This window comes from Streptopelia decaocto (assembly GCF_964273445.1).
Source record: "Streptopelia decaocto genome assembly, chromosome: 4".
NCBI classification, from domain to species: domain Eukaryota; kingdom Metazoa; phylum Chordata; class Aves; order Columbiformes; family Columbidae; genus Streptopelia; species Streptopelia decaocto.
In genome coordinates this window covers 63,015,262-63,087,350 of record NC_138658.1, presented here as the reverse complement: position 1 = coordinate 63,087,350, position 72,089 = coordinate 63,015,262, and the positions used below count along the sequence as shown (strand labels likewise).

The 72,089-nt window shown below is 39.2% G+C and overlaps 1 protein-coding gene across 1 annotated transcript; it reads right to left on the bottom strand.

Moving 5' to 3' along the window:
- Positions 1 to 12,429: 12,429 nt before the first annotated feature.
- BOD1L1 (biorientation of chromosomes in cell division 1 like 1) lies at positions 12,430 to 49,906 on the bottom strand. Its single transcript, XM_082050902.1, has 25 exons — positions 49,291 to 49,906; positions 48,741 to 48,865; positions 47,239 to 47,429; positions 45,363 to 45,995; positions 44,745 to 44,894; positions 43,016 to 43,185; positions 41,843 to 41,966; positions 41,347 to 41,491; positions 40,584 to 40,659; positions 33,566 to 39,710; positions 31,400 to 31,467; positions 29,884 to 29,953; positions 27,336 to 27,379; positions 26,331 to 26,418; positions 25,475 to 25,554; positions 24,769 to 24,853; positions 23,709 to 23,782; positions 22,267 to 22,342; positions 22,152 to 22,186; positions 19,820 to 19,865; positions 16,886 to 16,920; positions 16,687 to 16,771; positions 16,092 to 16,245; positions 14,771 to 14,914; positions 12,430 to 13,572 (listed from the first exon to the last, which is right to left on the bottom strand). The coding sequence occupies exons 1-25, from the start codon at positions 49,495 to 49,497 to the stop codon at positions 13,464 to 13,466; spliced, it is 9,159 nt and encodes a 3,052-aa protein (XP_081907028.1). The 5' UTR covers positions 49,498 to 49,906; the 3' UTR covers positions 12,430 to 13,463.
- Between the last annotated feature and the right edge of the window lie 22,183 nt (positions 49,907 to 72,089).

Below are 72,089 nucleotides of genomic sequence, written 5' to 3'. Positions count from 1 at the left end.
GGCTGGAAAGACGTTTTGGTAATACTTTCAAGATGGCAAGTTGTGATTTCCTGCACTGTGGATGAGGTTATTGTTGGCAGGAGCAATGAGAGTTTTCTGCTCTCCCTGCCTGGGAAAATGGGTAGTGTGTGGTGAACCCTTCTGGTGCTTTATAGTATTGTCTGTATTTTATGAGAACTGATTAAAACCCTAGTGCTTTTCTCTATATACTTTCATAATTTCAAGCCCATTTAGGACCACTGTAGAGTGCTGCCTGTAGGAAGCGTTAAAACCTGATCTTCAGCCAAAAATGCTGCTGTCAACTGTCCTTCTGTATCTCTGGAGGACTTCTGATGTGGCTATGTTTCACACAGTGCACACTTCGTGCAACATCTTTGTGTCAAAGAGACTCCCTTTGAGAAGGGGTGTGCAGGGTAATGTTCTGTTTTGCATTATATACGCTCCCTCATCAGGAAACACAGCTCTTAACAAAGCAAAGAGTTATGCTTCATAGCTCCAAAAGTATATCAGCAATGTAGTCTTCTACAAAATATGCAACAAAGTCCTTGTAGTCTAACCTCCTTGTACTGTCACGATGATTGCCTGGTTGACTGACCATCCCAAAAAGGAATTATATATGTGCATATTGATCAGTTATTCTGCTGTTAATTATTAATATCTATGACTTTGCCCATAGTTATCATGGGGGGGACGAAATTTGTCCAAAGTCAAAGGATCTTCACATAAAATAATATTTCATTCACAGGATTTAATTCAGCTATTTTAGTAGTTTCTCAAGAGATAACTAGGAAATCTCGGCAGCCGTAAGGTGTGTTGACTTTGAAGCCCTGAGAACTGCTGGCAGACTCTGGAAGAGTGGCAGCACCTTTGGAGAGAAGAGCTGACATCCCTACAGTCTATGCGGGTTATGGCAATACCTGGCATGGAAGAACTTCCACTTTCCAACCCCAAATGTATTGCTTCTAGGTCTGCATTTGGCCAGGGGCACTATTAGAGCTCCTAGAGCTGTTTTCTAACACATGGTGACTGTGGAAGCAGGCCTGGGCAGGTCATATAACTGCTTTGGTATAAGGTAGCAGCTGCTTTTACAGAGATCATAGTAAGTGTCAGAACACCTGTATAATGAGATAGTGAGATGCTTTCAGTGAGGAGAAGACAAGACTACCAGCTGTGGAGCTGAAAAGGAGCCTGTCATCCACAAATCAATGTCATGACAGGAATCTCTGCATTGCTTCATTTCAATAGCCATAGCCCTTTGGACATGGTATGTGGTAGTGGTATTTCTCATGAACAGCTCAATGCCATATTCTTGCATTTGATAAACTCATTTTCAGAAAGTGTTAGTTCTGAGCCCTGTGATAAGACCAGTTTATGAAAATATTTGGATGTTATTTGCTGTACCTAGCTTTGATACGCATCCCTTATCATGTGTCCTAGCTTCTGGGCTCCAGATGACATATAGAAGTCCCCTGTGCATTTTTCTCCAAGATACAGAGAAAGTTTGATCATTTCCTTCAAGAGCAGGCTTTATTTTCCCACCTGCTGGCTCACCTGTTTTAGGTTGTTGACTCTGACCCAGCTCTTGCTTGCTGGGTCCTGGGAGCCTGAAAGATGATTCCAGTCACATCAGAGTTAACTGCAAAAAATGAGGAATAGGGATGGCTAATGAAAAAGGGGTTATAATTGCTTTAGTCAATATTTTCACAACTTCTCTTATCATCTTTTAGCAGCTAGTAAATGTAAAGACCCCTTGGCCTGTGTCTAACCTGTCTGGATGTCAGTTCATCCAGGTACTTTTGCCATCCACAAAAGTTCCTGGTCATGGCAAGAAGACTGAGAGGAGGGAGAAATTGAGCTGACAGGAGGACTTTCAAAGAAATGAAAGGAGGACAATGGCAGAGGGAGAAGTCAAATCTGCCTGATCCAAGAGCATGCAACAAAGTGATGAGGAAAAGGACAGGAGAAGGGGGAGAGGAAAGGAAGGGAGAACTCAGAGCTGAGAGGGAATCTCAGAGAGAACTGGAGTGCATGGATGTTGAGTGAAAGACAAATGAGATGAGAAGTGAGGATGGAGGGAATTAGATTGCAAAGTGCTAGGAACTGGGGGCTGCAAAATGAGAGAAATTGAAAGGTCTGGGCAAGGTATCTGTGGCTGGAATGCATAGCTTCTATTAAACCTCCAAATCTAACTTGTTATACTTGAAAAAAACCCAATGTTAAATGCATTGCTCCTCAAGAAGTTTGATGTGCCTGTAAACACAGAGCCTGTTATACAGAATTTATGTTGTATCTATAAACATAACACTAGACGGGTTTAGACCTCTACGTGACATGCCGCACAGTACAGTAAAGAATATAGAGCAGGAAATAGGTATTGCTGCCGAAACTGGTGACATCCTGCCTGTGCTGGTCTGTGCCATGCAGCAGCTCAGGAGGAGCTGATGGATGGGCAGATCAGGATGGCCGGGACCATCTCATGGCAGCCCGTCCTGGCTGCTCTGTCGTGCCCTTACAGGTCCAGCCTGTGCACGGCACAGGCTGCGCTACCTGCCAGGCACCACTTGCCATCTAGTGGCGATTTTAGGACTATCTGTGCGTGGATTTTTCTTTTTTTTTTTTTTTTTTTTTCCTCAACCAACCTGCAACCCCGCGATTTATTTTCTGGAGAAGATTTGCATGATAGATCCCTCAAAGCCTGCTGAACCACAGAAACAGAGGGTCTGATGCATGTAACAGAGAACAGGCTTCCCTTTCTGTAGCGTGCACAGAGCTTGTCTTTGCTTGCAATCAGGAAAATTACCTGCTTGCTTTCTAAGTGTTGATTTTGCAGGAGGAGAAGGCCAGGAAAGTCTCAAAAGTAGCTGATTGAGACCTCAGCCTTGCTGGGAATAGGCTGGCAAAATGGAAATGCTTCCAAGGAATTCGGCAGGACCAGGATCTTCACTGCTAACTTGTGATGATTCTGACCCCAAACAGATTGTTGGAATATGCTAAAAATTTTTCTTGTATTTTAGTATATTCACCCTTTCCAGATCCCAACCAGACTAAGACATGATATTCTAGCTGTTGGGCAAGTATAAATCAAATATTGGCCCAATGGATATGTTGCATGTTGGCTCCACACCATCATCTCTCTCCCTGATCAATGAAAACTGAAGAGCTGGTGCAGATGGACTGTTTCAAGTGTGATGCCTTTAAGCACAAACAAAAGTAATTAGACTTCTTTCCCTTTTTCTAAAAAAGCTGTCAGGCACTTTCCTATTCTTTCTTTTCTTACAGCAGAAAAGAGGTGATGAAAGCTGAGGAAGAATCTGAAAAAAGTGTGAAAAGAGGGAGGGAAGTGAAGGAATGAGATCTGGGAAGGATGCTGTATTCACTGGCATTGTCTTTGAACAACCCCATTGCCTCAAGAAATCAAATGGACAAATCCTAAGAGAAAACTTAGGTGAACTTACTTAGAAAAGTGAAATTAAAAAATATTACCTTTTATTATTTTTTTCTAAGGGGAGACACCTATGAAGGAGTGGAAGAATTTTCCTTCTATATCTCATAGAGTGCCTCAGTACAACACATCCTCACATCCAGTACTGTGGTAGCGTTTACTTGTCTTTATGTTCACTTGTGACAGATTATTCCATTTTGGATTATTGCCATTGTGGTATACAATCATAGCAGCAAGTATTATCCAATTGTGTTTTAAGTACTTGGTACTTACACTCTATTTTCAGAAGCAAAACTTCCCCAATACTGAAAATCCAATAAAATTGTATACGCATCTATTATGATGTTATAACGGTAACTGGACAGTGTTTTGTTCATGCAAGAAAAATGAAGCTAGCAATATGTCTGTAACAGTAAAGCTTTGTGAACGTGTTATAAGGCACAGCTGCCTTTCTCTTTTCTTGGCTATGGTTGAAGAGGCTCCCTGGTCTCTTAGCTTGAGGCTAAGGCAAACTAATGTATACCTGCAAAGCTTGACTGCAGGGCAAAAAGCTGAAACCTTTGTATGAAAAAAACATAGATAGCTTAACAGTGGAAAAAAACAAGCTTGCTGCTTCTTTCTTCTTTTCTTTTCTTTTCTTTTCTTTTCTTTTCTTTTCTTTTCTTTTCTTTTCTTTTCTTTTCTTTTCTTTTCTTTTCTTTTCTTTTCTTTTCTTTTCTTTTCTTTTCTTTTCTTTTCTTTTCTTTTCTTTTCTTTTCTTTCCTTTCCTTTCCTTTCCTTTCCTTTCCTTTCCTTTCCTTTCCTTTCCTTTCCTTTCCTTTCCTTTCCTTTCCTTCTTTCCTTTCCTTTCCTTTTTTCTTTTTTCTTTTTTTCCTTTTCTTTTTTCTTCTCCTCTCCTCTCCTCTCCTCTCCTCTCCTCTCCTCTCCTCTCCTCTCCTCTCCTCTCCTCTCCTCTCCTCTCCTCTCCTCTCCTCTCCTCTCCTCTCCTCTTCCTCTTCTCTTTCTCTTCTCTCCTTTTCTTTTCTTCTTTCTTTTCCTTTTTTCTTTTTCTTTTTTTCTTTTTTCTTTTTTCTTTTCTCTTTTTTCTTTTTTCTTTTTTCTTTTTTCTTTTTTCTTTTTTCTTTTTTCTTTTTTCTTTTTTCTTTTTTCTTTTTTTCTTTTTTTTTCTTTTTTCTTTTTTCTTTTCTCTTTTTTCTTTTTTCTTTTCTCTTTTTTCTTTTTTCTTTTTTCTTTTTTCTTTTTTCTTTTTTCTTTTTTCTTTTTTCTTTTCTCTTTTTTCTTTTTTCTTTTTTTTCTTTTTTCTTTTTTTCTTTCTTTTTTTCTTTTCTCTTTTCTCTTTTCTCTTTTCTCTTTTCTCTTTTCTCTTTTCTCTTTTCTCTTTTCTCTTTTCTCTTTTCTCTTTTCTCTTTTCTCTTTTCTCTTTTCTCTTTTCTTTTTAAAATGCAGAACACTTTCAAAACAGAAGAAAACTTTGCTTTATCTTCTTTCCCAATTGAGGCTTTCATAACATTCCTCCTTTTCTTTTTTTTTTTTTCTTTTTCCAGTGGAGAAAGTCAGGAAGAAAATATATGAGACCCTGAAAGCTGAGAACAAAATCAGTTTTGATTTTTGAAAACAGAAAAGTAGCAAAACTAGATTAAGCAAAATGCAGAGAATTTCAGGTTATAAAAAAAAAAAAGCTTTAAATCTAATCAGCAACAAGGGTTAGGTGACACGTGTAACTGTTGTTGCTGGAAAGCTGTAGGGTCTGGTTAGACATCACGTGTTGGGAATAACCTGGAACAACCTGCCTGTTGGATCAGCCAGTCTTTGCCTCCTTCCAAGACAGTGGATCCAGGCAGCTGACTTACAGAGGTGCTGGACCTTCACAGAGACATGAACTAGGTACTTATGAGCTCCAGTCCCCTCTTTGGCAGTCCTGTCACACTGACCACTGCAGGCAGTGGCACGGGGAAGGGCACAACCTCCCACGGGCCCTTCGTGCATGTCCCTGGTGGCTTCTCTCCCCACTTCCACGCTCAGTCTCTGTCACCCAGCCCTCCTCTGATCCAGAAGAGTTGGCATCTCACTGGGAGTGTGCCCAGGAGTGTGGGACTCCCAATTTACTTTGATTAAAGCTTTCCCAAAAGGATATTTCCTATGCTTGAGGGCCTAATGGAGTTCAAAGTTCAGAATTCATTGAAAGAAGTTTTATCATCAGTTTAATTTTTTAAAATTTTTTAATTTTTTTTTTTTAAAGTGGCCTTATATTGCCTATTTACTTAGCCTGAAAAATCCTGGCTGAATAGAGTTAAATAAGCACTATAATACTGAGCAATTCTTAGTGCTTGTTTATATAAAAAGAGCAGAGTGAACCTTCGTTGTCTGAAATGAAAGCCACATTTCAGATCTCTGCTTGCTTTGGGCACTGAAGCAGGAATGGCTATTTAATTTTAACATTTTTAAATTTATCTACTGGAACTGGTGCTGGCGTATCATGAATGTGATCAGTGAGCATTTTTCTCCCATGTATTGCTCTTTATTCATTCATCTTAATTTATATTGACTTATATAAATCACTGTGTATCATGTGTGGCATGAATAAAATCTAGAAAAGGGACATCATTAGAGAGTCGAGTTGTCCAGCTGACAATAAGACCGACAGCTTTGATAATCAGTTATTGTCAGTCACATTCTCAGTACATGGCCCAAGGCACAGCCAGTGCCTGTGCTGTCTGGCTGTGTGATCAGCAAAGGAATCGTGTTTAAAAATATGGCTCAATTTTGGTCCATTCATGTGGTTTGCTGGTGAGGGAGTGCCCAAATTATGCTGAAATACATGGTAAAGCTTTTTATACTTTAGCTCTATTCTCACTGGCTAACTAAGCCAGGTAAGAGCTGCACTTTGTGTGTGGCTCAGCTGGCAATGTGGGTAGACATTGTCCTTCCATGAGGAAAAGCCCCAGAAGGAGCTCATCACAACTGCAGAATGTACGTGATCTCCAAACTGAACTGATGACTGACAGAAAGGTTTCTATTTCCACAGTGGAAATCATATTTATTCTCAATATATTTGGTGCCATTAGAGATCAGGGCTCTCAGACAGCTTTTCTACATCACAGTGCATCTTAGCTTGCTGGTAAGAGATGCTGATGGTGAGGATGAAGATGCAGAGCCACAGCACACCTGTGTCTTACATTCACTGTTAACTCCCAGCAGAGTTAGGTTAGTGCCTGAGAATGGTCAATAAACAAAAGCTAAGCTAAACTAACAGTAAGCATGGAAGTGACATTATAGCTACCAGCACCAGCAAAGTAGTTCTAATAACTTTTCAGTACTTGCTTTTCACCTTTACTAGACCTCTTTCCAGTCTGTGTCTGCTTCACACATCATATCCTGCAGAATGTAAGTTTTTTGCATTGTACTAACAAAGATCTGGACCTCAGTGCTAGCAGGGATCAGTAAAGTGGGCCCAGTCTGTCCTCCTACATAGTCTAGGTCACTGGTTGCCTCTTATGTCATTACTACATCACATCCACCCTGACAGTGCAAGTTTCACAAGCCATGGTTGTGAGATGTTGGATAAAGTAGTATACCAAAAATCCAGTAACATGTCCTGCCACTGATCCCACTTTGCCTTTCAAGTGCCAGCTACCAACTCAAAGCAAATACACAAAATAAACAGTAAAGCCTAATTGTTGGTGATGCTTTCTCTTTTTCCTATGAAGTTATTTTTATTTTTAATATTCTTCAAGTAAGCTGCTTCCAACATGGGAAAACTGAGGCCTGTGATTATAACAGGATTTACATTAACAACAGTTAATATTGTGATATCTTCCTTGGAGGTAGATACCCACTGGGTGTCCCACTACCTCAGCAGGAATCCTGCACAGTGCCTGGGGAAGCAGACAGGCTAACTAGGTGCCTGGTGAGGTGTCTGAGCTGGACAAACCACCCTTCAAACTCTGTTTTAACACCTAACTTGGAGTGGAAGGAGATGCCTCATCCTGTTCAGGAGCCACAGGCGTGAAGACAACCTTGGAATTAAAATCCTAAGCATTTCTTTTTGACAAACGCTGAATGAGATGGTGGTACAGGTATGCCCCTAACAATAATTTCCTCAGTATGCTATGGAGTGGAAGTAATCTGCAATGTGGACATTGAGACCTGGTCCCCAGCTCCTGCTTCAGCAAGTAGGACGTGTCATGGGATGTGAAATGTCTTAACAGAAGAGAAAGTAGTACCCACCTTCAGATACCCTACAGCCTTCCTGAGATGTATGGGTTCAAGGCCCCCATGCTCTAACCACAGCACAAGAAAAACCTTTATTTTCTTTGTGTCTCTAGAAGAAAGGCCAGCAAAGGTCCATCCTTGGTGAAACCTAAGCAGAGGGCAGACATCATCTTCCAGCACTACACACCTGCCCTTGAGGAGCTAATCCTAGCTATTTCCTACAGGTCAGTGCTGTCAGCTTCCAGGACAGTTTGCTCAGCTTTGTGGATTGCAGCTAAGCATCTAAATCCTGATACCAGAAGCTTTGATGCTTCATTTGGATTCCTAACGTCCTCAGGGAGCCAGCTGGCTTAAATTCAGATGTTTCAATATTAGATCCAGTTTAATCTTTGAACACAACTGCAACCTTCACATCAGTTTTAGAAACGGGGCTTCAGGCTTGAAGGACCCTGAAAAATCTTGTTCCATGTCAGAATTCAGAGCAGCCCTCTAGGGGAGAAATCATCGCACACTTGCAAGTGATTTCACCATTAAACTACCCGCGCTGCCGAGAAGTGACGCAGCACATTATAGCTAGTCTAAATTTGGTTTCTGCTTTCAAAGACTGCATGATCTGTTATTTGTACATGGTAGACAGCAAAGATCCCTGATGAGTTAGGTAATCCATGCTTCTTGCAAGAAGTCTCCTTGCTTTGTCACTAGGAAAAGGTAAAACCCACAAATCAGCTCACTGTCCATGGATACACCAATTACTTGATACAGACGTAGCATAAATGCACATGAGAACTAATGGTTCACCTGCATGACCGGCCTAAGTGTACTCAAATCCATGGTACAATTGAAAAGTGATTCCACATCTCTCTGCCACATCATCGTCTTCTTTGTGCGGGCAGCTGGATTTGCAAAGCCCCATCAACAGCTGGTTTAGTGAACTGACCGCATAAACAGCTAATCTGCAGTTTTGTTTTGCAGAGGAAATTTCAGGCTTCCGTCCAGCAGCCTGTGATGGTACAGCTCAGCACTGGCATGCAGGAAGGCACTGGCCAAGGGGCAGAAGAAGAGGGAAGGTGAAGGTGCCTTGCAGTCACAGCTGGACCATGAAACTCCACCCTAGGCTAATTAATTGCACAGACAGTGCCAAAAATCTATTCCTGCCCTTCTAAGTTACAGCCATTTCAAACCATATTTTTCTTCCCTTGTCGTTTGGCAAGAGTGTTATGTTCCCAGCTTTAAATACAGCTATCTAGGGACTCCCAGAGAGACATTTATTTTTATTATGTTTTTCTTTTGGGCTTTATTCACAAAGCCAGCAAAGATAAGAGCATAAAAGCTGAGATATAACAGAGGAAGGGATTTAAATAAGAAATAGCCTTTCAAGGAATTTTTGTGAAACACAGAATCTGGAAACAAGACACCAAATGTAGATAGAATTTCCTTGGTGTTTAAACTTTCATGTTTTAGTAGAAAAATAACACCCTGCTTGAAACAGACCCAGGATTTTAGAGAAGCTGATGGAAGTAATGGAGTGTGACGCACATAGCTGGGCCGAGGAACCTACTGGAAGAAGTAAGCACAATATCTTTAAGACGTTACCAAGACCTGAAGGTTGACAAGGGCAATTTCCTCTGAACTGAAGCTACAAGCAAATGAAATTGATGGAAGGCTGTTGAAGTTGTGAAGACAGGAGTCTTCTGACCTGGTGTATGAAACGACCGAGCAGGCAATGTCGAGAATTACCAAGTTATCAACAGCTTGGAGTAAGTGTGAGCTATATGAATGTGCAGTCACCTTTGTTCAGATGTTCACATTAGATCTTAAAACTGAAAACATTCCACATGGAATAACTTTAATGGGAAGAGAACAAAAATCTACTGGGTAAATTCAGTCTTTACAATGTAAACAGATACAGCTCCAAGCAAATCAAATGCTGCTTTGGAAGGACATGTAGAAGCCACTTGGTGTATCCCAGCTTCAGGGCAGCAATTCTCTTCAGATCAGTGACTTTCAGTATCACAGAGGTCTTACTACCTCTTCCAAAAGCAAGGAGTGACAAGAGTCTGTGGGGGCAAGTGATCTTCTGCCAGTGCAGAACTTGACACAGGTATCAGACTTTGAAGTGTTGATACCTAAGTCTGAACTGACTTGTATCATAGTGGATGTCTGTTGATAGTGGCCATGACCAGGAGCACTTGCTGCTCTTGCTTGCCAGGTCTTATGGGACAATTATTTATAGAGTTTCTGAAGGCAGCTCAGGACAGCATGCTGCCTCTGAGGGATCAGGGCCAGAGGTTGTTCTGTACACATGACGCTCTCAGAACATAGGTTGGGAGAGAAGAAACAGTGAATGTGTGTATTTGGGATGGATATCACAGACTAAAGAACCAAAACCAAAACAAACCCTTGAAAAGTAGATGTGTTAACTAGAGAAGTGGCTTGAGTAGAAAATTGAGGCATTCAGAGATCTGCCAGCATCAGCAAAAACTTTGCCCCAGCTGCTGAGTGCACCTACGAACTTTGGATCAGGTTCTAGAGTGAAATGTCACCAACTGCAGGAGTTACAAGCTTGCTGGGCCCCATAAAAAATGAAAACTGCAAATGAACTTGTATCGATGACTCTTTAATTGGTTCAAAAAACCACCACCACAAAAAACCCAACCAAATTGCATTTGTGTGATTTAAAAACTATATAGTAGATAACCCTATAGTAAAGTTGCAAATAACCTTTTATGTAGAATGCACTAAAAACTATGAAGAGATACTGACAACCAGCCAACAGCCAGTTGGTCACCACAGGCAGCTGCGGTGCGGTTGGCAGGATTCAAGTTCTTCTTCTGTAAAACTCAGCAGGGGGACTTGAACTCCGTCTTCTACCAGGACAGCTCTGGTTCACTCAGTATTTTAATACTCAGAGAAATTAAGCAGTTCTGAGAGAAGAAACGGCAAGGAAAAACAGCCGCTGTAGCATAAAAAAGTAGCCAAGTGGTTCATTTATTTGGGTTGCAGGGTAGCTGTGTTCTTGTACTACAGGTGGCAACAAACTGCCTCAAGCAAATCTCTCCACAAAACACTTTCAGGACATTGTTTCATCTCAGTGCAGGGTAGGAAAGCACAGTTGCTTTATACACATGTCAAGGTTTAAGCTGGACTACAAGCCTAACTTTTGAACAAGATGGATGTGGCTGCTGCTGCACCCAAGTGAAAACTCACTCCTCTGCTCCCCCTCCTTCCCTGTGCTCAGGAAGGGCTTTGGGAGACAGAGTGTATGAAGAACTTGGAAACTAGAAACATTCAACGCCCAAGTTATGCTTAAATACAGCAGATCATTACTGTAGCTGTAAAGTATAATAGTAATTAAGATGACAGGCACTTGGGACTACTAAGCAAAGAAAAAAAAGAATTCCAGACATGGATTGACAGTGATGTGGCCTGGCTGAAACACATACTCTGTTGAAAAGGAAAAGAAGATGCTATTCTCATACCATCAGTGAGTGAAGTGTGTGTAAGCAAAAACAGTTTGTGGAATTGGCACTTCCCCCTGTCTTTAAGTAAAAGGTCTTCTCTCAGCAGAAGAAACTTCCTTTAATGCCTCCATATTCTGGAATAATGTAATGAGTGATTAAAGATACATTCCATAGACAAGACAATTTACCTAAATGTTATCCCTCACTAGGGGGAAGAAGAGTAGGCGACCTTTTAAGTAGGTTAACATCACTGATGTTCAGGGTTGTATTTCTCCACTGAGGTCATTAGACAATAGCAAAGAGGATCTGACATGAGTAGGAACTTTGTCAATCATTATAATCCATCGGAAGAGATGTGCCTGTGAAAAACGCAAATAGAACCTGTACTGTGACAGCAGAGGTGCTGCCAGCAGAGAGAGACGCATAAATGATGATAACTTGGTGGGAGGGGTTTCCTTAGGAACCTCCTGCGCAATCTCGCTTCTGAACACAGATGTGAGGGAACAAACTGCAACAGATGCAGCAAAGGGTTCGAATACAATTGAAAGTCTAGAGAGCTGAAAAATGAACAGTTTTGCTTATTTAACGTTACAGAACAAAGAACTGAGAAGAACTCTACAATTTTTTGGTCTATGCATACTGCAGGGGGCAAAGGGGAAAAAAAGGAAAAAATAAAGGAAAATAATCAACTTATCCTACAACTGTGTATGAAAAAAGTGCATAAACATTTGTGTTAGTAATATACAGCTGTGTACCAGTAGTATGTTAGCAAGGTTTGTGTTAGTATGGCAGCAAAGTTAAGGTACAAATTAAAAGGAGTTAATTTTCAGAGCAAAGAGGTCTTTTTTTTTTTAGACTCAAGTTTGCTTTTGTAGCATACTAGGCCTGGTAATGGCAAGGTCCTTTCCCTACTGTTTATATACCTAAAATATATGCACCTGTAAACATTTAAAGATACTTATCAGGTAAAGCTTATAAATATGGCTCCAGCCAAATACATTTGTAAAAACAAGTTCCACAGAAATACAACTAAAGGATAATAAAATATGGCAACTCAGATTTTTGGCAAACATTTTATAATTTTTATATAAAAATCTCAGTAAGAAACCAAGCAGAATATCTGACGGAAACATCTGCCTTACAATAAGTTCAAAAAAAAACCCCAAAAAACAAACCTCACAAAAGAGAAAAAGAAAAAAAAAGTAAAATTCCAACCCCCCAGAATCCTTTTTAATTATAAACCAGAATATCAACAAAACACTTAAAATAATCTCAGATTGTTTGGCAACTCATCACATCAGAACAAGAGACACATTTGATCATAAGAAAAGTTTAACTTTATATACAACTTCACTTGAACATTTGCTCTTAACCAGAGTTAATATACATTAAAAAAAGATTCTGGCAATAATACCAGGTTTTATTTTTAATACCGGTGTATAAAATGTAACACAAAATGCTGAAGCTCTATAGTTAGAAGTGACATTTGACTTCAATGGGTCCCTCTGTTGAAAAAGACAAATACTGAAAGAACAGGTGTTCAGTTGCAAAATAAAACTGTTTCATTTCAGGGTAGCATTGGCTGACTGTGAGTAAATCTAACCTAATACTATTTATTTCTTGAGTTTGGTAGTAAATTCACAAGTGAAAATATAATCGAGTAAGATTACATTTTAAATTTTATACTTTGCCACAAATGTGAACAGAAAGGAGCCAACTCCCTTTCACTATGCTAAACTACTTTAACGCATGCGAGAAAAATACTTTATCAACTGTCTGAGCGTATTTTAGAGAACTTCAGGTTTTAGACAGCCCTGGGGGAGCAGACAGGAAGTTTCCTACTGACATGTGCATAGAATGTAAAATATATAATTAAAAAAACCTAAGGTATATACTAAAGTTTACAGACCAATGCTTTCCATATAATAAATAAAATGTCCATCATTGATTAGATTCATACACAGAGTAAAATACAACCTATTTTTACAAGTTTATGTACAAAGTGTATTAGTAGGCCCAGGGGTGCCTCGTGGGTTGGAAGCATCTGCATTAGCACGTCACATTGGGAAATCCCAACTTTCCAAGTCACTGATAAAATATATAACTACTTTGTTTTTCATTCAGATACAAAGTAAACTTATTTTTCATTTGAAATAAATGTACATAATATTCTGTATAAACAATAGTTTATAAAGCTGTTTAAAATGTAACTTAAAAAGTACTGCATTGATTAACTTAGAGCTCTGAAACAAGCACGTGCAAATCCTTTTGCTTTAAAAAAAATAGAAGCACAGATTTATTTTTTCTTTTTTCTTGACTCTTCCATGAACAGTACCAGCTGGTAGAGATTATCGTTTTGCCTTCTTGACTGGTGTCTCCTCTGTTTTCTGTGGGCCTTTCCTCCGTACCGCTGTTGGGCTGTCTTCCCTTTTACGCTTGGTAGACTGCACCTTTAACCTGAAACACATTATTAATAATTATTTTAACAATGGTAAGACCTATTGAAAAAAAAAAGGGTGGCCGGGCACAATCCTGTTTAGAGGATGCAACTTAATTGTCTGCCTCTGATGAATTACCAGGATAGATTATTCAAAAGCCTTCTACCAAAACATTATACAGGTGCAGGTCTCTCCATATGGTGACCTCGCACACTCCCATCACATCTTCGCAGGGTAATACATACTAGTTCTGTATGTTGAATAGTGCGCCGGAAGTAGAATTTGGGGCTAGAGCTCTCTCCTCCTTCCTCCTTTTTCTTTCAGAAAGACTTGTGGATTATAACAGAATATAATGAACTATGTTATCTTGTACCCTGTCTCACAAAGACAGCAGAACAGCAAGAGTCTTGCATACACAAGAGGGAGTACAGGGCAGACCACGTACCCTTATCTCTGTTTAAGCATCCATGTATAAACCCATCACATTTCAGCTGCAGCCAATTTTAAGTGTGGCTTGAACTCCTGGCCATTCATAATCATGCGAAGTAATTAACAAGCAGTGAATTGTGACAGCCAATCAGCACACGATACGTGTGTTCCTGAGGCTCAGTTTGAAGACACTGCCACATTTCAGAGTAGATGACAACCAAATGTATTTGGGCATAAAACCCATTTTACAGGTAAACTACAAGATGAATACCAACTGTGCATCACATTTATTACTCCCTTGGGATTTTACACTGGGATCTCAACTTTAAAAAGTTGAGCAGGAGGGAAAGGGAAATATTTTCAACACTTGATATAAGGACTCTCAGAGGTTTTCCTCTTTTATCAGCTGATCTTAGAAAGATCTTTGAAGCATTAGAATCATGTAATCATATGTTGCTTTAACCTGAAATACATCTGGTCATCCTCCCATTCAGGAAAGAATCACAGCTCAGGTTAAAATACTGTGTAACAAAATTTTCAGATTCCCCCAAGAGTTTTCTGAGGATGGAAAGAAAAAAAATTATTGTATTCCAAACATTAACGAAAAGAAGAAAAAGAGAAAATGTAAACAGATTAAAATCCTTTGAAAGCTTTTATAAATCACACAAGAACAGAACAGAGCAAAGCTAGACTGCTGTTTGGATTTTGCAGCATTCTTATTTAAGGAAAGGATCAAGGTAGTGGCTTCCAAAACAAATAATAGAAGTAGATTCAACTTCAATACTTACTGTGTCAATGGAGGAGATTTATTAATTTTTGTATCACTTGGAGATCTTTTTTTTGCTGCTAGGTTCTGTCGTTTTCTAGGAGAAACTGAACTTGGACTGCTGCCTTTAGAAGTTGCACGTGTGGTTGGCTTGCTGGGCTGCTTTCTGTAATACAAAAGAATGATGAATGTATATATAACAAAATACTTTTACCAAGTCACTTTCTTCTTGCATTCCAAGTGCAGAAAATTAAGACTGCACAGTATTTGCAACAAGTAAATCAAAGTTGCCAAAAGAAAGAGTGGAATAAACTCCAACATTCTCATGCTTCAAGACAAACTGCAACACCAAGTTGTGTATTTTAATATAAAACGTAGAATCGAAAGGCTACTTTACGGACAGTATTTAGTATCTAACTAAATAAAAATAATAGTTACAAATCTGCAATAATTCTGGTACGTAAGTGTCCATGTTTGAAAAAAATAGCTTGTAGTATCAGCAGAAAAACAAAAGCAGCAAAGGTGAACAGGCTGCAGAAGAAAAGAGAATTTGCTTATCCAGTGTAAAGAAACTCACGCTTGCTTCAATATCCACCAGAAAAACTGGTTATGGGCAAACAACTTCACAGTTTGGGCAACAGGTTACTTAAGGCAGAAAAAATGACAACCCAGCAATGCTTAAACAGCCCCTTCCACAGAATTATCCCAAATGTTACTTATAAAATGCAGACTGTTTGCAGCATCTTAAGGTACAGATGCTTTATTACAGTCAGATGAAGACTGACTAACTGAAAACAGAACTCTTGCCACCACACTAGTCTTTTGCAATAAAATTGCCTTCTGAGCTTGCAGATCACCATGCTAGAAACAAATTCCTCCAGTGCTGCAGATTAATGTATTTATCTTTGATAATATTTGGAAAAAGAAACTGACATGGAAAATTATATTTTCACCTTGTTCCAACTCCAAATATCAAATGGTGAATTGCACAGTTAAGTCAGAGGTCCCTTTTTACCTATCAGAACTAAGTGCCCTCAGATCCAACTCCTGAGACATCACTAGGATGAAGATTACCAACAGGAACAATTCTTACCTTATATTCAAGTACATGTATTGAGACCTTAACAGTTTCCCCACCTCCCCCACCTTTCTCTTCATCCCTAGAAAAGTGATACTAGAATTGGAACCAGAATTATTTGGGAAGCTCTCATCAATTTAAACAAGTAAAACCCCCAAACTAACAAACAAACTCACAAGCAACAAAAAACCCAAAGCAAACCTCACAATAACTGAGAGCAATGTAGAAAAAAACTCTTACTATTGGTGTCTCTACACACAGTTACCTTTGAGCCTCTAATCTTGTGGCTGATCTAGTTGTGGCTCCGGAATGTGCTTCATCATCTTCCTCACCATCTTCCTCCTCACCTTCCTCCTGCTCTTTTAGTTCATCTTCAGAAGACGTTAATTTCCGACGTTTTCTTTCTGGCTCCAGTGTTTCTGTCCATGTAAAATTTTACACATGTGCTATAATTTTTCAAAAGCCCTCCAAAAGGATATGGACACTAAGTTTAGAAAAGGTATTCTATTCACAAACCCCATTTTAAGTAAGTAATTTTCCATTTCCTTTATGCGTCAACATTTTTAGTTCATACTTGTTTGACTTAATCTTGCTAACACATTCACAATAGTTTACTTATGCAGCTCATAGCCAGAATTCACAGAAAATTCATGAGGCTTTATAGAAGCATCTGGGATGTAGCAATTCTGACATAAGATTACAGCAATTTACACATATTTACATAATATTTACACTAGCTGTAACTCAATGATTTTTCCTCAAGAAAGGAAAATTGAATAAGGCTTATCTTGTTGGTATTAGTAAACTGAAAGGCACAGTAATCTCATTCTCTAAGGAATAGCAGAGTTTCATGTTTTTACCAGTTTCCTCTGATTGAACCAGAGAACGCCTGGGCTTTCTTCCCCTTTTACGCACAATCATTTCTGCTTTCTCAGCTTCATCCTCCTGAAAAAATACAATGGAAGCAAGTAAGGCAAGAACAATTTAATTTAAATAGAAGACAGACATTTTTCATTACATACTGCTTATAAACTTACAAATTAAAATAGCTACACTTACATTTGTTGTTTCTTTCTTATTAGACGTGTCTGTACCTAAAAAGAAAGAACACGAGTTAATCCTGAACTTCAAATCTTTTGCCAATCAGTTTAAAAAGGAGTTCTTTCCAACTCTGTCAACGTTGCATAAACATCACAGAAGCTCAGGAAACATTTAGAGTTTATCTAATTTAGAATATGGCTTTGTTGTATTATGTTATATACAGAGACTGGGACAATGATTAATTTCTTTTTTAAAGTAGTAAGACTTTATATGACTGACATTATTTATTGCTTTGTTGCATATGCTCTTTTGTTTTAATGGAAAAGCAAAAGTTACTTAGTTCTTCTAAGTACTGTCAACCAATTACAGAATCACAGAAAAATTTAGCTTGGAAGCAGCCTTTGGAGGTCATCTAGTCCAACCTCCTGTTCAAAGCATGGCTAAATTAATTGATCTGATCATACTGCTCAAGACCTCGTTCAATCCAATGTTGAAAGTCTCCAGGAACACAGTCCCTCCAGGCAAGCTGTTCTAGCACTTAGCGATGCCCATGGTGAAGCACCAAGGCAGCTGTAGCTCCGCAAGGCAATATCTAAAACCTGTCTAATATGTGGCATGCAAATTATGTGACTTTCTCTATTGAAATACTTCTTAGACTGGCTTATGCATGTTCAAATACATTTATAACTCTCAGACCCATGTCTCAGCCTGGCCTCTCTCCACGGTAGATGCTTTCACTTCTACCCTGATAAACTCTATGATAAGAAAGATTATTTTACAAAGCTTTTGAGCTTTGTCAAATGGAATTATCTGCAACACTGCAAGGATAAAAATCCTTAGTAACAGGAGAGAAGCAACCTAAAAAAAAAAAATGCAAGTTTTTACACCTTTTTTCCCCTGTCATAAAATTGCTGCCTATTTTTGTCTTCTGAAAGCTACACAAGAGACAACACAAACTCTAAACCCATTGCTGATTAGACTGAAAGAATGACAGAAGAATGTTCACAGATAGATGTCAACAGATCTCAAAGAGCAGAAACATATTCTAAAATTCACCCGCAAGTTTTTTGAAGTTCCTTTGTTAAAGTTAAGTGGAAAAAACTTGTACATAAAAGCAAATGAAATAAAACACAAAGATGTGTAATCATTCAGTGAGGAAATACAATAAAACATAGGACTGTCCACTGTGTTAAGTATTTTACACAAAGTAAGTCTAACATTAGTTCTGCTGTGTTCGAAACACAGATACTTGAAAATTCTGGTACATTTTGGCAAATTTGTAGCAAACGGTTTTTGACTGAAGAACATTCCATGTAAGTACAAGACATGTCTTCCTTGCCAGACACAGTCCTCTCTTTAGGATGTAAAAATGGAGTACTTTTGCCTCAACAGAAATGCAAACATAATAAGCCATAGTATTTAAAAATCTTGCTAACTTTACAGCAGCAACTGCCGGTTACCACAAAATAATTTTAATTTCAAGCTCAGTGTCAGTGTTATGGAGGGACGTTGCCTTCAGAAACCAGATGTGTCTCAGCTGCATGAGCTGCACTGACTGAAAATAAGTTCTCTGCTTCTCACCCTACACGTGAGTCTGTCCCTACCACAAACCCTTGTGCAGAACATCCCAGAATTACCAGAATAAGTGAACTGCACAGAGGGATTCCATTTTGTTTTCTTTTCACTGCCAGGTGTTTTCAGATCCTTTTCTTACATGAATGCTAACCTATGGTGAAAAGTTGAACAGGATATTTAATCCACTTCATACACTCTTCTTAATATTGCTGTGACATCAACAGCCTTTTTACCTGGAAAATGAAATGTTACTTACACTATATCAAGGTTTAAGTACACAGTTAAGTGTCTGTCTTTTTGAATAAAAAGCAAACCAGAAAGCACTTTTACACCTTTCGTGCATTCTTGTCTGTTCTCGTCACAGTTGATAGAAACCAAGTACCACACAACCAGCTAACCCTCCAGAGGCAATTCTGATGTATATGGATTAAAGCCAACATTTTAACAAATGCAGAGAAAATAGGAAACAGTCCATATGTGCAGTGCAGCTAGATTATTATCTCTGTAGAAACCTAAACTTTTGGAAACTCCAGAAGACTTGTTTTGAAGACCTGTTTTCTCAGACTTGTGGCCTGAATGTTTGTATTTGTTTACAAACCCTTTTCTAACCTGCCTTTCAGGTTTGTCTGCTTCCTGAATGGATTTTAAAGTCTATTTTAGGAATGGCCATAATTAAAAAGCAATGTTTAAACAACCAGGGCAGTTTCAGACTCCATACATGTGAAAAATTGACTACGCCATCTACAATTCACCAGAGTTTGACCTCTTACAAATCACAGATATATGAACAAGATAGAGAAATAGAAAAGTATCTCACTTTATTTGACTTTTGTTTGAAGCAGTAAAAGTACATTTTTGTGTAAAGTTAAGTGATCATCTTCTAAAGATCTTACAGCAGTTGTGAAAGGGGAAATAGCCCCTCGAGCTACCACTAAGTTCTTTACACACATATCCACAGATAATCCAATTAACTGAAAAAATTTGAAATTTTAAAACAGTTAGTGCAGTAAGTGTGATCAAATGGAATACAGTCACTAAGAACCAGTCTGATGGGGTACCTACCTGCCTCTGAAGCTCTGCTGTGTGTCTATCCACACAAACAAGTTATTTGTTATATTTTGCAATGCATTATTCAGCACTTAGCAGTGCTGAGGCATTTTTGAAATAAGTTATTAAGCTGCTCTTTTTTTGAAGTAAAAACTCAGTAGAATTAGGGACATATCTGCAGTGTTCTGTTTACTCAGATGTTTTCATACGTTGATGATACTGACTGCCAGAGATGATGTTTACGAAGGAACCATGTGGTTTCCTTAAAAAAACCTATTTTATTTCTTCCATCTTTTGTTTTATTTGTTAAAACAGATATAATTTCCTTACCTGTTTGAGGCATTTTTCCTCTATTCGCAAAAATAGGAAACTGCAGCTGAAATTTAAAAAAAAGTAGTTTCTTTACTTCAAAGAGAATCAGAAAAATCTAGGATTGTATTACATAAACACAGAAACTTGCTCCCATTTGTAGTAGAACCTATCTGCAAATCTAGAAAACGTGGACACTGTAATAAGATTTGGAGTTTCTTAACAGTAGCATGCATTTTTCCCATTTATGATAAAAAATTGAAACGAGTCAAATCAGCCCATACACAGAAGAAATCATAGCAGTTGCAGTGATCTGACACTAAAGTAATAGCAATAAAATACAGTTAAAAGCAGTTTCAGTCAAATACATTTCTGAAAACTTAATTATCAACAATGCAAAAAAGAAATCATGCAGTCACTTTTGTAACCACACACACAGATTTGCAGAATCACCAGAATTTTGTATTTACTCAGAATGTAGAAAGAACTATGTATAATTAAATAATCTCCTATCATGACTGTCCCAAAATCCTGTTGCTTTCATGACTGAACGACTACACTAGGATATCTGTGCTTCCTTTGAAGTAGCAACATATTCTCAAAGCAGCCTAGGGAAAACTGTCACACAAAGATAATATCTCACCTTCCAGAACCATTATCTCAAATGGAAGGCTCCTGGAGCCAGCCTGTAACTGACTGACACACCAATAAGTCATCACTAAGAGATACAGGACCTTTAAAATAATCAACCTAGAACAAGGTGATTATTTTCCAATACCGAGGGTTCCAAGGTATATCAATTTCTGAGAGGGATTTAAAAATTTGTTTTAATTCTTACTTGAAAATAAAACTTAAAAAAACCCTGAAGAACTCAAACAACAAACCCCAAACACCATAGAACACACTAGTTGGGAAAAAAAAAAATCAGGGAAGATTAGCAACTATAATCATGGAATGGTTTGTGTTGGAAGGGACCTTAAAGATCATCTAGTTCTAACCCCTCTGCCATGGGCAGGGATGCCTTCCACTAGACCAGGTTGCTCAAAGCCCCATCCAACCTGGCCTTCAACACTTCCAGGAATGGGGCATCCACAGCTTCTTCGGGTAATGTGTTCCAGTGCCTCACCATCCTCATGGGGAAGAATTTCTTCCTTATATCTAATCTAAACCTACTCTCAGTTTAAGGCCATTATCCCTTGTCCTATCGCTATACACCCTTGTAAAAAGTTCCGCTCCAGCTTTCTTGCAGGTCCCCTTTAGGTACTGGAAGGCTGCTTAAGGTCTCCCTGGAGCGTTCTCCAGACCGAACAACCCCAGCTCTCTCAGCCTGGCTTCACAGGAGAGGCGCTCCAGCCCTCTCACCATGTTCGTGGCCCTCGTCTGGAATTCTGAAACAACTCCATGAGACCTGCTGAAGGGGCAGGACTCAAAGGGCTGCCTGAAATGCTGCAGGGACAGACCAAGCAGGGACAAACTCGTGCTGTCACCTAGGTCAATTCCCAATACTTCTGACAGCCATGCCAGCCAGTGCCTTACCAAGCAAACAGGCAGAAAACATGAGTTTCAATGCAACTTCATTGTTAAAATCACCGATTTTCTATGCTATAATGTTGATTCTGACATAGAGGATTTCCCAAGAGAGGAGCATTCCACCAGAATAAATCCAACTAGCTGGACTTCACAAATGTGCCTGATCCATTACCTGTGCTGTAATCCAACTGGATTGCAGAAACAGTCCCAAAATAACCCTTTCTTAGCAGTGAATGTACTTCACAAGGGTTGAAATTGAGATATTGCTGAGGTACGTTTCATGAGCTCTTAAGTAACCAACCAGCATATCTCTATCTTTTGAATGAACTGTACACACTGTAATATAGATAATACAACTGTATTACACAATACTTTATTTTACAGATATTAAGACTTACTATGAGCTATTATTATTATAGGTTTAGTAGAGATAAAAATAATCTCAAATCTTTGAAACAGTCACCCTTGATATTCAGGCCAAAATTACTCTCAGCACAAATTAAGAGACATATATGCACACAATCAGAATTTCACCCTGTGTACAAGCATTTTGCTATCCAGCATAACACTTAGATTTGTATCAAGCATGTTGTACTAAACTTGATCCTCCTAGGTTATTTGCTGTGCTTTGACTTAATAGTATATTTTGCTTATGAAGTTCACTTATATTAGGACATACTAAAAATAGCTTTTGTTTGCTTAGACCAAACTCAATTATCAAGTTTTCCATAAGATATTTCTGAAATATCATTAACTGTTTAACAGATAAATGGCTCTTGAATTACTGTGTTTAAATGCACCCAAACAAAATAAAGGCACTTACATTCCCAGTGCTCATATCAGCTTTTGACTCCCCACCTGAGGGAAAAAATATGAATTCAGAACTTGAATGTCACTATTTTCTTTGTTTTTCCAAACAGGTATTATGAACTACTTACCACCAGGCTGTATAGCTTCAAGAGGATATTTACGAGGCCTTCCCCTTTTCCGTTTCACTATTACAGGCTGATTTTCCTATTAAAAGTAAAGGACAAAAAAAATTTACCTACTGCAATGGACATTTAGCATTTGTGCAATGTAATACAAAGATTACTGCTAACTTCAGAATGTGGTACTGGCGGAAGTAGCGCCCATCAGTTTAAAAATATAGATGAGGCAGGTTTCATAGGAAGAGACGCTACCTGTTATGAAATGCATTGATAGAGCTGAAAGGAAATGAGACAACAACTAATTACACAAACCTCTACATGGCTGGCCTCAGGCACAAAGCATGCCTGAGAACACAGTGCCTTCTGCCCTCTTCCCCCAACAGCTCTATCTCAAATGCTGCCGGCTTACCCCATATATCCCACTACATCTCTTCAGTCTTAGGAGAACTCCAGACTTTGTATCATGCAAGTCCCTTTTCCCAAGGCCATATGGCACAGGCTACATCTTGTAACAGCTGAGCAAGTGTCATTAAAACAGTCAATATCCTAGTTATTAAAATACACAGGTTGGTGATGTTGTCTGTATAAACAGGGCCTTTTGTAAAAAAGGCCCCTTACTTTAAAGTTTAAGCTTTAAAAGACAACTTTAAACAAAGAATATGGTCAGATGTTCGGATCATAAAGATCCATAATCTCAGATCACAAAATCCCCAGTAACAGACTTAACCTTCTTTCCTTGTAAATTGGAAAAAATGCCTCATTCACCATTTGCTGAAATCTAGTTGATGTCTCCCCCGGCAAGGGATCTTAGTAACTCAAGCCTTGACTGAACAAACGTGACAATTTATTCTTTAAATTTTCTTCTACTTCCAAATTTGAAGCAAAAAAGCAAATGACAAAACCTAATGTCTTGATGAGAACCGTGTCCATTTCTAAGGACTAGCAACAATTTTAATATCTAGGGTTCAGATGCTTGTTTCCAACCACCACTGTAGACTACACTGTAGACTATCACCAGTTAATGCCTAAAGGATAACAAAGAGTTTTAAAGTTGTTCAGTAGTAACATTTTTGTAAAGCCAAGTTATATTTGTTAGTGACTAAACTGTCCACATCTCAATTACAAGGTTGTCAGAAAACAAGATTTCTATACAACACAACTCTAGAATCGCTTTTGATACAGTTTATAAGTACTATGATATGTATGAAGGGAGTTCCTTCTACTTCAATAATCAGCCACTGATGTCTCATAGTCTTTGAGTTTTACACTTTTTGACACAAAACTACATGTGTCTTTGGTACTTCACAGTACCAAACAAAACTTTTCACAGCTATTTTTTTGTTGGTGAAGTCAAAGTTTTAATATTGCTGTCAATAAAACATACACAAAGTACTTGCTTTCAGTGTGAACCTACATTATCTCAGTTAGTTAACATGAATAAGACCACTCACCTCTGGAGAATTTTCATTTGATTCTAGACCATGCTTTTCCTTTCCAGACATTTCATGTTCAATGGTAAATTCATCTTCACACATAGCAAAAAAAAAAAAAAAAAAAAAGAGAAACTGTACACTTTTGTTTAATCAGACAAAGAAAAAGGTACAAGCCACCACCTCTTCACTAAAAGCGTTATTTCACTCTGTAGCCCAAAATTCCCTAAAAACACCCATCAGAAACGAACACTATTTGCATTGTAGCAAATAGTGGTCTACCAGAATGCTTCCCTAACACTAGATGAGTTAGCGAGGTCTTCTAAGTTAAGGTGAAAACAAAAGCTCAAGAGTGTGACCCACTGTAAAATGGCAAGACATATACAAGCCACTATTCAATATTCTCCCATGTTCCAGGAAACAGGATACAAGGTCATTACAGAACAGTTTCAGACTTCTTAACGTGTTCACTGGAGAGATAAAACTATCAATATGTCAAACTAACATTAAGAAGATATTCACACTGTTCTCACAGAGACAGACACAAGTTACATCAAGGCCAATGTTAACTCTGTGGACACACCACCTTTTACTATTTATTTTAGTGCAATTAATGAGTCAACTACGACATTGCAACTTGCACACTCTTTCCTGATTGGTTTTTCTACAGAAACAAACAGGACAGATTTTGATTGTGAATATGTCATGTTACTTTTTTTAATGAAAGGACACCCTTATTTGTAGTCAGAGTTAGGAGAAGTTCTTGTCACATATGCTGATCATGCTGTTTCCTTGTCCACCTGTTTATTTGCAATTGGCTTTCCTACCCAAGGCACATACTGAAGCAATAAGGGAGTAGATGGGCAACAGCATAGCAGAAACATCAAATCTGCTCTCGCCATACGAGAAACTAGGATTAATGCATTAGTTGATAGGAGTAACAGAACAGACAGCGACTAGAAAACATATGCAAGTATTTGCTGGGATCAAACTGGGATGAAGTGCCTAATTTCTATCAGAATCATGCAAATAGCATTCAGTACAGGATCAGAAAATTGCCCAGAATGGGTAGTTTCATTACCTTTTTCTTCCATAGTACTTTTAGGAGGTGTACGCTTTACATCAATTTCTTTGGACACTTCTGCTGTATCACCTGAAATAACTTCCTACATTATTTTGAAACAACAAAGAAAATAACATCTTACTACAAATTAAAGATCATTGTCAATTACTTATACTAAAAACAAACACACACTCCAATAGATGAGTCACTATTCTACTCATCAAGATTCTGTAATGTCTTATAAAAGCTTTGATGCTGAGAAGCTTCACCAGAATCAATGGGTGAGACAGTCTTACTCTTAACAAGAACATCTATTTTGTTCTGGAAGGGATCAGAGCAGACTCAGAAGTCAGATACAGGCTGATACTCTCTTGCAGATGTCAGATCAGTACAACCATGAAGATGACGAACTGACTGGACAGCTGGGATCCAGCAATTCTCCATGCAATCCCAAGCTCCTCAGTATTGTGCAAATCAGTTCACGACACCTCAAAGGGATTCAGGTGCTGTGCACTACACAGATTCCTGCCTTTTTTTTTTTTTTTTTTAATCTTCGCCTTGAAAAGGGAATATCATTCTGTAGTCATTGAATTTTTATTTAAGACAATGCAAAAGTAGCTTACTGTTAATAATGAAAATACCTTCCAAAATAAATTGATACAGAAATAAAAACTTCCATCTTGTTTACAGTTGCAGAACATGCAAAAAATGTTCTTGAAAATACCTTGATGTTATCAGATTTCGTTTCAGAACACTGACTTGCTTCATCATCTTTTCTCACATCCCGAGCAATCGGCTGATCGCCTGTAAAAACAAACAACAGTTCAAGTGCTAAAAAAGTGTCTTCTGCATTTGCCAGATTTTGATGTCACTTTTATATCAGCTCATCAGTGTGACTCAAAAGATTCTGAAAAGAAGCATCTTATTTACAGAAATGTGAACAGAACGTTATGCTAACCCCTCTTCACAAAGGGACGTGGCTTCTAATCCCTCACTTCATCAAATCAAAATTCTTACAAGCAGAACAAAAACTCCTACAAAAAAATGACACCATTAATTATCCTTTTTAAAAATTATTCTGATGCTGAAAAGGCAAAAGCAGTTGAGAGTGGAGCTTGAATAGGTGTTACACAGTCAGTCTCATAATTATTATGTCAACAAAATGTTTAACTTATCTCTAAGTTAACCTTATCTAATTTTAACTTAGAAATGTTTCTGCCACTCAATGGACTGATTTCCTTCTTACTTCTAGACATATAAAAGGTTACACTAAAACTTAGTTCTTTCCAATCTAACAGAAGGAACCATCCCGCCCCACAAAGTCTATTGAATGGCTAGATTTTCCTGAGATGATCAGCTTTCCTCAGCTTTGTATACCCTCCCTGTGTTTTATTTAAAATCGATAAAATTAGTAATTATTTTAAAGACTAAAGAGAAGTAGTTTGTTTACTCATGATCAAAAAAGCTACTAAATGCTCTTCTGTGCAGTAGTAAATTTGTTACCATGGCCTAACTGCTGTAGAACTTTGTTGTGCAGCAGAGAAGTTTTACACAAATTCACATAGTTCTGTATGCCTTACATTTTTCTTTATCCATTGTTCCTGAAGATTTACATTGTGTGCCTCTGGATCTGTGTTCTTCAGTTATCTGGGTATCCAAGTTTTCTGTCTACACATAAAACACAAAGACAGCTCTCTCATTACCTTCTTTTTTCCATAAAGTCATAAACACAAAAGGGAGAGGTTTTTTTACTTACTACTTTCAAGTAAAACATGCACATAACAGTATCACAAGAACAACTTATTCCTAGAGCTCAAGTAATGTCACTGTTATAGGATAGCACCATGAAAGAACTTCTTACTCATAGCATTTTCAGAATTTCTAATTTCTATTTTTTAATGATAGATGTCTCAGTTATAATTAAACACCCTACTGTGTGCTTTAAAAGCAGTTTATCATGGCAATTCTCACAAAATATTTCTTCATTTAAAAGGACAGTCTCCTACATGCAGAAAAAGAAGCAGCAGCTCACTAGCACCAGAAATGCAGACAACCACCATTACAATACAATAATAAATAAATTTACTACAAGTTGAAGAAATTACAAACATTTTTTAGCTTGTCATCTGTACTACATCTTGTTTCTGCTTCATAAGAAACCCTTCACACTTGCAACTTTCCCAGTCATCCCTTTTATACCTACAAACTCCAAGTTCTTGTGAAACCACAGCAGACTGCATTAGAAGAACAGGTTTCTAGTCATGATCAAAAGCCCCAAGAATAATCCCTATTTTTGTCCTCTATTCTTAATGAGGACAATCAAGCTTATCTTTTCTGCCAGTTAATAACAGTCTTGAAATAGTTATAGACCGTGGAACAACAATATGAGATTTATTTACTGGCAAATTTGAAAGACTAATTAGACATCAACCTACACAGCTGCACAGTCTCAATATACATAGGCTCTGCATATACAAAAATAATATTTTCCTTTAGAGAATATTTAATGTAAATACAAGTAAATGCAAGTAAGAAGAAAAAGCAGCACAGACTTCAGAGAATAAATTTTAAAACCAAGAACTTACATGACAAGTTTCTCTTTCTAAAGCAATATTCCTCTGCAGCAAATCTATTAAAAAATAGTTACAAAAATAATCAGAAAAGCTAAGCAAGAGTAAAATGTCATATATCTTTTACCTTACCTTCCTGAAAGGATTCCAGAGTAACTGAAACTATAGAAAATTTACTTGCAATGTTGGAAATAAGATGTCTAATCTTTAACAATATGGATTTCTAAAGACATTTTCTGAAAATAATTTTATGGCTAAAATACAGGCAATCATGGGGTTGTCATCTTTGAAACTTTGACTTTTCCAATATAATTCTAGCATTTGAATTAACCTGAATTTTATTTATCACAATCTTAGATGCTGGATCATGGGATGAAGTAAAATGCAATGAAAATTGTGCTGTAAATTGTGCTTCCATACAACTGAAGTTTGCATAATTGTACTAGTAAGACGTGCAGCTGATGCAGTGCACATACAGAAATTGTCCAGTTGCTAGATTCTACTGTGCTCTAACTCTGGCTCGGATAAAATAGAGCCTTACCTTTCCATACCACCAAAATATGGAAAATAATTATGAATTAAGGGAGCTGATGAGTGCTTCGCACTTTTGAAAAATTTCAATAACTTTAAAAGCCATTTCATATAGATACAAAGAAAATCTTAAACCGTCAAGCATGCTACAAAACCCTTGAAGTCTAATTCACAGGGCACTGAATTAATATTGTAATTAAAAAATAAAGCTAAAACATTCCGAGTGGTGTTTCAGCTACAATAAGAACATAAATCTATGATCCAAAAAAAACACTCTATTCTACATAGGATTTTTTATAATTAGTAGCTCATTTCTTCAATCTACATGTTTTAGCAACAATTCTTCCACAGCTATACTGTTCAGTTGCACAACATCTTCCAATTTTTAAAGCAGTGTCAAATGAAGAGCTAGATCCTACCCACTCAAACAGCAATGATTTGTTTACATTCCAAGGAATCTTGGACTACTAAACTACTGTGTCTGCTGTTCATATTCATGACAGGACACACATTTGTCTTTTAAACAACTTCCTTTTACATACGTTGAGCTATATGTATACATCCATGCATATATATATATATATATATAGATTGTTGTGTGGTGGGAGAGAAAAAAAACCCTCTACCAAGAGCTACGAAGCATTATTCTTCAGTGTGTGTCATATCCAACATGATTTACACAACAAATGGCTTTTTGTTAAACATTTTACATGGAAAAAGATTATCACAGCTAGTTCAATCTGCACATTTTAAATTTTAAGTACTGTCTGGGTGACTGAGTGATGTGGCCCAGTTTTTAAAATAAAGCTCACAGTAAAGAAAATCTGATCACAGTTTTGGATCTGCTGTCTTGAAGACCACATTCTTCTAACCCCTTCTAAGGGTTTACATTTTCTTTCTGGTGAGCAGAGCATGTCTCTTACCACTTACATGACCACACATCACCGCTAAACCAGGTATGTGAATTTGGCCTACCACAAGGATAAAAAGGAATTTGGTTTTATACCAATGCTCATATCTCACCTTACTCCTAGTTTTGTCTTCTATTTGGTAAACACTAATTTTGGTGCATGTCTAATTTGGCAAGTGAGCTTTACAGTGTGTCCTTTCATAGCATTTAGGCTTTCAGTTGCAACCCTCCGTAAGAGGAAATGCATCTTCAGCCTCTTTGGACTCTACATACAGCAGCGTCACTGCTACCTCTCATATTTCACTTCAGTTTTACTTGTTACTCCATTAGCTGAGAATTAACTCTTATCTGGTATTGCTGTAAACACCTTTGTAATGCATCTGGAGCACGAAATCCCTCAAGATGGGAACAAAGTAAAGGTTTATTTCCGCTTTAAAAGCAAAGCCAAACGATTGCAACACATTTTAAAATACTGTGGTTTTGGGAAACAGGGACATTTTTTTTTTCTTCCATTTAAGGTTAATTTAATACATAGAAAAGGAATTACTGAGTACAGATCCAAGTTGACTAATTGAGATTTCTAGCTAGGTAATTATCTACTTATAAATGTTCCTCAAATATTGGTGGATGTCCAGAAATATTTTAATCTACTGGAGAGAGAAAAAGAAAAATCATCCCTCTATAATCTCTGTGACTTAAAGTCATACTCTATTTACTATTGTCATATCCTCAAAGGGCCTGTCACAACACCCAAAACAATGATATTCTAAGTTAGAAGGAAAAAAGCCATTCTTTGGGGAAGTTTCTAAATTTTTCCCAAGCAAACGTTTTTCTGTATTTACCGATCTTGAACAGAATGTTAGCAGTCTACTTAGTTAAAATCCTAAATGCTTTCCACCCTTCTTTCAGCATATCATATTGGAAGAAAAGGCTGACCTACCCTGAGCCCCTCTTTCCCACACACCAAATGCAAAGCCACATGAGCTCCTAAAGACATTTCAAGAAGATTTCTGAAGGCTTTGTTTCAATCCCTCTACTCATATCAAATCTAGAGCCCCTGCCCCATCATAAGTAACAGTCAAATCTGTATGAAAAGTAAGCCGCTATCAGTGTAGAAGTCACCTTTTTGAAACTCTTTAGTATGAAGATCCACATATCCCTCTTCACTTCTTGGACTTTCAGGTTGTTGTGGCTACACATGAAATCAAAAAAGAAACAAAAATAACACAGACATCCAGAACAAGTATGTCTCACTCCCCTTCCTCATGTCATGATAAACATTGGCTTACCAAATCTACAACAGGCTTCAAAAGTTCCTATTAAGACAGCAATACAAATAGTAATAAGGAACACTGGCAGAACTTAGTCACATTACTGTTGAACAGTACAGTGCCTTGACCTCAGGGTTAACACTGGTACCAGAGTTCAGTTTAACAAGTAGACCTCAAGAGAAATATCAGGAAGTCAAGGTGCAATACCTACTCTGAGTTCCAAAAATGACCAATATTCTAGAAATGTCCACATATACAGAAAAATATGTATCTGCAATGTGTAACAAGGTACAACGAACTCTTTTCAACTTTTTTTTTCCAGTTCAAGTTGCAGACCAGCTATATGTTACCAATGCACAGATAAGTAAACTTAGCTCCATATAGCATTAAGTCAGATCTGAACATTGTAAACTCAGATACAGCACCATGTGAACACGGCTATGCTGACTCTAGGCCATCTTAAGCTGGCAAACAGTACAAGTGTTTGCAGATGGAACTCAAATCAATAAAACCTACTAGATTGAAGCTGACGTGGACTTTCCTGAAGTGCATCCCAGGCATCAAAACCATGGTTTGTAAATACTCAACTGGTCTGCCCTGGAGCTGAAGTCAGTAACCCTGTGCAGATCCACCCTTTCAGATGTGCTTGGGAGCCTCTGAAACATGCTCTCCCTCGAAATGTTTATCATGAGAGTTTGGCACAATATGAATACACAGATCCAGTCCTGTGTCTGAATGATTAACATATCTGGAATCCTGGCACAGACACAGAGAGGCCTTAGCTTTGGTCTTACACAAGCTGTAAGTGACCATGAGCCCCAATACTCCGGATTATCCAGGATGCCCTACTCTTCTGTTCCAGCACATAACAGGCTACAGTTATCACAGCACAGAACAGCAGCGAGTGTTCCACAAACACATAGAGAAGTGGCATGTCTGAAGACTGACATGGGACCGATACAACAAAACAAAGAGCAGTGTATGTTTACAATTTCAAAACACTAACAATTGTCAGCTGTAAGTGCTAAGGCATGCATGACTATTTTACAAGCACTATCACAAGCAACAAGCACACAGTATGACCAGTTCTAGAAAAAAGCAAACTTGCACGTCATAGCCACAGGAAGAGCATGGCTGGGGGGCACAGGGATTGGTTCTACCAGAGTTTAACATTGCCAGCCCACAATTTAAATGCCAGCTGCTTAGGAAAGCACAGCTGAATAATCTGGAAAACGACCCTTTGAAAGTTTTGAAGTTCAAATGACAATTTGCTGCACAAAAATAAAAAAATATAGTAAGAAACCCTAGCAAGATGTATAATTACACAATAAATAGTATAGCCAAAATTTTCAAAATAACATAAATACCTCTTCAGGTCTCAAGTTAGTTTCAAATTCTAGTTCTTCAGCCAACTTTGGTAAAGCTGCATTATTGCCTAATGAAATACAAATATGTTAAAATTATTAGATTACATTATGCTGCATTTATCTCATGCTACAGTAGGATACTATTTCTCAGTACCACCTCATGAACACAGCACAGGAATTTAATCCCTTCCTGTAGGCAATGGAAACAATAGCAAGCCTGTCTGCAGCAAACCAGCTCAAAAAAATAACTTGGCATCTGCAAGAATACAAGTACTTCTATGTTTTCCTTAAGTATAAAAGGATTGGAAAATATGGGCTATCAGGATTTACCATAGCTTATTTGTGAATTCTGACTTTGGCTTTTTTTCCTTGCTTTTCCTTTAAAAAAACACCAAAAGATTTTCTGACCAAATTCCAAATCACCGCTGTATTAATAAATGCAGAATGAAAATTTAATACCAAGGATAACATTGTTCTTTAAGTGACAATAAGATGTAAAACTGTAAGTTCTAACACTGTAACCACTGAAATAATCCAATTTCCATAGACTGAAAGTTCAGCAGCTCCTGTTAGTGTTAATGTAATTTCATATAATCTTCAAACCCCATCCATTTCATTCCCCATAGGAACAGCTGGACACTTTAAACATCTGAAAAACAGGCCACGCTGACAGCATCTTCACATGACTCCTACAGACTTTTTGGGCACCTATTTCAAAAGCCTGTTTATACAGCTTTTCCTAAACAAAAAGAAATAGTTATAACATGACAATTCATCAATGATGCATGTAAAGTGATTAAATTGTGGCTGCAGTCCACAAAATAAGACTACCACTGCCACTGGTACTTACAGAGGCTACACTGATGGACAACAAGGATTGAGCAAAGCACCAAGACAGAAATACCTAAGTATGGCAGTTTACATTTTCATGGCTCATGTTTGTCTTTGTTTTATAAATGTTGAGTAATATTTTTCAAGCTTACTAGTTCAGCATATTTCCTTGACAAATTCCCAAGATGCTCAAATCTGCAGAGTAAGATTTCTCATCCCAAATATCAATAAAACTAGAGAATAAAGCCCACTTTTGAGAAACTGAACCTGCACTCACATTATAAAAATGTTAGTGTATTTTTTTAAATAATAGCAAAGACAGACATGAGAAGGAAAAGGTTTTAAAAGCAGTACTTGATTGTCATCATTCCACTTCCTTTGGAATAAACAAAGACAAGCAGATTTCACTACTATTTTTCTACAGTTTAATTTCTCCAAAATTTATAATGAAGTCATAATCTTGACTTCATTTTGTCATCTAGAGAATTTAATAGTTTTCATAAATATGGTGCTTCAGCTACTCTGGAGGGTCAAAGAGGAGAAAAGCTGCAAATAGCAGGATGTTCTTAACATGATATTTTAGGAACTAACAATCATGCAAGTTCATTTCAAACATTAGTTTCCAGAAAAATGGATTCAGAAATAAAATACAATATCCTTAATGTCATATACTATCATAACTAAAGTTTTAGTCACCTGTCATAATTGCTCACTTAAAATATTTATATAGGATGACTGCCTGATTCTTTTGTAACACAAAATAGGACCATGTCAAGTGTGTTCACAACACAAAATTCAGCCTAAAAGCGTGAATCTGAATATAACCATTAAAAAACCATCCATAGAAAAATCTCCTATTGTGATTAAGGATGGCCACTCTTATCTTCAAAATTACTAAGAAGTTACCTTTTGAAAATGTTGAACATAAGTATAAAATAAAATGTTTTCCTATAAAAGCATTTTTGGATTTCAAAACACATTAATAACAAAACCTATCTTGTATCTTCATGATAATTACCCCTTCCAAACCACTTCAAACATTAATTAACATACAATTATGTAAAATTGTGAATAACTTTTTTGGACTCTAATAACATTTGATTCTTTTCCAAGATACCTCAGATAGTTGTGCCCAGGCACTCCTATACTCCCACAGTCATATGCTTATTTAAATGTTTGTCACCAAGTCTTAAAGATATTGTTAACAGTTATTTTGCAACCAACAAAGAAATCAGGTCTATTTGAACAGTGTAAGTTATTTCTAACTATAATCACAGTAAAATGTATGTATTTATGACAGCTTATAAGCTATTTTAAAAAAAGAGAAAACCTCACCTGAATTCAAGGTTGAGTTACTTTTTTGAAAAGTAACTTCGATTCCAACATCATCTACTTTGATCAAGTTCGTTTTGTCGTTACTGCCACAAAGCTCTTCTACATGCAACACAGGGAAGTTATGTTTTTCCCCTAATTCTGCTTCTATTGAAACTTCACCATTGTTGGTATTTACAGTCACTTCATTTGCAGAAACTAAGGAAGGAGCGTGTGCCCCAGGCAGGGGAGTCCTTATTTCAGAAAAATCACTTTCTAAAAGCAAGTTTGAGTTAAATTTATAGTTTACATTCCTTAGAGTTTCACTCTCTACTGCTGCTTCTGAAATCACGCAAGAGAGTTCTGATGTAACATCCTCACGCAAAACATTTTCAGCTTGCCCATCATCCTCGCTTGCCTCTGAGGAAGGACTTGGACTCACAGCAGTCTCTGTGCTGATCTCCACACAAAGGGCTTCATCTACACTCATGAGGTTCACTGAATTTTCATCTGTTTCTGTGATTTCACTGTCTGCTGTGGTCCGCGATGCTGCTGATTCTCCCCTCACATCACACTCATGGGCCTCATTCTCTCTACCAATGACAAGCAAAGAATTACTGCTGTTTTCTGGACCTGTAGTCGACAGGATGCATTCAATCTGGTTAGCAGTACCGAAAATTTCCTCACTTTTGTCTTTTACTTCTGTAGTCTCAGCAGCAAGCTGACTTTCTTCTATGACTGTGAAAGTGAAGAGACTATCACATTCTTCCATGGTGCTCAGAGTGATCACTTCTCCCTCCTCCTTATCTCCTACACTTGAAGCAGCATGTTGTTCTTCGCTGTTGGTGGCGACCCTCAGCACAGGAGCTCCACATTCTCCCACAAAAATCACAGAACCTTTGCTTTTTGCATCTGCATTGAAAGCAGCTAGTCCAAACTGTTCATCTACAGTTGCAGTGGTCTCCACTATCTTACATTCCTCTGATGCATTTGGGGAGATAATGGCATCTTCATCTCCCTCTGCTACAATGAGCTGACTTTCAGCTTGTGGTGCTGCACTGATCAGGACTATCTCACATTCTTCTGTCATGCTTGTAGTGATCATAGCAGCTTCGTATCTTCCTTCTGTTTCTGAACCAGTGAGTTTGTTTTCTTCTTGCATAGCTACACTAGACATAGGAGCTTCAAAACATTCTGCTGTACTTGTAGGTATCATTACCCTTTCATTTTTTGACTCTGTGTCTGACACATGTTGAATCGCCTCTTCTGTGACTTCACCTGACATTAGGATTACTTGTTCTTCCACAACACTTGTGGAGATCATAGCACACTCATCTTTTTCTTCCTTACCACTAGCAGTTGGGTGGCTTTCATCATCGTCATTATCATCTCCCCCTGCACTAGATTTACTAGGCATGGGAACCTCATATATTTCCATATCTATAGAAACCATAGCATTCTCATTTATTTCTTCTGCTTTCACAGAGGGGAGCTGACCATCATATTCAATAGCTGCACTTGACATAGGAGCCTCAAATTCTTCCACAATACTGGTGGAAATCATAGTACATTCATCCTTCTCCTGCTTACTGCTACAAGTAAGCACACACTCTTTGAACTCTGTAGCTGTACTGGGCATGGGCACCTCTGTGTCTTCAGTGTCTATTAAGACCATAGAGCTTTCCCGACTTTCAGTGACTCTTGCAACAGTAAGTGGACCTTCCTCAGCATCCAAGGCTGAATGTAAGGGAACATCACTTTCTTCCACTGTACTGGTAGAAATTATATCACCTTTTACTTTTTCTTTTCTGTTAGCAGGAACAGGAGAATTCTCATTCTCTGTTGGAACTGCACTACTTATAGAGGCATCAAGTTCTCTGCTGCCAAAGGAAGTCATGGCACTCTCATGTTCGTCTTCAGTGTCAGACTGACTCTTATCTTGCACTGCTATAGCACTGGTCATGGGACCCTCACATTCCTCAGCATCTAAAGGAATCAAGGTACCTTCAAGCTTTCCTATATGCGGAGTCAATGCCCCCTCATCTGCAGCACTTGCACTGGTTACACTGCTTTCAACAATGCCTTTAGCATTTTTGCAGTTTGTGGCACAATTAGTTTCTTCCTCTGCACTCATCATGCTATCAACAGTAAGCTTATTTATGCCAGCCACTCCTGACTCTGCTTCCATTTGTTCAGCAACTATGCAGATAATGGAACTTTCACCTTCTTCTGCACCTATACAAATCAGTGCATTTTCACTTTCCATTCCTGTACAAGTAGAAGCATGCTCATTTTCTTCATTTCCTCTTCCTGTACTGGTCACAATGTCCTCACCTTCTTCATCCTCTTCTTTTGAACCTGTACTAGTCACAAAACCTTCATCATCACACAGACCTACACTGACTGTAGCGACACTGGCTTCTTCCTTTGCTCTTGTACTGTCCATTAGACTTTCACATTTTTCAGCTTCTAAGCAAACTGCAAACCCCTCATTGCTGTCTTCTAGACCTGTGCAGACTACTGAAATTTCAGCATCATCTTCTGGGGTTATGCCTGTGCTGGTCACTGCACTTTCACCATTTACAGTATCCTCAGATTTGTCACTGCTTGTTCCAGTTGTGGCACTATTGTTTGCGACCATTGCAATACAAGCACCAGTTACAGTGCTTTCTCCCTGGGCATCTGTACCAGTAACTGAGCAGATGATGAAGTTATGACCTCTTTCTTCTGCACCTGTGCAAGTCACAGTACCTTCATGTTCTTTCACTTGGCCAGCTGTCACACTGCCCCTAAATTCACTTGAGCTGTCACCACTCGTTGACCCTTCACCTGTTTCTGTCCCTGCACTAGTTACAGCACCATCACTCTCCACTTCACCTAAGCAGGATACAGAACTTTCAAATTTGCCTGTATCTACACAAGTTGAGGTCTTTCGCTTTTCTTCAGAGCCTGCACTAGTCACAGCATCATCTTTTTCTTCTGCCCCGGCACTATTTACATTATCTTCAATTTCTACTCCACTTGCATTGACTGAATCCTTAACACTTTCTTCTGCATCAACCATGGTACAGTCACCATTTTCTTCTCCTTCTGTACTTGTTAGGAAACTTTCACTTTCTGCTAATCCTTCAGTGACAACACTGCCACCACCTTCTTCAGCTGCTGCAACAGTACACTCACCAGTATCAGGTCCTGTGCTGAAACTGCTGCCCTCACTACTTTTTACCCATATGCCTGTTGTGAAACCCTCATCAGCTTCTATGCTTGTGCAGATTACCGTCACCTCACCTTCTTCTTCTGAGCAAGTAGTTGTAGCATCACTGTCCTTTTCAGAATGTGATGCATCGTCAGCTCTTTCTTCTCCTGTACTAGTGGCCATTACAGTGCTCTCGATGATCTTTTCTGTGCTAGTTCCTATCGTAGTGGCTGGAGTTGTTTGCAGGCCGCTGTACAACAAACTAAATTTACTACTTCCTGCACTGGTACCCACTGCACTGCTTTCATTTCTGTCTTCCACACCGATCACACTATTCCCTTCTTGCCCACTGGCTATAATAGAGTTTTTGACTGTTCCTTCAGGAACTCTTTCAAGCACTAACGCAGAGGAAGATTGTATCATATCATCAATATCATGCACCTCATTCTTTTCCACGTTATCCGTCATCGAGCTGCTTTCTCCCTTTGTGGAAGGATCTCTACTCAAGTACTTTCTCGCTTTTCTTCTTAGGAGAAGTTCTTCTGTTATATCTCCACAATCTTCAGTTATGTCAGCCATTAAGTTTTCCTCCCTCATTTTCAACTCACTTCCCTGAGTGCTTTCTAACTTTGCCTCTTCTTCATAATCTTGACTAGGTAACCCAGCTGTGCTGTCTTCCATTGTGGGTTCATCAGGCTGGGGCACCTCATTATGTTTTTCTATACTCTTTGTCATACTGTTGTTGCCACCACCGTCTTTCATGACAGAACTCAGCACTGCACTATCTTGTTGCTTCATGTATACAACCTGTGCTGCATCATTCTTCAAAATGAAAGTATCCTCAAATACAGAAGTCCCATCTGAATGATGGCGTTCTTTAGACATACTACTACAGGAATCTGTAAAATCTGAGATATCCATATCCATGGACTTTGCATCAGCAGCATCTTCTCTGGAAGAATTAATTGCTGAAGGAACATCATCTGAATTAGAATTTATCACAGTTTTTAAATTCTTTGGTTTGTTGCTGTCTTCTGAAACTTGATCCTTACTGGGAACATTCAGTAAGACTCTACTGCTTTTTTCATACACACCACTCATTTGATAAGCCCCTCGTTTATTGGGTCCTTGATCCATGGAAGCTTGTTTGGACAAAATGTCTAAGGCACCAACTTGTTTATCAGAGATATCTTCTTGTTTAATAGTTTTTTCAGCTGCAGGTAGAAACTGCAATTCACAAGCTTCAGGATCTGCCACGCTATATTTTGATTCCTCATTTGAAACAGAGAGAGGTATTTTTTCTTTTGCTGCACATTCAGCACCTGTGGCTTGGAGTGAGTTTTGAATGCTTTTTCCTTTGACATTAGATGCTTCCTGTACTTTTGTTTGTTCCAAATCAAGTTCCATCAGCTCTTCCTCATGACCAGAATGCAAGTCATCATTATTCATACTTGACTTCTGAGAGGCTGGAGCATGGCTGCTTTCGGTTGTGCTAGCTGATTGCTTTGCCTTTCCAAGTAAATCTTGGTTTGATATACTGCCTTTTCTGTTTTCACTGGGTATCTTCTTACTTTGTTTTTTATCCATTGGCACCATGGTGCTCAATACTTTTTCATGCCCACTATCCATTTCTTTAATATCCTTATCTTCTGATTTGATACTCTCTTCCTTCTTCTTTATCTCCTTGTTGTTGTGCTTTAGGTTTCTGCTTTTGTGACCTTCAGCAGAGAACCTCTTTTCCAGTTTGGAATTGCTTAAATCTTTATCACCTCTATATTTCTCTTTCACAGATCCTCTTTCTCCAGAATGTGATTTCACTTTGTGACTGAAGTCTTTTTGTGATCCCTGAGTCAATTGCGTGCCACTTACAAGCTCAAAGTCAGCACTGCTCTCCTCAAAAACTTTGTCTTCATTCTTGGATTTGCGTTGCTTATCTGAATCATTCTCTTCTGTGCTCTTCTCTTTGTCTAGTTTCTGACCAGTCTCTTGTTTTATTGAAGTTTCCTGTAATTCTGTTTCAGACGCTTTGAATTGCTTACTATGACTCTTTGACTTAGACTTTAACAAAACCTTGTCTTCTACAAGGCTCTTAGATCTTCGTCTGTCTTTATGAACACCATCTTCTTGTTTCAAATTACTATCAGAGTTAGCTGATTCTATTTCATGTTTATCTTCTGAGTAGCTTTCGCTCCTTCTGTGCGTTGCAGAAACAAGTTGCTTTGAGGCACTTAGGGAATCCTTTTGTGGCCTAGAATCACTCAGGGACCTTTTGGACTTGTATTCTGCTCTTGATTTTTCTGTTGAGAGATGTCTGTCTTTTTTATTTTCCTTACGCAGCGATTCTTCAGCTTTTAAGGTTGATTCAGAAAAATTTTTTCCATCTTTCCCTGTTACTGATATTCTCCGTTCACTTCGGTGTTTATTTTTTTTTTCATATTTGTCATCTGAGGAAACCTTTATTTGTTGATTATGCTTCTGACCACCATCCTCTCCTTTCAAACTTTTCTCAAATGAATGGAGTTCAACATCTTCACTTGATTTGTGAAGACCATCTCCTTTATACTTGTGCTTTAAAGAAACTTTATCTTCTAAAGCAGTTCTTTCCTTTTCATTTTTATCTCTGTAAGACTTGGCTTCTTTTTTGGCAGCATTTCTCATATGTTGAATTTCTGTGTCACTATCTTTTCTGGGGTGTTTTTCATTTTTAAATATGGATTTCTGCTTCTGTACTTCTTCAGTATTGACTTCTGCTCTATCCAGTTGTCTTTTTGGATCCCTCGTTTCACTGTCCTGCTGAGCTCCTTCAGCCTGAAGAGAGGTGGAGGTTTTTCTTTTATGTTCTTTTTCTGCTTTAGAATCACTTTTGCTTTCCTCAGTTGAATGCACTGATTCTGAAAGTCTTCTAAGCTGTTTAGAGATTTCACTTTTACCATGATTATGCTTCAATTCTTTGGAAGAATTCTTTTCACAAGTCTGTAAAAGAAAGTTTATTATATATGCATAAGCAAATGTTACACAGCTCCTTTGCCACATGACCAAACAGAATTATTAAAGGCAAACTCTCCATAAAAACAATATACCACACAATACACTTAACATTGCAATAAAAATTTGCCTGAAATATTGCAGTAAGAAAATGAAACTTGCCATTTTCATCCTAACTATCTGCCATTGTGGGAAAATCCAAAGAAACAGAAGTTAACCTTAAGCAGTCTGTTTGAACTTGAGTAGCTTTTCTTTATAAAGTGATTTTTCTTTCTAAAATGATTTAAATGGCTTTTTAAATGGACAATCACAATTGCAAATACTCCATAAATTATTTCAAATAGACATTATGTTATCTGTCTAAAACAAAAAAAAAAAACCTACAGAAGATAATTCTAGACTTCCATTTGAACTTCTAACTATCACTTTTTCTTTTTGTTAATAATATTGTTGGTAAAAACTCACCATAAAAATTCTCTTCACTGTTTGCACTACATTCAGTTTTCATTTAACTTCCTTGTGAGAAGTTTACATAGATCAAGCTCCTCAAGTCTTTGCTTATTAGACACACTTTGCTCTTTTATAAAACCCAACATGCTTCACAGAATAGGGCTTAAATTATATGTCATGTTCTACTACAACATGCATCAGCACCAAATACATGAACTGCATATTCTAGTGGCTACTGGAATTCAGAAAACATTACTACAGCAACCCACTAACCCAACTGAAAGAACTAGCATGAAAAAACAGACTAGTAAGAACAAACTCAGTATTATGCAGTTAAGTATGGACGTATGAACAAATAGTGTTAAATTTTAAAAGGAAGATCACAAGGTTTATAATTGAAGAGACACATACCTCATTTGTCTTTTGCACTTCTTTAGTATCTTCTTCAGATGGCTCATACTTCTTTTTGCAGCCATCTTCAGCATGCCTAAAACAGGTATTTGGACAATTAAGAAAAATGAGTAGCACCCTAACACTAGTTTGTAAACTTTCTGCTGTTAAGGCTGAAGGAGAGAGCTACACACACTAAAAATACTGAAATAGAACACTGCCATGTAACTTTTGACTAGCCAATTTGCCCAAGTTTTTTTCTCTTGGCAAATTACATGTGCCAACTTCACAGATATTCTTTGGACATCAATGCTTTAAAGCAGAGAATACTTGTATGACAATATTAGTACTATAGTTGTTCCTGTTAAATGAGTAAGAGATCTCCTTGACCTAGAAAAAAATCCACTGTGCCCTTATTGTAGAGAACCTTAAAAACACTGGTTTTCTCTTTCAGAAACCCATATATAGACAGATATATACACGTGTATGTATCTATGTAAAACATCACTTTAAAGACCAAGGCAACTAACTGATGTATTAGATGCACAAACATCTAAAAGCTGTCCATTCTCGTGCTACTGCAGTCTGAGCTGCAGCATACTTAAGCAGCTATAATTTCATTTTCTGCCTGAACTTCATGCTTACTAGTAACAAAATTATGTGAATATTTTAAGAAGAAATTGTTAAAATGGGTAAGGCTAGCTGCAAAGTTGAAGAGAACCTTTTCAGTCTGCAAAAATGAATATACAAAACCATAATTCCTTTTAAGAAAACACATGAATACCTTGAATCTCTTTTTCTTTTTCTGCTCAAGGCTACTTTTTTTTCTAAAAATTTCTGTTCTTTAAGCGCATCCTTAATGCTGGTACCAGTAGCTTTTGACTCATGACTTCTTGATGACGGTTCTTCTAAGTTCAAGCCACTTTTTCCTAAAATAATACACAGATGGTGAAATACATAAGCATGCCATTATATTACTGTTTCAGCTATAAATGTGACTGAAAGCAGTAGAGAGTACTCATCTGTAGCAGAGAATACTAGTGTATACAGGTATTAATTGTGTTTAAGCAATGCAATGATATATGGAAGGATATACGAAAAAAGACATGTAATTTTGCATTAATAATTTGAATTATAAATTTTTCTGTTACATCACTGTTGAAATGTTGGGTTTTGAAGGGAAATGACCAGAGACCTATTACCAATATGTTACCCTGAATGTTTTTTTCCACAGGAAGAGAATACAAGAGGGGTGGGGGATAATGTTATACTTCTCATACCTTTAGCATTTTGATTTCCAGTTTTTGGGGATTTTGTTTTTTCTGCAGCCTTCTGTTTACGTTTTTCTTCAAGTCTCTCTCTGTTAATCTGTCTTCTTAGAAGTCTCTCTTCCTTTTCTTTGGCCTGAAGATATAAAACCAAGGGAAACAATTAATTTATCATTAGGTCAAAGAGTATTCTTTGAATACAAATGTATGTCTAAAACCACTGAAAATAGAACATTGTAGCTTGGGCAAAACTAAAAAATAAATAGTCCTTAGAAATCATTATATGAAAGTTAATGGAATCCTCTAATACTTCTGTGAAGTGAAATAGCTAAGTTCCAAAGAGTTTTATTGCCACTTAATACTGCAGACTGAGGCTATGAGACCTTCTCGAAGATGATTTAATTATTTTAAAAATATATATAATATATACATGGAATATATGTATTAGAGAGAGATATATACAAATACATATAAATTAAAAATTTTATTTAGCCAAAGGAAAAAGATGTAAAAACTGCTGTTCTCTCTTCTGTATTCTGGTCTTTCTTCCACAGAACATAGGAAACATGCTTAAACTTCTCTCTCCATTCTTAATAGTTGAAGACATGCTACAAACTACTGATTTCATGGACAGGAAGAACTACATTTGTAAAGAGATGACGTAATGAATTAGCCTGCAGTAGCCAACACAAGCCCAAATTACACAAAACCACATTGAAGGCAGGTTGCAGGTAGATACTTTTTCCACTCATATTGTCATTATATACACTAAATCTGCTGAAGACCAAACTTTTCATATGTGTGTCAGTTTTTCCTCTCCATATCAAATCACTCAGTTAAGAAAGGATCCACCTATTGTTGTGATTCTGCAAAGACACTGTGTGTAATTAGTAACTCCTCTGTCAACACCAAAAGACTATTCATTTTAGAGAAGGGGAAAAAGGGTGGAAAAGTGTGTCATTGCTTTCACCACCCGATTCTTTCGAACTATTTTATATTTTTATATATGCAATATTGGTGGGAGTCTGAAGAAGAGGCAGTTGTAACACACTGGGAAAAAAAAACAATGAAGTGAGAAGAAACAGAAGACTCCTCCTCACAAACCATCACCAAATAAGAAGTGGAATTTCTGTGCTGAAAAGTTCAAGGAGCTAGAATGCAAGCAGTAACAAAATGCACACTTACAATAGACTGACGGCGTTGTTCTACCGTTCGTTCATCATCAGAATCACTGAAGTATTTGGAGTACAAGAAAGGCTTGCGAACATAAGTGTGACGAACAGGCTTGGCTTTCCCATCACTCAGCTCATTAGCATGAGGCTTTGTCTTATGTTGACTGTTTTTCTCCTCTTCATCTGATGAAAGGTTAGTGAAGTGCAGAGATATATTAATATATTAGGGCAGTGTTTTCACCGTGACTTTTAAGGAGGCAAAGCTACTCAAAATATATTAACAATTATATATTCTAAAAAAAAAGCAGTTAAAAATATTGAACTCTTTAACATAAATAAAAACCAAACACAAACCTACATTAGATTATGAAAACCTGAAAGGTGGATTCATGTATTTGTGCACACCATTCAGCCAAAAAATTGCATGATACAAACCCCAGAAAAGAATGGGGTACAACAACTGGGCTTACCCTCTTGCCTGTAATCACGTTATCACAGAATCACAGAATGTTAGGGATTGGAAGGGACCTCGAAATATCATCTAGTTCAATCCCCCTGCCGGAGCAGGAACGCCTAGATGAGGTTACACAGGAAGGCGTTCAGGCAGGTCTTGAATGCCTCCAGAGAAGGAGACTCCACAACCTTCTTGGGCAGCCTGTTCCAGTGTTCTGTCATCCTCACTGAGAAAAAGTGCCTTTTTACATATAGTACTTAGTAGTTAACACCACATAGTAAATAAGAATATGATTTCTGCTATGTATTAAATTAAGCTTCTTCCCTACACCCAAAAAATGTGTATAATATTTGAGAACATATAAACTAGATAGGCTTACTGAAATATATACACAAAACACACTGTTGTTTCTACTCATGTGTTATTCAAGTAGAAATAAATAAAGTTATTTCAGTTTTATCGGGATAACTAGAAATAGAGCAAAAACATTTGTGTCCCGTACTGTACAAATTATTTGTATCCCTGAAATATACTTAGGACTTGCTTTTACTTCACAAATATTTAGTCAGAACTGAACACAATATGGCATGTTTAAAGATAAGACCAAATCCAGAGAATATGCAAGTAATTCTGTACTTCTAAATAATATTCTTAGAGCAGAAAAGATAAGCTCACAGCATACAAGAGACAACTCATTCAGGTATTAAGGCACTCTGTACCATGAAGTGGAAAGTCTTATTAACTGCAAAAGCCACATATCTGCAGAAATCAGAGTCTGAGGCCTGCTCTAGATAAGAAAAACACAAAAAGGTAACTCAGGCAGTGAAAAGATTTGATGTTGCCAAACTCTTCAAGCTAAATCCATTCCTGTTCCTTCTGCTATGGTCAGGCAGAATTTGGAGATCCCTGCAGTCCTAAATCTCTAAATCAACCTGATCTGCAAAGTCAGCTTTGACCACTACCCTGCAGTCGCAAACAAAACACTCCAATATTTTAACAAAGGAGAGTGACATATCAATCACCATTAAGTGTTTTTGTTGCCTATGAAATACTGTAGCACAAATGAGATTTAGAGTGCTTAGAATACATAAAGCTATTAAAAAAATATTAAAAGTATGTCCACTACTCATATTTTGTAATTTTGTAAAATACTATCTATTCTACATTCAAATTCTTTCTCTAAATAAATACAAAAAAGCATACTGCAAAAACTCAAATTTATTATATGATGCATTCAACAAAAGCATTGCGTATTCTTCCTTTCTACTTAACAATCTAATTACTTTACCATCTGATGTGATCTCCCCCTCTTCAGTACTGTCAGAAATTACAGTCTCCTCTTCAGTCTCCTCTTCAAAGGATGAAAGGTCACTGGTATGGACAGAGCTGACAGTGATGTCACTGAGTACATCCATATCTGAATCCACTGATGTATTTTCTTACAAAGGAAAAAATAGAAAGATATGGCTGTAATGGAGCACGCTGTATTTGACAAACTTTTCCTACCAAAACAGTGATTTTGCCACTGAAAACAGATTTATCTTAAGAACAAGAAATCAGAAAAAAAATTTGCAACGCCTTAGTGAAATGTGCTTAGACTAATTCCGGTTTACTCAAAACAAAAATCACCCCGTGGTACAACCAGAAACTTTAAATGCAGACTATATCTTTGAGAGAACTTGTCAGAGTAAGGCAGATGACCAATCACACACTTCATCCAATTCCTAATGTGGGTACCTCAGTTAAGGGAGATGAACTGAGACTTAGCTGTGGCTAGCTACACAATTTGGCTAGAACTAGCAGAGAACCTACATTCCAAATATACTTCTGATTCACCTCATCAATATGCTTAAAAAAAACCCAAACCATACACATATTTTAAGGAAAAGCATTGCCCACACCATACCTTCTCTAGTTTCTTTAGTGCTTTCTATTGGTTTATGTTTATTGCTATTTTTTTCTGAAACTAACTGTTTCACTGGTTCTGACTCTCTTGCTTGCTTTTCTTCTTTTGACTTGGTAGTATCATCACTTTTCTTCGAATGCTCAGATTTTTTGTCAAGTTTTTCCTTCTTTTCTTTCCTTCTTTCACTTTTTTCACTACTGTCTGGTTTCTTGTCATATTTATCCGATAATTTAATCCTTTGATCTTCACCTTCCTGTTGAATTTCTTTACTTGTATCTTTACTTATAAAAGTCAAATTATTAGTATCCTTTGCTGAAGTTTTTACTTCTTCACTTTGGCAGGGAAGTTCATTTAAATCTTCACACTTTGCAAATGTTTCAGCCCCTTCTCCAGAAAGATCACAAATTGCTTTCTCCCTGTCTGGCAAGTCCTCCATATTTCTCTCTCTGTCAGTGCTACCATCCACACTTTGCTGAGATGAGAGTCTTTTTGCAACTTTGTCATTGTTCTTGGGATTTGAGTTTTCCGTTGAAGCCCTGGCAGCACTTGCTTCTTGGTTAAGAGAAGTTATTGTTTCCAAAATTGACATTGCATCGCTAGCTACGTTGCCACTAGGAGCTGTAGCAGAGACACCTTGAACAGTAAGAAAGAAAATAGTTCATCTTAGTTTCTGTAATTCCATTCAGACAGAATTTTAATCAACTGAAAGGAAAAACAATAAATTACTCTATCTAAAATAAGTAAAATTAACTAAAAGGATTGACTAATTTTGCATTTAGAGATTTTGGTTTAAAAAACAGAAAAAAACCCAAGAAGATGCATTCCTGCAGTGATTATGATTTGGTTACTGGAGATTCATTTTGCTCTGTGTCATATCGCTGTTCCTGAGATCAGCTAAAGGAAGCAGGGGTTGTCTATGGGAAGGATGTTCTGAGCACAATCCTTGTTCAATTTCACCATCATCCCATTTGGGATGATGACTCTGCAGAAGCACAATATACAATACTGTAGGTGAAAGTCTGTATCTCATACCTCTGATACCTCCGCGACTGACATGGAAAATGGACTCAGCATATTTACTATACAACAACAAGACTATAAGAAATAACTTATCACTTTCCCATCTTCTTAGAAGCACCTCTGAAGATGGATGAGAAAGGGTTAACTCGACTAGCACTAAGAACTGCAACTAGGTAGTTAACTCAAGTACTTTAAAGGAAGTGGGCCTCACAGGAAAAGGGGTAGGATTTAAATAAAGGCTCTGGTTACAAATAGATGGATGGCTGTGGAGTCTCTTAGGAAGGGAAAGAATGGACAATTACCTGCAGGAGTGTTTACAAGTCGATACCTGACAACAAGAATGAAAATCATAAAGAAAAAGTGCTGTGTTTATGAACAAACTAAAGATTGACTGATTTACAGAAAAACTTAAGCTCCTGAGAGGACCTTAGCCATTCAAATTTCACAGCACACAGCAACTGCATTAATACAGCGGTCGGTCTCATAGATTTTTTTTTTTTGGTCTGATCTACCAATGCATGAAAAAATTAGATCATTCTTCTCTTAAAGATATGTCTTATCTGATCCTATAATACTGACATGGCCAAACCCTGAGACCAACTTTTTTCCCCTACAGTAAACTGATCACTCGTAATCTCAAGCAGAAGTGACAGAGTGACATGGTGGTACCTGGCAACATCCCTCTTGCCTTCTACCTTTATACAGACAGTAAGATACAAGTATTATGGTACACTGCTGGGGGCTCAGCTTGTTAATACTGATGCTAACAATTCTGTGCTAGCATCAAACCTAGTCAATGTTTCCTTTCTCTTGACAAACTTTTGTTATTAGACTGCTCAGAAAAATGGCAGAATACCTTGTACTGTAATAGAACCATCTGTTTTCTCCTCACTTGGAGTTGTACTGGGGCCTGCCTCCTCTTTGTGATTCAATGTTGCTAAAAATTCATGGACAGCTTTTTCCACCTGAGGTCTGAATGTATGGTTGATCTTTGGGTCCACAACCTGAGAAATAATCCTGTCAATTCCAGATTCCAACATTCCAGACCTGGAACAAAGTTACATGAATACTTAATAAGAAAAATGACTTTTCAAGAACATCTTAACAAAATATGCTCATTTAGATGCGACGTAAACACTCTTAAAAACTTCTAATGAAACATTAACATTTTCTGAGCATCACTTCAGGTACGTATTTAGCCAGCTGCTCTCTCTAAGCCTTGTAAATAGGAAAAAAATACTACAGAAACAAAGCAATCCAACTGCATGGAATCAATGCATCAAACAGCCCGTTGTTATGTCATTAGTGGTCATGCCTAGAAGTATTATTTAACCATAAAAGGGACATTTGTAGAAAAAATAAGAACAAATATTATGTTATTATTTTGCACGACATAAAACAGATCAATTATAGAACGCATGAGGGACAAACAAATACTACACCAGTCATCATCACCCTAAGTTACATTCTTCCCAATACAGGGTAACATCTCAGAGTTCCGCAGCTTTACAGAACACATCTAATCGTCAGTAAAATCAAGTTAATGGCAACAGAGAGCTTTGTAAATGTAGGTTCTCTCTAGACCCCTGTAACCTTTTGTGGAACGTACACTGTCTCTTGTCATCATCCCTTCTCTAAAAAGAACCAAAAGCCTCCAAACAACAACCACTCCCCTCCAAACAAACAAAACAGCTCCTCAGTACCAGATATCAATGGCATCATTACACCATAACTGAATAAGTTAATTCCTAAATCTCTTGTTTGACCCAATTTAGTGACAAAACTCATGCTACTCTGAATAGATTTCCTAACATTTCTTTTGACTCTAAGTTTTGAGAAGAAAAACTTGAGAAAACCCTCATGAAATAATGTAACATTAGATAAGTGATTGACATCATTTTCACATAACAGCAGCTCTGGAAAGTCTCTTCTCTGTCTAGCTAGATTCACATCCAGTGTTTTGACTAGTAAATTTAGTTTTGTACTCTGCAGATCTTAGTTTGTCAAGTAATTTTTTCTTTGCTCAAAACTTGATTATAATCACAGTTTTACAAATATCTCCCTTAAAAGAAACAGGAAAGACACACTTTAGCTAGGGTGTTACATCTAAAGTTAGAAACAAGCTTTCCACCCCTGCATCAACTTGGACCTGACAAAATAATATTCGCAGTGTAATTCTGACTAACACGGATGGTGAGTCGCTATCTGAAATAATACCATGTTTTAAATGCTAAAGAAAAAGCTTCTTCAGAAATTCCTTCCAAGAAAGCAGACACTTTACAATTGACCTAAAGCTTCTGTCACCTCCTATGGTATATGAGCACGTTCAAACAGAGAAAGCCCAGGGCTGTCACTTACTTGAGAACCTGCTGCCTAATGTTATTTCTCAGCTGGTTCTTGTTGAGATGAGGACTCCAGGTATGAGTTGCCAAATGATTGGAAACGAAGTTGTCAACGCGCTGTCTCAAATTCTGGTAGGCAGGCTACAAAGCAACAACAGAGAGGTTGGACAGGAGGGTTTTGGGAAGCGGTTATCCTTCCGGAGGCCGGGATGAAGAGCTGGAAGCCCCATCGGAGCCCCCAACCCCCCAAAAGTGCAGCCGCTCCCTTGCAGCGACCACAGCACGTTAAACAGGCCCTTGTCGCTACAAACCCGGGTGCGCCGGCACCGCCGGCCCGCGCTCCCTGTGCCAACAGGGGCTCCGCTCTGCCCCGGGACACCGAGCACAGCCCCGCGCCCGGCCGGAGCTCCTCGCCGATCTCCCGCACCCCGCCGCCACCCCCGGGCCGGGCCCCGCCGCTCCCGGACAGGCCCAGCCGCCCCCGACGTGCCGGAGCCCGGGGACAGCCACCGGCGGGACGCCGGGACCCACCCGAGGCGCCGGCAGCCGGGCCCGCCCGCCCGCACCTTGGTGTCCACGTCGGCCAGGCAGTCGCGGCGGAACTGGTCGAAGAGCCCCTGGCTCTTGAGGTGGTTGACGATCATGGAGACCAGCTCGGGCTCGGACGCGCCGCCCGCCACGGCGGCCCCGGCCCCCGGCAGCGGCGGCGGCTGCTGAGGGGGCGGCGGCGGGGGCGGCGGCGGTGGGGGCTGCGGCTGGGGGTTGCTGGCCATGGGGGCGGCGGGGCGGCTTGGCCTGCGCAGAGCGCGGCTGCCGGCTCTCCCGGCCGGACCCCGGGACGGGGCTTGTTACCGAGCAGCGGCCGCGGCAGCGCTGACCCCGGAAGCGAAAGGGAACGGAGGGAGGAAGCGCCGGGCGATGGGAAGGGAAGCAGCGACGCCGCCGCCGAGAGCGGCGCCATCGGCGCGAGGCGAGCACTGCCGGAACCGCGCGCAGCCGCCGCGGGCCCTTTAAGGAGACGGAGGGGGCGGAGCCGCTGGCGGCCCGCTCCAGTGGGGCCCCGGTCCGGCGGCCGGGCGGGGGAAAGGGGCGGCCGCGGCGGCCCTAAGCCCCCGCCCGCCTTGCCGGCAGCCCCCCGGACCGCGCGGCCGCGCCTGGGCGCTGCGGGCACCGCGGGGCCGCCCGCCGCCCCAGCCACCCGCCGCCCTGCGCCGCGCAGCTGCCGTGCTCCCCGGCGGTGTCCCCACAGCTCCGCCCCGCGCCCCGCCCCTTCCTGCGCTGGCCGCCATCATGGTGGGGGCAGCGTCGCGCGCTTCCTCCCCGAGGCGCGGGGCGGGGCAGGGGGCGGGGCCTGTCGGACGCTGCGTGCGGCAGGGCGGGGCTCGGGGGACGGGAGCCGTTACCGGCCACTGACAGACACTTCACCCGCCCGCCTCGCAGTGCCGCCGCGGCTGCTGCCGCTGTCAGCCGGAGGCTCAGGTCTTTGCATGGGATCCCGGCCGCCGCGGGGCCGTGAGGGGCCTGGGTGGTGGCATTTAAAACACTTCAGGGAGTTTCTTTTAGATTTCAGTGCGTTCCCACGTGCTCTTCTGATACAAATGTTTTCAGGCCGCGTCTTGTGTGCCACAAGATTTGTTAACACCTTCTTTCTGTTGTCTTAGTGTTCAGTGACAACTGTTTAATATGCTGTACTGGAGTCTCGTCTCTGGCTCTGGCTGCTTTTGTCGCTCCTCTGAGTATCTTCTGTTTCCACAAGTTGGATTCAGTGCAGACTGCGAGCTGGCGGTGCCCGGGCTGACCTGTTGCGACTAAACCAGGACCCCAGGGGCAGGAAACAAAATCTGGAAATAGAGAAGTTAATATGTGAGGCAATAACTGAGGAGCAGCCCTGCCTTACTGGGTGTAATTTGGCTCTCCAGTCTCCTCTTGCCTTGCTCCTGTCCTAACCAGGATGGGGAAGAGTGATAGTGTTAGCGTTTAAAGACACATAACCACGGACATAGTTATATGCGGTTCTTTTATTTCAGCGCTGGGAAACCAGGGGTTCGCACCCAAAGCTGGCTTCGACCACTGATTTGAACTCTACTACATTTATACAGTTTAGTTACATACATATTCATTAGAGTTACAACGTGTATACTGCATATTCATTAGGTTACACAATTATTTCACAATATCAGTTGCAACACCTTGGAACTACCCTAAGCATGCGCAGTGTCCTCTGGTGGTCGTTTTGGGGGTCTTCAGGATGAAGTAAGTAGTCTTCATCACCAGTGTACTTTTCACCTTTCATCACAGCACATGCGCACTCTTCATAAAATTATATAAATTCTTGGATGATAGCAAATGTACCTTCTCAGCACATCCTATCCTCTCGAGATAAGATAAGTACTGACTTTTAGTTCTCTAAAATATGAAACTCATATACAACCTGCATAGTTTTTAAGATAAGGTAAGAATCTTGGATACAGTATAAAAACGTACTTATAATAGAATGCATTACTAGCTTACAGTAAGATAATAGGGACTTGGCAGTAATAGTGTTTCAGTTACACAAATTTGTCGGCATAATGAGTGGAGATCTTGTCCAGCTACAAATGTTAGGAATCGGCCTCTGCAGTAGTAATTAAAAATCAGTTTGATTGTAATGGTAGGAGTGTCAAGATTGTTATTGCAGACTTAAAAGTAGATCAGAAGTGTAAAGCTGGCATCCAGTTTTCCTACTGTAAACTAAGTACTCCTAGACTAGAAATCCATGGAAGGAAACAAGTCTGTCAAGTATTTAAACATATTGTGAGATTTTTGTCTCTGGGTACCAGAGTAATTTTAAAAATCAGTCATACTTTTGTGTAGTTTCTTATTTTCTGCACAGATGTCTGTAAGGATTAAAGCACAAAAGCTTAAGAAAGGTGGGCAATCTGCAGCTCTGAGTCTGGTACAGCCCCTGCTGGTGTATCCAAATGTGTGATCTAGTAACTTCGTGACATCTCTTCTCCATAAAGAAAAGTTTCTTCACTGCCAACTAAAGATCATGTAGCAGTAAATGAGAAAGGGCAGAAGTGAAGGGTGTCATTTTGGTAAATGCGTCTACTATATAAATAGTGTGTGACTTACTGTGATAGTGTCCTGGTTTTGTTAAAAGCAAGACCAGTCCTCTTTTAGTGAATTTTCCTTTCAGCTAAGTTTTTCTAAGTAACTGTACTTTTCTGAATTTAGCTACATGTTTTTTGAGACACTGTTCACTCTGGACTGATAAGATGACTGATGGACTGCAGGAGAGGCTCATGTTTAGATTTATTGCTATAACAACTGAGAATTACAGTAAAATCCGATAATCGAGAGGGGTGTATCTGCAAAGAGGGGCGGACAGAACAGGTGACTAAAACTGACCAACTGAGTATTCCATCCCATCCACGTCATACACCCTATAAAAGAGGGAGATCATGAGGGTCTCGCTGTCTTCGACCATGGCTGGTATCTGAAGAGGACCTGCCAGCCATGTCTGTGACACTAGGCCTGGATCCAGTCCCTGCATCCATGAATCCAGTTCTGGTTTACTGTGAAGTCCCACCCAGGACTTCCAGGTGCCCGCCCTGCAGCTGCTGGCGTGACGCCAACTCCATATCGAGCAAAGCTGCTACCCCGGGATATTCAAGATCGGTTTTGTATATTTTGTATTATTTTCTCTGTTTATTAGTAGCATTAGTAAAGCCTTTTAAAAACTTTTTTTTTCCAACTTGCAAGACTCTCATCCTTCTTATCACCTTCTCTGGGTGCGGGGGGCAGGATTAACAGAGGGCATCTGCCATGGTTTATTGTTGCCTTGCAAATAAACTTTGACAGATAGTGAACAAAAATTTTAGACTTTAGTGGAAAGTTAACAATTTGAGAACTTTGTGTTAGGAAAAGTGACTGCAACTGCCTGTGCTTTCCTTTCCTTTTTTCTTTTTTCTTTTCTTTTTTTTTTTTTTTGTTTTTTGTTTTTTGTTTTTTGTTTTTTGGTTGGTTGGTTGTGTGGGTTTTTTTTTGTTTTGTTTTGTTTTGTTTTTGGTGTGTGTGTGTGTTTTTTTTTGTTTGTTTGTTTTTTGGTTTTGTTCCACAACTATCAATCAAGGGTGGTGCAGAAAATGAGAGAAAAAAAATCTTATTTCAACAGCACGAGCAGGATACCTGCCCCACAGAAGAGTGTAACATTCACACACAAGATGTCATGGACAACCTGGAGTATCTGTGGTCTTTGTCTCAGACTATGTCAATGAATGTGCTGTGAAGGATACATACTAGAGAGCGGGAATCCATTAGTGAGATGGGGAATTTAACGGCTATTGGGGATCAGTTATGCCCAGTGTTCTGAAACTGTTGCAACAAGCAGTCCATACTCTATTTGATTCAACAGTTGAATGTAGAAGATTCTTCTGTGCTCTGAATTCTGTATCATCCCCTGTTTCATGCAACTTACTGAATGTTGTTGAATATCTTATTTATCAAATAAAACATCTTTATGCTAAATGCTGGCTGAAAATGGCTCTTTTGTTGCCTGGGTCCGACTACATTGTCCTATGGGAAGATGCTGTAAAGGAAACTGGAAGCTGCTTGAAAATAACCAAAAAGATGAATTTGAATTAAACTGAAATCAGTCCTTTTAAGGTTGTTTTAAGGTTGCTTTGCAGTCTTATATTAGCTGAGATATGGTTACGTGAAGTCTTGTATGCTAATAAAAATGCACATTATTTATTGGTTATACTGTGGTATAGCTATACAAAGAATTATGAATGTATAACTAAATGTTAAGCCATTCTGCTGTTTTCAGTGACCTCACAAATGAACGTACATATTTAAGTAATTGTTTCAATTGTTCCAGAAGTATTCAGTACTCATAGTTGTTCATTTTGTACTCGGTATTTATCTTTGTAGTTTAGTTATTACCGTCATTTGATGTAATCAGTGATGCCTGATATTCAGTGCTAGTAAAATATTTTTGTTTGTGAGATAGCAGATTGAAAAAGACTTGTCAGATAATTAACAAACAGTTTGGAGTGAATACAAAGATTTTTTTTTTTTCTTCAGTATTTTGTTGTTCTGAGTTATCTCGTTGTTTACTTTCATAGTCCCAGTTAAATTTCCTAAACTCTAATTCTGTTATCACATTAAATTTGCACATACTTGGTATCTTCCCTTATGCTTGGAACAATTATTTTTCCAGAAAGACCTAAGAGTATCTTTCCTTAACTTCTGCTTTTTCCATATTCACCTCATGTGAATAGTTGAATTACATGTAGTATCTGTTTGACTTATGTGTTGCACCACAAACTTTCTGTACATTGAGTTATACTTTTTCTAAAGTAATCTGGAATATTTCCACTGTTAACATCTGTGACCCCTAATCAGTGTATGAGAATTGTCATTTTATACTCTGGGTTCTGACTGTGGTCAATTTTAATTTATCTGGAACTTGTAGTGAAATATTTTTGTTTTAAATAAATTACAGTTTTGTTATTTGTTCATTTTTTTTTATATCCTGCAACCTGCTATGAATATTTACAAACTGATAATGACTACAGTTGCTTTTTCATTCTCTTTTAGGGAAACAGTCTCATTTTAAAATATTCTTGACATATATTTAATTTTAAAAGTCCCAGCAGGTTTCTCTATATTTTCTTACTTAATAATGTAGATAACAGATATTTCTTAGTTCCAGCTGCCATTCTTAAAGTTCAAGCAACATTTAAATTACTGAAGAAATACTGAGACATGAGACAAACAAAAAGGAGGTGCGTATGATACTGTGGGAACAAATGGCTGTGAGAGGAGCCTGGACAAAGATACACAAGTATGAGAAGTCGCAAAATTCAGGGAGAGTACTTCTGGCTCCGAATATCCCTGCACTGTATGCTGCTGGGGGCTGGGAGAGTATAGGAGTCTCTTTCTAGGTCTAGGTTTGGTTTTGGTGTCCCTGAACCAGACACGGGACTGTAAGGCTGAACTGATCCATATCAGTCATTGTTCTTACAGCAGCAAGTCACATGGCTTGTGAGTTCAGGTTGACGTCTTTTTGTCTCAGGTTATGGTTGAGTAGTTGGGGACATAAATGGAATAATGACGCCACTTTTGAAGCAGAAAATCTGCTCCTAAATAGTAATAAAATAATATGTCGAATTTGGAAATAGTGGTAGTATATAAAAGTCAAAATAAAGCACTTGCAATAGCTCTTTCTTTTTTGGACAATGTTGCAGAAACCTTATTCTATGAATGCCCACAAGCATTGAATTCAGCATGGCAAATATCCCCAACTAATTTCTTGGGCATTAATAAAATTAATCTCTCTTGAAACCAGCTCGTAACATAACTGATAAAAGTAGTAACAGAACTTGGCAGGCAAGCTTTTTCCTCTCAAAACCTTTGTTATCCTGTTAATGAATCTAGATTTATAAAGTATCTGAAATACAGGTGACAGCTGGATTAAAAGGTTAAAAAAAAAAAGGTAAAAACCCTTCACTTTGCATAGGAGTGAAGCACCAATCCGAACAAGTTTGGTTTTGATAAGAGATGCCCTTCCTCCGTGATGAGCTCTGTGTTGCAAAGTTCTGTGCTCTCTGAAGTGTTGCTGGCACTGTTGAGTTACAAGGCTGCAAAGCTTACTAGGATAATGTTCCTCTTAAATCTCTGTCGTCTTTTATAAACTAGGATACACAGGAAGGGAAGCTCTTTAGAAGCAATTTGAGTTTTCTAGGAAAAAGTTTTCTAGGACTTTGCACGAGGAATGACTGGAATTCCCAGGCAGATTCTTGGATAGTAAAATCTCTAAAGCTGCCTAATGCCAGCCAGAGATCTGGCCTGGCTGAATTGCTCACTTCTTCCTCTGTGAATGTGGTAACATGTCTGTGCCTTGCACCATCTGTGTTACCGCTGTTGCTCCGTTCTCTGAAGCTTATTTTCTTCTGGTGTGTAGCTCATGTGTTGTTTATTGTGGGACAATAAAACCCAGAACCCACGGTGATAAATTGATTTGTTGTATAAATGTACATCTCCTGATGCATATTTCATATTTGCTTCTCCCCGTGCAGAAACAGTGTATTTTATGATCGCCTCTAGGTAAAGTCTCAAATTTTCTGATGCTTGCTAATGTGGGACTTTTTTCCAAAAATGGCGAAGATATTATGCCTAGGAGCAACATCAGTAATCACAATCTAGTCCAACCTATTTTGAAAGAGCAGAGAAATTGTGCCAGCACTGCTGTGGTTTTATGCTTTGTCGATAACAGCAAAAGTGGCTTCAGCTGAGCTGCAGCATGAGACGCTTTAGTTCCCAAACTAAAATGTAGCCAAGACATGGACTGTGACTTCAGCTGTGATGTGATCAGAGTGATGTCCATATTCTGACATGGCAATAGTCGCGGTGAGTGAAATGCTCTTGAACTTCCAAGACTGGAGGGTATGATTTTGTCTTTTTTTTTTAGGGTAAATAAAGAACATTTGGATAAACCGCTTGTTGTTTAATAAAGAATGCTTGAACTGCTCTTTCTAGCTTTACAACCGTGTATCTTTCCAGGTGTTGGTAGTGTTTTTATTTGTTCAGGCACATATTTACATACAGATGTATTTTTCATTTGGCACTGGCAAGTAGCCCCTATGTAAAAGGTGAAGCTTGGTGGCTTATCCATGGAATGACAAATGTATTTTGATTCACTAGGAGGCTGCTTGTCCTGTATGTTTTCTATAGGCAAGCCTTTGGCAAATGAAAGACTTGTCAGACATGAAAACAGTGACAGGACAACGTGTTTTAGAGTGATGAAAGGAAAGCCTTTATTTAAACTAGCTTGTCATGACCTTGTGCTGACACCTCTAGAACTTTTCAGTTACTTCTAAAGAGATTCCTTGAGCAAAACTAGAACTACTGTGCAATCCTGGGTCTCCCACCGGAGCTGAGCAGGAGGATTGTTGTCAGTGACACTTCAGATCAATGGAAACAGCACATGGTGGCTCCTCAAAGTGGCTAGTCAGATGGACTGAAGGGCTCTTTAAAAATCTAAGGTTTTCGTGTTCAGTAGCTAATACTACTGGTTGTATTTACTGGGAAGATTGTTTGGTTAAAGTTTAAAAAAAACATATAAAGTCGTAAAGTCTTCTTAGTCATATTTCAACAAACTATATTTTGAAATGCATTGATGTGCAAAGAAATGAAATAATCTTTATTTATCTAGCTTTAACATGTAAAAAATGATTTAAAGTTGCGCTTGTTAGTGTAACTTTATATGAAAGGTTAGGGTTATTTTTTCCAATTTCAGAACTTCATTGTGACACCTAGTTTAGTGCAGCTATGCCTCTTTTCCCTTTGTTCTCGTTTTATGTCTCTGTCAAGGCCAAAGAATGAGTTCCTGGATCACCAGGTTTTGTAAGAAGACGAGTAGAGCCTGCTTAGCAGATGACATCTGAGAGCAAAAAGAAAAAAGATTGCTGTCACAAATAGCTTAATCCACAGACTTATTTTATTTTTCTTTTTCTGTAACCAGGAAGGAATCTTCAGTGGGAGATGGAGCCTTGACATGCCCGTGAGAGGAAAGCCCACCCGCGTGGCCGTGGCTGTGACTCCTGTATGGCTCCTGGTGCTGCACTCTTCTATGGTAATGAAGGGAGAGAAGCAGTAAAGCTTTCTTACCTCTTCAAAAGCCATCAGTGACTAATTGATGCAATATGCTTGAGATTGTTATTGGCATCTAAGGGATTGGACATCTACTTCTCACTAATGTGATTGATGATCTCAGCATTTTTTCCCCTTTTTTGAAATGTAGGTTCCTGCCTGCGAGAGAAATACCACTTTATTTCTCCATTCAGATGAAAAATGTTAGAATCAGTGACTGTGCTCCGTTTAATAGACTTTTTACTTTTCTGTTTGTTTTTGACTGGAAAGTACATGGTTTTGCTATTTGTATACAGGGAGGCGGAGAAAAACTTAATGGATGCTTGTTCTCCGGAGAGAGCACAAGAGATTATACACTCTTTCACTTTTACCTAAATGTAATTTTAACGGTAACGTAAAATGGTACAGCTTAAACATGAAAGTAGAGTGAGTGGATACACGAAAGCACGACACCTTTTATACCAGCATTCTGTGCTGACTGCAGCAAGGTGAAATCAAGGTGGAGGCATTGCTTGAATGGGATGCATGAAGCCTAAAGTAGAGCTGATGGACTGAGTTTTGCTTTAATTTATACCTAGTGTAGTTCCATTGAAGTCAGCAGGGAGATGGATCAAAGCAGAACTTTGCTACTAAATAATAGGGTGCTCAAAATTGCTCATGCCATCATTTTTGCAACCTTGGTTGTAATCCTCAAGTAAAAATTAGGGTTATTGTATCTGGTACAAAAATAGTGTTTTCCATGGACAATTTTGAAAATGTTGTTTAAGGAAATAAAATTTAAAAAGGAAAAAAAAATAATTTGGGCTTTTGACTTGTTCATTTGTGTTAGGGTTGCCACACGTTCAGAGGGAAAGGCATGCTGAGTCACCTTCTGACAACATTCTTTCAGGAGAAGTGACGTGGAGGGAGGGAACAAGATGGGTTATTTTATTCCCGTTGACCTACTTTCTGTGCTTGGTTCCCCATACAGCTGGACAATTAAGAAATCTCTGAAGTCATTAGTGAGGTGGGAGTGTGCAGAGCAAGGGCTGGTGTGACGAGGCGAGCGTGAAACACGCTACCCTGGCTGGGTCTGGCTGCGAATTGGGCTGTGGGTCCGGTGCAGTCGAGGGTGTTCCTCTGTTCCCAGTCTGTTGCAGATCCCACTGTCTACCCCAGCAGCACCCCTGGGACCCTCACCTGGCCCTTCATCAAGCAGGGGGAGAAGAGGAGAGAGCTGGGCTTAGGACCTCAGGCTGGTCCCACTGCAAATCCAGGCATCCAGTGAGAGCCCAGAGATTTCCTTCCTATCCAGAGGAGTACCCCAAACTAGTGTACTTTGAGGCCAAGGGCAACTCTCAGGTCTTCTTCTGAAGAACATGGAATATGGGAGAAAAAAAATCGTCAATGAAATAGCAGAAATAATAGTGCTTGCTCAAAATCTTTCTCCTCACCTATTGATTTGCACAAAGATGGCAGGAATTTAATGTCTTTAAGATTCCTGCTTTTCTGCCAGATTTCATTAAAATTGGCCAACCGTTTCAAAAGTTATGGGGCAGGGGTTGGAGAAAGACTGACAAATAGTGAAATAACTTTCTCCTAGGGGAAAAAAATAATAGAAGCCTGGATCCGCTAGGCTACGTTGTATATGGAGATAACCAGCTCTGAATATATTCAGAGACCAGCTGCTTTCTGAATAGAAACTGATGTAGGACTCAGACAAGGGGAACAATCCCAGACTAGTGCACCCGCTTGCTCATGCTGTGGAGTGTGAGAAATGCAAGGTTTTCTATTTCATTTGTTTCACCAGAGAAAAATAGAAAGTCAGGGAAAAGTATTAACAGTATTACCAATGCTAACCCCAAACATTCAAGCATCCCGAGTTTGATCCTATAGTAGGAAGAGAGCATTTTAAAAATTTATTCTCATGAATGTGTACAACAGTAAGAAATCTGAATGTATTGGTGTTTTTTACTTTTATTTGTTCCTAGCAAGGTTTGAAACCTTCCTGAAATGGAGAAGTGTGATGTTCACTCCAGCAATAGGATTAGTAAAAAAATATTGAACATTTTTTGTGTGCAGTAAAAAGGAGCTGTTGAGGCTGTAAAGGAGGAAAACAACTTTGCAAGGGCCTTTTTCTTCTGTTTTACAAGTGTGCTGGCTGGCAGGAGGATGGAGGCTGAAGCACAGCACGGCTGTCACACAGCTGCTGGATCCAGCCGCTTGTCTGCAGCGCCTTGGAGCACAGAGGGCAAGACTGCTGCGTCTGCAGCCTCTTCAGCAGACATTGCCTCAGGTATCACGGATCTGTCCTTTTTCATTTTATCCATGGTCTTTCTTGCTGTGTGTTAATGATCATCACCTGACTGGCTTTGTTAATGTCATACAGCTTGTTTCGTAAGAGTAATTCTTAAGAGAGCAGCCTTGCACTTCAGTGGATTTATTGTGTCGTTAGAAATATCTTAAAGCTATCTCCATTTGCTGCAGGCTCTTTTAACCAGCTGTGTTGTATGATTTACATGAATACAGTTTTAATTTCTTGTTATACACTGACTTAAAAGGCATGTTCTTCACTTTTATCAGTAAGGTGCTGGGAAAATCCTGTACATTGTTACGTGACAGTGGATCAACCTAAGGGAACCCCATCATCCAAAGTACCTGCTTGCTTAGGGTTCCCCGAAATGTCTTAGCAATTCAAACTTCAAGAAAGGCAGGCTTAGAAAAACAATTAAAGACTTAGAGAATTAAAATACAAACTGTATACTGGTAACCCTCTGCTCTCCTCTGCAGTCTAACCTTCACTTGCCCCTCTGTCTAAGGACTCTTGAGCAAGAACCTGCTTTGCACCTCTGTCTTTTGCTGTTGCAGTAACATCAGTGTTTCCAGCTAGTGCTAGTAGATGTTTTTGTAGAGGGAAGAAAATGCTTCTGTGTGCTGCAGGGGCTTGACGTGTTTTTTGGTGTGCTGAAAGCACGTGTGTCAGGTTCAGAGCCTGGTAGCTGGGGTGCCTTGCCTGAGAAACGAGGACAACTCTGTTTGGACCTCACACTGCTCTGCTGCCCTCAAGTGATTGATACATGAAGTGGGATGTTTTACAGTGTTTACCACTGATAAAAACTACTACAGTCTTGCCAAGGCTGCTGGCATCAAAGGAAATAATCTAAAGTGATTACAGTTTTCTCAGTCTGAACATTGAGTATAGATGGGAATTTATTTATTTCACTCTCTATAAGTCTGAAGCCCTTTCCCAGGACTGTTTGATTTCTCTTGTGAGAAAACAGAATCTGAAGTTGCCCAGAGTTGTGATTGTATCTACTTTTGTCCATTAATGAAAAAAGCATCAGCTTCCAACTCTCCCTCCACTGAGACAGAATGAGTAATTGCCCACATTGGACAAGGATAGTTTAGTCTCCTTTTTCTTGCAACAGGAGAGAGACCATGAAGCTATGTGTTATAGGGGAAAGAAACTTCTCAGGACTGCTGCTACGAAGTCCTTCCTCCAAGTCCATCTCTTACACTGTCCCTCTGTCTATCTCTTCATACAAACAGAACAACTCTGTCTGTATCCTGTATGTTTCTCCGGGCATGAACTTGGGAGTTGTGTTTTTTTTTTTGTTTTGTTGCTTTGTTTAAAACTTAATACAAAGATCTCCCTGGCAAGATCTGGATTTTTTTTTTTTTTAATTTAAAATATCCTTCTGTACTTGTTTGTTTCAGCCAAACTTGTGATTTACTGCTTGTTGAAAGGAGTCTGAAGAGACAAGATTATCAAAAATACGATGTACACACACTCCCCATAAACTCAAATCCTATACAGCATAACAGAACTTTCTTTACAAGCCTGCAATAAAATATCTCGAGAGCAGAAGGAGTCAGGAGAAAGATACATGAACTCTCAGAACTCAATGAAGGCTGGTTAATAGTGAAAGTTTGTGAAATCTACCATTCCCAAAAAATATCTATAGCACTAGATTATGCCTTGGCTTTTCCTGCCACAGTTCCATTAATTGCAGTGGTGGAGTACTGCATGTAAACCAGAGTCAGATTTTACCTTATGTATAGCAGAGGCAGGAAGGACAGAGCTGCCATATGCCAAACTTCTCTCTTTGCCTGGGGGACAGATTAAAATAATTTATTAGACAAGTAATCCAAACCTCTGGGGCAGGTGCAAGTATTTCTAGATTCTCGTGGGATATATATTATAGATTACTCCTCTGATACTAAAACACTCAGAGTAAACCATGGTGGTGGGGGGTGGCACATCTGTTTTCTCTATAGATTTATTCTCAAATTCTCTTCCTGTCACAAAATAGCAAAGAGGGAGTCTTCTGACTAAGAATTTCAAAGATCCTTCCTTCCTTCCTTCCTTCCTTCCTTCCTTCCTTCCTTCCTTCCTTCCTTCCTTCCTTCCTTCCTTCCTTCCTTCCTTCCTTCCTTCCTTCCTTCCTTCCTTCCTTCCTTCCTTCCTTCCTTCCTTCCTTCCTTCCTTCCTTCCTTCCCTCCTTCCTTCCCTCCTTCCTTCCCTCCTTCCTTCCTTCCTTCCTTCCTTCCTTCCTTCCTTCCTTCCTTCCTTCCTTCCTTCCTTCCTTCCTTCCTTCCTTCCTTCCTTCCTTCCTTCCTTCCTTCCTTCCTTCCTTCCTTCCTTCCTTCCTTCCTTCCTTCCTTCCTTCCTTCCTTCCTTCCTTCCTTCCTTCCTTCCTTCCTTCCTTCCTTCCTTCCCTCCTTCCTTCCCTCCTTCCTTCCCTCCTTCCTTCCCTCCTTCCTTCCCTCCTTCCTTCCCTCCTTCCTTCCCTCCTTCCTTCCCTCCTTCCCTCCTTCCCTCCTTCCCTCCTTCCTTCCTTCCCTCCTTCCTTCCCTCCTTCCCTCCTTCCCTCCCTCCTTCCTTCCTTCCTTCCTTCCTTCCTTCCTTCCTTCCTTCCTTCCTTCCTTCCTTCCTTCCTTCCTTCCTTCCTTCCTTCCTTCCTTCCTTCCTTCCTTCCTTCCTTCCTTCCTTCCTTCCTTCCTTCCCTCCCTCCTTCCCTCCCTCCTTCCCTCCCTCCTTCCCTCCCTCCTTCCCTCCTTCCCTCCTTCCCTCCTCCCTTCTTCCCTTCCTCCCTCCCTTCCCCCCCACACCCCTCTTTGTCTCTCTCTGTCTCTCTCCCTCTCTCTTTGTTTCACTCCAGTTTCACTGCAGTTAGAACTTGTTTCTCACAATTACATTTTATTGAAATACTTCTCTGTGTAATCGCAGCATATTTGAGATGGCTATTTGCTATCTAGCATATAAGCAAGCTAGAAATGTAAGTAGTGCATTAAATGAACAGGGATTTTGGATCATTTTAAAATACTAATTTTATGCTTTTTTGGATCCTTTTGCTCCTGGGTAGACAAAGAAAACTTAAGTTATGGATACTAAAATTATTCCACATACTCATCTAGGCTTATTCTTCCATTTTCAAACTAGCTCCCCACAGACACATTTGTATAAACAGAAGCATGCTAATTAAAATTGCCAGGGAGACATGATCTATTTAAAGTCTCAAAGCACAATTTTACTTTTAGGCTTCATATTGTGATAGTGTAAAAGAGCAAACTTTCTCTTCAAGGTTTAAATATAATGAAGTGAAAATTTTCGTTAAGTATGTGCTGTTTGGCTGCATGCTGCTCTTATCTCCACTAACATGCACCTGATTTCCTTTTCTATCTTGCCTTTGTTCGTTGTTAAATCTCCAGTGGTCTTTCATGTTTTTTAAAGGTCTGCAAAACTCATTAAAACTTTGCAATTGTTTATTTCCTTGTGCTTTCTCATTTAACCCTCCTTTCACAGTTCCCTCAGTGTGACATAAAGTAACAAACTTTAAACAGTTCACATATGCTACTGTCTATACTGATCATATTTACATGTCTATTTATTGTAATCTATTTATTTCTTCTGCCAATATGTAGGTTTAGATCTGACTTTTTTTTTTCCCTATTATCTTAATTTTCCAAACAAGGACCATGTAATTCCATTTCTTCTGATCTGTAACAATGGTCATGACTTTTTTTTTCCAAGGATGACAGTTCCCTTACGTTTTTTCTCCTTATGTCTTCTCCAAGATGCTGTGTCAGTCTTCCTTTGGGGACACTCAAGTAACTCAATAGCTAAGTATATTTGAACCTAAGTTTATAGGTCTTCAGAGGAAGAACCTCTCCAGTATTTATATAAAGGGGCACATTCCCTCCTGTAGCCAGAAAATTAAAATTTGTTGTTGAGGGAAGTGTTACCACATCCCCTGTAACAAGAGGGAGGCAGTAATCCACAGAGCTCGTCCAACCTTCTTCAGCCCAAAATTCACCTCCATGACAAAGCAGTCTGTGCAGTGTTGTGTGACTTATGCATTTTGGCTAGATTCTCTGAAGCAGGCAGAATTGTTAGGCCATCATCAAAACCAAGTATAATAGCTAATTTGGGATTTGTGTGCCACTTGCAGCAAAATGGCAATTCTGAGACAAACATCAACAGCTTGTTTAGGGAGTGATAAGTCTGTTGGCTGGGGTTGGGGAGGGGGCGGGCAGGAGGAGGCAAGAGAGTAGAAGAATGAATGACTAATGCATACCTAAAATAAATAACTTGCTTAAGAGTCATGAACAAAAGTTGGTGGTGGAAGATCTGCAGGCTCAACACATACGCTTGTGCCTGCAGCACAGAAAAGTGCTTTTCACTTGGAGCATAACTGCGGCAATGTTTTGTTCACAAGAATAAATTGTTTTCTGATAATTTGGGAACTCCTGTTTTTGCTTAACATCCAGTTCTAAATAGAATAGAATAGACCATTTCTGTTGGAAGGGACCAGCCAGTCCAATTGCCTGACCTCTTCAGGGCTGAGCAAAGTTAAAGCATGTAATGAAGGGCATTCTCCAAATGCCTCTGAAACACTGACAGGCTTGGGGCATTGACTGCCTCTCTAGGAAACATATTCCAGTTCTTGACAACCCTCTCAGTAAAGAAATGCTTCCTAATGCTAAGTCTAAACCTCCCCTGGTGCAGCTTTGAATCATTTCCATTCAGCAACTCCATGTCCCCTCCTCAGGAAGCTGTAGAGACCAATGAGGTTGCCCCTCAGCCTCCTTTTCTCCAAACTAGACAAATCCAAACTCCTCAGCTGCTCCTCACAGGACATTCCTTCCAGCCCTATCACCAGCTTTGTTGCCCTCTTGGACACACTCGAGTACATGAACATCTTTCAGAAATTATGGAGCCCAGAACTGTACACTCTTTACTAAGTCTGTAGTGACAGGACAAGGAGCAACAGTTTTAAACTGAAATAGAGTAGGTTTGCATTGGACATAAGGAAGAAATTCTTCACCATGAAGGTGGTGAGGCCCTGGAACAGGCTGTCCAGAGAAATTGTGGATACCCCATCCCTGGAAGTGTTCAAGGCCAGGTTGGATGAGGCTTTGAGAAACCCGGGCTAGTGGAAGGTGTCCCTGCCCATGGCAGGGGGGTTGGAACTAGATGATCTTTAAAGGTCCCTTCCACCTCAAACCATTCTATGATTTGATCACTATGATCATAAGAGCTCATCAGCTGAAGCTGACAGAAGCGGAGACCTTCTGGCTGAGTATGTTTCTTGTTCTATCAGATGTTTTCTCCTGCAGATAAAGTAGACAGCTTTGGGGTTTTACGAGTGCATGTAATGGTTTGGCTGGCGAGGGAAGTGAAGAGCAAGGGTGGGATCTGGACTCTGCTGAAGGCAGCGGCAAAATCCCCCTTGATTTAGTCAGAGCCAGGGTTTGTTTCACGGCAAGTTTCTTTTTCTGGTCCCCGTTGCTACTCTCCGTTTGGTCAGCAGGTGGCAATCTCTACTTTTCGTCTGAACTTAGAAGTTCGTGTGCAACACAAACTCTTTATTCAAATAGCTGGTTTTTCTTTGCATCGGGTATTCGGGCTGGGAGCTGTGCGAGATCTCATTCCAAATCTCTTTTAACATTTAAACGCTTATTTAGAATATTTTTAAAAGCAGAACTTAGAAAGCCTATTGCTTTACAAGTTGTAGTTGTTCCTTTCCCATCCTCAGCTCCTGGTTAAAGGCAGGAATTCCCACAACTCAGAACTGAGCCATATACAATTGAGTTGTGTGTATCATATCTTTTACTGTCAATCATAGACATTAATTAATATGCCAGTACTCAGACCTCATAAACTTGCATGATCTAGCGTCCAGACTTAATGTCACTTATTAATATTTCAAATGAATCTTGTAAACAGATGATGGAATGAGAGAAAAATACAGGTATTTCCATGCCTGTTGTTGAGCGTTTGTCTCGCTTGTTAGGTCCAAGCAATCTAATGTCCTTTCCCTGTGAAACAATTGGCAAGGTCAGGAAGTCCTTGAGCTCTCTGCTGTGTAAGTGCCAGTCTTGCAAAGCAGCTCTAAAGCTATTTCAGTGCTGACATCCCCTCTCCCTGCCCCACTCTGAGATCTCTTTTGCATACCAAAATGTTCAGCAGTGCATGGTTTCATATGAAAATGGATGAATACTGATTTTTTTGCCTAACCTTTGTGGGAAATTTGAATTTCTCTTTGTAACTGGGAGAGACATGTAAGTCTTTTCACAACAGGTATTTTTATTTTAGCCTTGCTGTCCGAGGGACACAAGCAAGCTAAAAGAGCTTGTTGATTGCTTGTCTATCGGCAGCGGCAAGAAAAAAAAGTTTTCCATTGTTTAGCTGCCATTTGCTCTGGACTATTAATACCTAGAATCTGCTATTTAAATATGGTCTCTATTCTAACAGCTTGAGGAAATTTGATGAGGATGACTAGGAAATTAAGCCAAGTTACAGCTAAGTTAAACAATTATGCTGAGGGCATGCAGTCCACCAGAACAAATGAACCTGCACAGATTCATTATGTCTGTTGGCTGAAAGCAGAACATGAAACATTATTTTTGCTCAGTTAAAGAAGTACAGTGATGATTTTCTGGAATTTGTGCAGTAACATTAACAGTTAAAGAAAAAAAGTGCAGGTTGCTACATTTTCAAGTGTAATCTCTCAAAGAGAGCTCCTGTTTTTAAGACCTCATCTATTTTGTTTATGACCTGCCTCGTCACTCTGCCTATGCCCAGGAGTATTTGTGCGCTGCTGGTGATGATACCGGAGCACCCGCTGGCAGCTTGGGAAGCGCTGTCTGCTTTCACAGCAGGTGGGCAGCTGGAGGTGTCACACCGGAGTCACCCAGGTTTAGGGTGAAATAAGAGGGTGCTGTTAGCCCCTAGCAGATGCACTGGGCATTGCATTGCCCTTGAATCCTCTTAGCTGTGCTGGGAGCTGCCTTGCAATTTCCATATTGTCCCTCAGGTGATTGTTCCAGGTGCTTGGATGCTATGGTGATGACTTCTGTCAAGACAGATAAGTAGGAAACAGTTGCTGACTTAAAAACAGTGTATATTCAGGCCTGGAAAAAATGCTGTTACGAGGCAGCACTTGAACAATAGATGTCTTAAATTACACATTTTGGCTGGAGAGGTTCTGCAGTCTCTGTCCTCAGAGGTTTTCGAAACCCAGCTAGATAAAGCCCTGAGCTACCTGGTCTGATCTCACAGCTGACCCGGCTTTGATAAGGAGATTGGACCAGAGCCCTTTGGAGATCCCTTCCAGCTTGAGTGGTTGTGGTTGTGCACATGGACTGCTGCAATGCCTCCAGTCTTGAGCCTGGTTAAGACCTCTTATTCCTCTACATGTGCTGGCCCTGAAAGCTACACCTCTGCCAGTACTATAAATTTCCAAGGTATGCTTCAAACAGCAGTCAACCTTCAGTAGTTCTGTGAGCTGTTGTCTCATGTTACTGTTCAGAAACCATGGAAAAGGCAGCCCTGGCTGAAGCCCCAGGGAAGCCTCCATAAGGGCAATGCAGCTAGAGAAGGAAGTGTTTTCCCACCGCAAATTCTCTTCTTACTTTGTACTAGGGTGAAACCAGGACATTTAAAAGATAAAGAGGAAGACCTTTATTTCATAGCAAAGAATATCTAATAAGTAACTGGGAAGGGCACTTATGGGACATACAGGAGACAAGGTTAACATCTCCAGGCCAATGAGACACAACACAGATCTTTTGAACTCTAGGTATTCTGGGGTTGCCTAGTCTTTTTCTGGTGGTTACCAGGAGTTTTTCTAGTTTCTACAAACTTCTTTTGGTTTCTCCTCCTGAAACAACAGAGTCTTTTTATCAGAACTTGCCTTTTATTAAATTCCAGCTCCTAATAATGAGCTGAAAGCATTAGAGAACATAGTGTCTTTCTTTTGGGAATGGCATTGTTTAAATTGAGTGGCTGTTGTAGGTGGAAATCACAGTTCACTTGAACTAGAAACTCTGGTTATCAGTGAATGAAATCCAGACACCATAGAGTCTAGCAGATTTTGCATTCAGTTGAATTAACATCTCTTAACCTCAAGTCTTGCTCTATTTCTAGTTTGCCTACAGACATTTAATGCTGTAATAATTTCCTCTGAGAGTAAAAAGGCAAAACATGCCTTTTCTTGTTGGAGCAATTTGCCTCTAATGCAGAGCAGAACAACCCCAAAACAACTGCCCTTGTCTTTTACACCTATATATATATATATATATATAAAATGTACTCCTTGGTGCAAGAACATTCAGAACATTCCTTCCAAAATTAAATTAAAAAAACCCCAAACATGTAATCATCTTTTTCCAGCAATTTGTTCATGCAGTTATTCTGTCTAAATAGTAGATCAGATTCAAAATCCACCTAACTGCCATGTTTCACTTTTGAGACAGCATCAGGTTCCACAAAGGTGTTTTACAATATTGTGATCTCCAACTAAATTTGCAATTAATGGCCACAGATTTTTCTCTCATATTTGAACCCAAGGAAGGCAACGTGTGGTGTAATAAAACAGGCTCATGAAGAACAGATTCTGCTGGATTTCTCTGATGTCACTCCTTGATAAAAGTGAACATATGGTGTGGTCCCAAAGTGAAAGCTGATGGAGCAGTGGTGACCTGAGGGAACTGGAAGGGAGAGAACAGGGCAACAGTCATCAGTGCTGGGAAAGGAAGTGTCAAGAGGGAGAGTCAAATATTGTTCTCATTGGGCTTTTCCTATTTCATACCTTCATTAATACTTCATTTGAAACATAGGGGACCATGCTGGCTGGCTGGAATTTGGAGGCACTGTTCATACAGAAAACGTCTGTGATATAAGATGGGAATGAGGACTGGAGTAAGAGGAGTGGTATGAAATTCAGTTGTTCAAAATGCATATTATAGAATTCTTCTGTATTCAAGGTAATTATCATGAGGAAATGCCTGAGGAAGAGATAGATCTAGGCATACTACCTGAATGGATCATGAATCCAGTCTTACAACATGATGAATCTGTTAAAAAAAAACCATATGTGGTGCATCAAAAGAGGTGCTTCCCATGAAGACAGGGAATTCTCTAGAAGAATTAAAGCCTGGAAGGGAATATGATTGTTCTGTATATCTATGTGGTTGTAATACTTTTGTGTTCAAAGCACTTCTGTAGTTTTCCTTTAGAAATGATGCCATTGAAAAGTCAAGACCCCTGTTTTTGCAGAAAGCTTAATAGAGCCAGTTACCTGCAAAAAGGGGACAGATTTGCTCTGTGACTTACTAACTATTGTTTTATTGGAGCATGTTCAGGAAACTTTGCAAGATGAGCCTTGCAGAGTTTCATGAAAATTTCTGTCCCATGGGAGGAGAGCAGTTTGGCTAAACATGAGGTTCATTAACTTCTGGGTGACCTTTTCACAGTAGATGCATGGCTGTTGCAGAAGCAGGTAATGAAGTACTAATAATTTTGCAAAACCCAGAAAAACATTCCATAAATGTGGCTAGTGGCAACAATGCAAAATCTGAAGAAATAGGTTTCCTGCTTTTCACTTATAGTTCACTTATTTTCACTTATAGTTAAAAAATAAAGCTGAATTAAAGGACAAATCGAATTGTGAAAGATTATGAATATGATTTAAAGAGAACCAATGTTGTTGGAGGTTTTGTTTTGTTCTTAGCATGGAGACTGAGTATTTTCATTAAATAGATGAATAATAAATGGATTAACCTGTCAGGAAGGAAAATGGCATACTATGCTCAAATTCTGCAGCTATTTTGGGGAAGGTGAAAAATGTGTGAGTGGAGATTATGCTGTTTTTCTTTTAACCCCTTCTTCCCTCCATCGAAAAATGCCCTGTAGCTGCAAGTAGAAAAGGCAAGAAAGGTGCCTGTAGAAGGGTGGAGGGTGTATTTTCTTTTGGTGGGAGCAATTGGTTGTAAATAGGAGGTGGCATATTAAGTAGCCTGGGATTCCAGCAGCACAGGAACAGAGCATGCCGTGCTATGGCACATCTGATTACGTCTTCCTTGGGAAAAGCCTCACGGATCTCATCTTTGGTAGGGCTTGCTGATGCTAGTAATGCACCTCAATGGTTAGTTTTGTACAAAATTTAAAAATCCAAAGGAATATCTGTTAGTTTGTTGAACAGCTATATGCAACAGTTTCATCAGCAAAGTTGCATTTTCCACCTGAGTCCAAATGAACCAGAAATCATTAAAATACACCAAATCTCAGATGAAGTGTACTTTTAGTGCCACTGTTTTTTACTAGAGTGGTTATTACAAGTTGAAGAAGTGAGACAAACCTCCAACCTACTTTTTGTTTGCAATGGAATTGGCAAAGGGCTGAGAAATTCTGGTCTGACTTGTGAACATTTTTCTATACAACTTCTCAGCAATTAAGGCAAAGAAATATATTTGTCATCCTCTAGTCCTATAACAAGAGCTTTTGAAGAGCTATCTTCCATCAGTGAAATTCCATTAAAGGCATTGTAAGTAAGTGTGAAGGCTTTGTGGGTTTTGGGTTGTCCTGAAGAGGTCAGAGATTTGTTCTGACATTCGATAAATACACAGGTCCTTGCAGGATGGATCTTTGTGAATTCCACAAAATTATCCTAACAGAAGCTTAGTGTTTCTGTTACCATAAAATGAAATGCTGACCGCCTCATGATAATGATTCAGATGACTATCATCAAAATAGTGATGTTTCTACTTTTAAAAATTAGCCTAAAATATGTATCAGTAACCAGAGGTGTGGCTGAGCAGTTGTCCCTGACCTCTGGAGAGAACTGGACTGAAGCTCTGTGGATCATCCTCCTCAACAGATGTTTCCAAGAACGAAACAAAGCATTTAAGATGGAGGAGAGAGGAAAAGGGAATATGAAAATCCCAGTGAGACATCCTAGCTTTCACATTAGTTTATTTGGTTTACTTTCCCTGAGTGTTTCTGGGGGAAAATGGCTAAGAAGCAATGCGGGTGTCATCTTTTGTCACCAGAGCATTTCTGGGTTTTATCTGTAACTTGAATTAATTTTAGAGTGGTTTATATAGTGATAATTGGCTGTTTATAACATTTTTCCTGACTTGCTACTCTCTGAGGAACGTTTTGAGTTGAATTGGTTACAAAGTGTTAGCTGCCTTACAAAGGGGAGCTTGAGCCTTCCACGGTCTCCTTCACAAACGTTTTTCTTGTTATATTGAAGACATGTATTTTATAACCTCATAATTCAGAGTTCTAAATTGCCATCTCAGAATATTGAAAACAAACTGAACCACATCCAGTCCCTGAGTAAATGCCCTCAGCCACTGTTTAGGTAACTTCAATTTTCTTGGCGAAGTATGACAAGGGCAAGTCTATATAGATAAATTCAATAAAGCTGAGCCTCTCTGCCCTCACAAGTGGGCTATATGGCAATGTTAGTAGCTTGGACATTGATTGCAGTGATTTAAGCTATGTCAAGATGCTCTGTAGATCAGAGCTAGTTCACGTTCACACAGTTCAAAGCTTTACCAGTGAATTTAGGGACCGTAAGGTAAACATGGGCCAAGCATTTACTTTGGGCTGTGTTTGTACCATGTGTTAAGCCTCAGTTTGGGCTCTGGACTTTGGTCCAGCAACAGACTTGAAGTACTGTTATTACATCCTCAGATACAGGTCACAGCTGGGAGGGAATAGGTACCTAACGTATATGATGCAGATCTAGTTCTTAATAGGCTAGAAATAGAATAGACTCTATACTGATTGTTGATGCACATTTATAGATCTGAAATTTGTTGTTTGCGTTCATTTCTTTTCCTTCTTTACACCAAAAAAACTTTTCTACATTGCAGCCAAAGAGAGTATTTAATGAAACTAAACTGAACTCTGATTGTATTGGATCTCTCACCCAATTAGACCCCAGGACAAAGACATTGTCTGTAGTACAATAATAGATAGGTGTTCAAATTTTTTTTAATTCTTTGATTGTTTAATAAAGATTATGCTAAGTTCCTGGCAGAATGAGATCGCTGAGGAATACACATTGTTAAACTTCTTCCTTAAAAATTAAGAAAAATATATACAGGAGATGTTAAGATGATGAGTGCTATAAGCATATATTATCGATGCTTTGTGATGACATATCAAATGTAATTTATACATGGTGGCAGATAATTCTCCTTCATTTTTTGGAGATGATCACAACCCCCTTAAGGTGCCAGAGCAGGGAAGTGAAATTGAACTGGTAGAAAGTGAGTGAATGAAGAATAGAAACTCATTGAATACTGTGGTGTCCTAATGGACAAAAGTTGGAGAAGACAGAAGAAAGCAGTAGGTGAGTGTAAAAAAATCCACATATATATATATAAAATAAAATTATAAATATATAATAAAATAGAAATAAAAATAGACATTTTTAAAATCCTAGTTGTA

What these genes read in the sequence shown, in the direction of transcription:
- BOD1L1 (XM_082050902.1), bottom strand. Translation starts at nt 49,497, where the DNA reads ATGGCCAGCAACCCCCAGCCGCAGCCCCCACCGCCGCCGCCCCCGCCG. An exon ending in TGGCCGACGTGGACACCAAG is followed by an intron (nt 48,866 to 49,290) that starts GTGCGGGCGGGC and finishes GTTGCTTTGTAG; the next exon opens with CCTGCCTACCAGAATTTGAG. An exon ending in TGGAAATCAAAATGCTAAAG is followed by an intron (nt 41,492 to 41,842) that starts GTATGAGAAGTA and finishes GTATTATTTTAG; the next exon opens with GAAAAAGTGGCTTGAACTTA.